The sequence below is a fragment of the Strongylocentrotus purpuratus genome, unplaced genomic scaffold (genome assembly GCF_000002235.5).
Source record: "Strongylocentrotus purpuratus isolate Spur 01 unplaced genomic scaffold, Spur_5.0 spur5_scaffold_18, whole genome shotgun sequence".
Taxonomy (NCBI): Eukaryota; Metazoa; Echinodermata; class Echinoidea; order Camarodonta; family Strongylocentrotidae; genus Strongylocentrotus; species Strongylocentrotus purpuratus.
In genome coordinates this window covers 10,884,361-10,951,052 of record NW_022145603.1, presented here as the reverse complement: position 1 = coordinate 10,951,052, position 66,692 = coordinate 10,884,361, and the positions used below count along the sequence as shown (strand labels likewise).

At 37.3% G+C, this 66,692-nt stretch overlaps 5 protein-coding genes across 7 annotated transcripts; 2 read left to right on the top strand and 3 right to left on the bottom strand.

Moving 5' to 3' along the window:
* Positions 1-6,248: 6,248 nt before the first annotated feature.
* Positions 6,249-25,359, bottom strand: LOC115925419 (fatty acyl-CoA reductase 1-like). 3 transcript variants are annotated; one of them, XM_030989193.1, is made up of 14 exons: positions 25,152-25,359; positions 19,343-19,561; positions 18,182-18,357; positions 14,964-15,036; positions 13,760-13,866; positions 12,795-12,972; positions 12,482-12,526; positions 11,482-11,600; positions 10,930-10,997; positions 10,455-10,533; positions 9,994-10,083; positions 9,530-9,659; positions 8,662-8,789; positions 6,249-7,252 (listed from the first exon to the last, which is right to left on the bottom strand). In XM_030989193.1, the coding sequence occupies exons 2-14, from the start codon at positions 19,535-19,537 to the stop codon at positions 7,084-7,086; spliced, it is 1,557 nt and encodes a 518-aa protein (XP_030845053.1). In that variant the 5' UTR covers positions 19,538-19,561; positions 25,152-25,359; the 3' UTR covers positions 6,249-7,083. The 3 variants fall into 3 exon arrangements, with proteins under 3 accessions (XP_030845053.1, XP_030845054.1, XP_030845052.1); XM_030989194.1 differs by having other exon boundaries at positions 19,343-19,558; XM_030989192.1 differs by lacking the exon at positions 25,152-25,359 and adding an exon at positions 21,277-21,728.
* On the top strand, positions 22,412-32,549 carry LOC115925516 (putative threonine dehydratase). The gene is made up of 7 exons (XM_030989536.1): positions 22,412-22,792; positions 27,311-27,505; positions 28,215-28,402; positions 29,212-29,342; positions 30,127-30,275; positions 31,087-31,179; positions 32,181-32,549. The coding sequence occupies exons 2-7, from the start codon at positions 27,325-27,327 to the stop codon at positions 32,429-32,431; spliced, it is 993 nt and encodes a 330-aa protein (XP_030845396.1). The 5' UTR covers positions 22,412-22,792; positions 27,311-27,324; the 3' UTR covers positions 32,432-32,549.
* Positions 32,550-36,320: 3,771 nt separating this feature from the next.
* Positions 36,321-40,989, bottom strand: LOC584124 (Rieske domain-containing protein-like). The gene is made up of 3 exons (XM_011683038.2): positions 40,747-40,989; positions 38,476-38,655; positions 36,321-37,600 (listed from the first exon to the last, which is right to left on the bottom strand). The coding sequence occupies exons 1-3, from the start codon at positions 40,841-40,843 to the stop codon at positions 37,368-37,370; spliced, it is 510 nt and encodes a 169-aa protein (XP_011681340.1). The 5' UTR covers positions 40,844-40,989; the 3' UTR covers positions 36,321-37,367.
* A 4,252-nt stretch (positions 40,990-45,241) lies between these two features.
* Positions 45,242-49,399, bottom strand: LOC115925515. The gene is made up of 5 exons (XM_030989531.1): positions 49,376-49,399; positions 48,656-48,775; positions 47,730-47,960; positions 47,131-47,196; positions 45,242-46,163 (listed from the first exon to the last, which is right to left on the bottom strand). Exons 1-5 carry the CDS (start codon positions 49,397-49,399, stop codon positions 45,822-45,824), a joined length of 783 nt encoding a protein of 260 aa, XP_030845391.1. The 3' UTR covers positions 45,242-45,821.
* A 5,678-nt stretch (positions 49,400-55,077) lies between these two features.
* LOC763218 (patatin-like phospholipase domain-containing protein 4) lies at positions 55,078-60,558 on the top strand. Its single transcript, XM_030989191.1, has 5 exons — positions 55,078-55,695; positions 56,993-57,203; positions 57,946-58,287; positions 58,881-58,946; positions 60,160-60,558. Exons 2-5 carry the CDS (start codon positions 57,009-57,011, stop codon positions 60,526-60,528), a joined length of 972 nt encoding a protein of 323 aa, XP_030845051.1. The 5' UTR covers positions 55,078-55,695; positions 56,993-57,008; the 3' UTR covers positions 60,529-60,558.
* The last annotated feature ends 6,134 nt before the right edge of the window (positions 60,559-66,692 follow it).

The window sequence follows — 66,692 nt, the reverse complement described above, 5'->3', positions numbered from 1 at the left end:
TTTCGTCAGCTGCCGTCTAGGAGGCCATAAGATTTGTGTATTGTTAATGGCATGAGAAATGTGTTTATTGATTGTATGTCGGTTATGAGGAGCCGCAATAGCTTTGTGATAGAGCAGTGGTCTCGTAACCAGGAGGTCCTAGGTTCAAAGCCAAGTCCATGAGCCAGAGTCCTTTAGTTTCACATGCTGAAGAATTTCATTCAAATCAATTCAATTCAATTTATTTATATTTCCAACAAAACATTACAAATCAATTATAAACATTTACAACAATTAGGAATACATTTTGGAAACAGAGAGGTCCACTTTGGAAAGGCATTAGTCCTAATTAACAAGTCCCTTGTAGAGGACTTAGAGCTAATAGTCCCCTTGTTGCTTACTTACAACTTACAAGCATACACATGCTTTCTTAGCAGTCAGGCAAAACAAACAAATGAATTCTGACTTAAAGGTGTGCTGATGGTACAAGTTTGTTAAAATTGTAACCCCGCTGTTTCTACTTACAGTTCATTCGTAAAGCAACTTGTGTTTCATACTGTGATTTCCTTTGAGAATTTTGTTCCAACGTGGATAGTAAAAGGTCACAGAAAATATTTTGTATGTGTACAAAATCTTGTTTCATTTTTATTTCAGGTCAATGTACATGTACTTCTTTCAGTGTCATCTACTTATCTGGTCATATTTTATGTTCTAAGCAATCGCTTTTTTTGCATAAATGCATGTTTGCAAAACCAGGACCATTATCTTGGTCCACACAGTAATACACTGAAGTACTTACCAATTTTATTTTAACGGTTGAAGTACTTTCTCTTATTTTTTTCTGCTACATGTATATTGAGTGGAGGTATCATAACATGTAAGGAAATGCATTGTACACAAATGAAGCAAAAGATTACAATTTTATGGGCCGTATTTTGTCAAACCCGTCCAAGGGTCTAAAATCATGCTTGATAAACTTAGACCTCGTACTAACCTCCTTTGCTAAACCTTGTTTATTTTCATTTCATTTATGTATTCAGTTCTGAATACAGTATAAATATCAGCATACATTAAAAGAAATGTATGATGAAAAATGTAAACTGATTTGACAGAACTGAGCGGGGCTCCTTGATAAGCAAAGCTTGATGCCTCGGGAGTCCTAGCAATCAAATATATTACTAGCAACAACAGAAAAGACATAATTAGAGGGTTCCTTGTGATGCCTTAGTCTTTTCCGGCTTTGTTCATGTATAGAGACTTGAGTCCACTGTACATTACACCATCTGACCGGGATCCGATTTTGGAAAAATTTACAATAGCATTTCAATTATGACACTTCAAGTTGGCTGAATCAGTAATGGTATTGTGATGTAGTGCCGGAAAACTTTCCCATTTGTTCCAACACACAAAATAATCCAAGTGTCATATTTTTCAAAATGTATGACTCTCGAGTGTCTTTTCTTTACAGAGGACCTTTGATAATATACCATCCACAATTTATTTTGAATAGTGCCCCAAGCAAGAAGGCACTTAAGAAAAAGTCAGATATTATTGATATTTTTGTATGCGACAAAAAGAAGACTTATCCCTGACTATTTCACAATTTTAATGATTGTTTTGAGAGGTGCATAGCCATAGTGATCTCATATTTCTAACATTTATAACTCTTTTATTATTGGACGATGTATTTTAGATTTAAGCCTTTCTATTACTCTTATTTTTCTGCTTTTTTCATGCCAATGAAGTTATTTATTACGAGGGTAGGATTGCCCTCTGCGTTTTCACTGTACTGCCATTTGATTAAATATGCATGGATAACGAATCCACATAACGCAAGATTTATTTCCAATATTGTTTTCTTATTTTGCATATCGCACGATGCACCCTTAACTGTGCAAGTAGATATACCATGACTAATAGAATCTTCCAAACTTTTCTAGAAAATTGGACTAATATTTCCCAATTCTCCAGATAAGAAAAACTTATAGATAAAAACTATAGCATTTTTCTACGTTGATGCATTTTTTTATACAAGACATTGTACATTCATATATGATACTAGTATGTTGTACTTGTATGTGTGTAGTCTCCTTTTTGTTTTTGTATGCATAAAATGTGTTCCATTTGGGGGAGGTTGTTGATTTTCCAGTGCCTTTTATACTTTTGGAGGGAGTCAAAATATCATTTGGAACGAGAAGGACGCTAACTTTATCTTTTACACAGATTTAACGACCTTCTGGCTCCAAAAAGTGTAGTAGTTTCTACATATAAAGTACTGTACAGTTATATTGTCCAATGTACATTGTGTATTTATTATCGTTCTCATAGGTACTTGTACACATTCAAATGTCTGTTAGTTTGCAATAATTGATAATAAAGTTGATAGTTGATGTTTCTTCTTTTTTTTCAACTTGGAATTGAAGATGTTGCGTGCCATACGGTTGTATTATTTTGTTGGTCATAAAAGGGAAAGTGTGGCATGGTATCAAGGAGAAACAAGTGTGAGGAAAGTTGTGAGAGTATGAGAGAAGTAGAGGGATTATTATTATCAATATCATCCTCTTTTAATCAAAAGAGATCTCTTTGATGCACATCTTTCTTTCTCTCTATGTCTCTATCTCTTTCTCTCACTCACTTATTCTGCCCCCCCCCCCCCCCATTCTCTCTCTTCTGTTTCTTTCACTCTCTCTCTCTCTGTCTCTCTCCCTCTCTCCCTCTCTCCCTCTCATCTATATCTTTCTCTTCTGTATCTCTTTCTCTCTCGCTCTTCTATATCTTTCTCTCTCTCTCATCTATATCTTTCTCTTCTATATCTCTCTCTCTCTCTCTCTCTCTCATCTATATCTTTCTCTTCTGTATCTCTCTCTCTCATCTATATCTTTCTCTTCTGTATCTCTCTCTCTCTCATCTATATCTTTCTCTTCTGTATCTCTCTCTCTCATCTATATCTTTCTCTTCTGTATCTCTCTCTCTCTCATCTATATCTTTCTCTTCTGTATCTCTCTCTCTCATCTATATCTTTCTCTTCTGTATCTCTCTCTCTCATCTATATCTTTCTCTTCTGTATCTCTCTCTCTCTCTCTCACCTATATCTGTCTCTTCTATATCTCTCTCTCTTCTTTATCTCTCTCTCTCTCTTACTCTCTTTCTCTCTCTCTGTATATATATTGATACATATTTCACTTCTTCTTACATCTAAAAACTACAAATCTTCCACACAAAGACATAATTGGTATTAAATAATCCTACAGAACACAAAGCTCACTTTTAGTTGCACTTTATTGTTTAAATAGTAACTTACAAATGTATTTCCCATCCTCGGTTTTGTTTTACCATTGGCAAAAACTAAGGCAAATTATAATATTTTGCATTTCAAATCAGAAACCTTTACAAATTACGTACATCTTGACAATAACATGATTCTAGTATATGTTTAAGAGCTTGGGCAAACCTTTCACATTTTAACACCAAAATCATAAGAAAATTTATGAATCACATTCATTAGAACCACCATAATATTTGGCAATGTTTTTCTGTGAGGTTGTTTTACTAGACATAATAAATTTTACTACTTTTAGATTACATGTATATCATTGGCTCAACAATTACTCAGGAAAATTTAATTTGTATAAAATATTCAGTATAACCCTATAATAATCATATATATATCTAAATACATTTCGTCAATTCTTACTCTTCAAGAGCAAATCTTTTTGAAATGAAACAAGTTAAAAGGAGGGATCAGGTATAATGCTTTTACAGTGGAATGTTACTAACGTGTTCACGTTTTTACAAGTAATTAAACAAAACTATTTTCCTTAGAACAATAAAAGATGATACTTATCCCTTTTGACCATTCTGAAGCAATTTCCATGTAAGATTTTCAAACGTATATGTTCAAAAGTATAATATATTGTGTGGACTAGAGGTATTTTTCCTCCATTTTGAAATAAAAATAAAGGTACAGTGCGAAGGGTGCTCATGAAAAGATATTTCATACAGAATTTAACTATGACACCAAAAATTCAAACCATGAAAGTACCCTTTTTCTGTCAAATTGTTAATAAACCAATTATTGGTAGAAAAGAAGAAACAATATGCTTCACAAAATGTCAAGAGTTTGTACAACCCTATCAATTGCATTGAAGGAATATATTTGATAGCCAACAAACTCATTTTGAAGATATATCATAAATTTAAAAAAAAGAAAGCGTAGATACAGGCCTTTCGTACACTATGCCCTTATCAAATACATAGATGTGTACAAATATTTACAAGCGAATCGCTTCATGTATATTACAACGAAAACCGTGAGAAAACCAAGTTATATGCTGCCGTACAAAGCCAGTTATATACATCATTTGCAAACGCAATATATTATTTTACAACTTTACATGTTGGTTTTTAACAGATAAAAAGAGAAATACAATAAATGTTAATAGAATGATGAATTTTTAAGCATATTTCACACCAAAACCCATGATGGCCGTTTTCTCGAATCATATTGTAGTACATGATTCGGTTGGCTACCTCGTAAGTTAGACTACTCTCTATACAATGAATTATGAAATTAGGGAACCGATCACAAAAACGACAGAGACATACATGTATATTGTATGTCCTTCATGGCACCCCAAACATAAAGAACAGATAATTTGGGGCAATTCGTCCCTGAAAAAAAAATTCCCCCTTCCCACATTTAACGCAGGAGCATTTAATACCATCTTTCATGAACACTATCTTTTTGAAAGAAATATCTTCCTCTTAAAGCTAAAGACCAGTTATGGTCATGCGATTGCATTGTGAAAGAAACATTGTGAAATCGATCAGAAAAGGTTGATCATCTAGCATAGATGTACTGCAAGGTTCTGGAATCATCAAAATGATAAGAAATTTGGCCAAGTCTTCATAAAGTTAGAAGCACTGTACACAGAAAGATGTCTATGGGACTACACAAACGTGCGCGACACGTGCATTTCATATCTCTCAACAGGCGAGAGATACACTAATTTACCAAATATATCAATTAGTAGGCGGTTTCCCGTCAAAAAAATTTTCATCATGTAATATTCAAAACATATTCTTTTACATGATTGTTATGGGAGCTTCCATTTCATTTTTTGAAATTGGGGCGTTTCCAATACTGGTCTTTACCTTTAACATATTATGCAACAGACTTCCATAGCTTCATACACAGTTTGAAGGTGGGATCAACTAGCACTAAATTTAAGTCCAACCATTTTCAAGATAAACGATGAGGATAAACATTTCAAAGTTGTGTTATCAAAGTGGAGGTAAATATTTAGTGCATAAATATATTTTGTACAAAACAGATTGCTAAACCTTCAACTGGTTGGTCGTGAGCTGCCGACCTGACCTGACCTTTCAAATCTTCTTCATGACTGGAACACTATGAGACAAATTACATTCATAATCCAAATTGGTTAATACTTTCTACAGAAAGCACAAAATTACATTTTATCAATAAGTAACCCCAAGATTAAGGGTATCAACTATCGTATGATAAAATAATAACAAAATTGATACAATGCAATATATCATTCTACAATAATTCTCCACTAAATGAGTTTCATAGAATCACAAAAGCACTTTTGATGAAATTTATCAAAAACAAAGCTGAACTCCTAGCAAGTTTTTCACACACAATCTCCAACACATATAGAAGAAAAATGTCAATTATACAGTACTAGAGAGAAAGGGATACCCATAGCACATTGAGAGACATAGTTGCAACACATGGAAGTGTACACGTTCATAGGTTAAGTCATGGAGCTCCTAACAGTTCCCTGTTCCCTCCTTTGTATATACAATCTCTATGGGAACTGCCGAGGATCCGTTTAAATGACTGACCAATCAGAGACAAACTCTGGTGATGCAACTATGTCTCTAAAATAGCTATGATTTTGCCCTATGAGCCTGGAAAGAGATCCAGAAACGTGCTCTAACTCCATACATGCTGCAAAACTTGAAGCCCTCAAATAATTGTCGGGACCTAAAACCGATTAATAACCTCAAAACTGGAATCCCAGAAGAAAGGAGAAAATTGACCAATCAAAATGACATCTTGGAAAAAAGGTATTGAAGTTACTCTAATGATGATTCTGCCCAGTGTATGCGACCGCGCATTCAAATCAAACAAAAATAAATACCATAGCTAAGATTGTCTGTCTAGCATCTTAAATATACTTCACAGACCACAGATTCACACCAGTGAAAAATGCTTACATAATCATCAACTTTGAAATTTGCATGCACATAAATTATCCAAGTCATGACTCATGCTCTTGTGCCTGAGTTTTCAAATCATGGTGATTTTCATGAGCATAGAGAGAATCATTGTAAGTTTACTGTACTTTTTTCTCTCCCACGAGTGAATAATTTACATGTCATTACTTGAAGACATAAATAGAGAAGTGTCGGTATGTCAGGACTAAAGAATATAGTAATGTAGATGATAACCCTTTAAGGTGCAAGATATGTTGCACGTATGTACTTTGCGCTTGATCCCTACGCTAAACCTGACAAACTTGTCTAGAAACAGTCTAGGTCCAGCTTCCAAACACTCCTCATCTTAAATGGAGGAGCTTTACTCAACAAAAAGAAGGAAAAAAAATGTATTAGTCAAACCTGTCTTTGTGTTAAATGCTCTGTACAGGCCACCCTTCTACAGTGTCCGTATGTCTACTAATAGCCAACACCAATATTATCTTTCTAGAGAAAGTAACATGATTGATAGAGCCTGTTCAGAAAGGCCACCTGTCTACATTGGCTATGTCTCTATCAAGGCTACAGTCTACAGCGACCACTCCATCGGTCTACCTCATCGAATTAATACATGTAGTAGGACTGCTTCAGAAATGCCACACGTCTACAGTGGCCACTTTACTGGCCGTCTAGAGTCAGTGCAGGAAATATAGAAGTATACAACATCTAGCGAGGTACCATCGACCCTCGACGGAGCATTGCACGTCAGAAATAAAGAAGACGAACACCGCTTCAGTTCATGCTATACAAATGGCGGGATCGTCCAATCATCAAAAGACTGGCACCACGGTTGTGGCGCCCTCGTTGGGTCGGTCGCGCTCAATGGGTGCGAGCGATGGTGCTCGTCACGCGGCAGTAGCGCAGGAATCTGAAGAAGATGTTGATGACGAATGCCCAGAGGTTGCGGGCGAGCTGAGAGCGGGCGATGAGAACGCGCCAGAAGACGACTAGGAGAACGGTGTTGAACGTCCATCGGATGTTACGCAACCTGAAGGAAGACAAGAAAGCAGCAATGCAATCAATCATCTTATTAAACCCAAAAGGTACGAAAATTATCTTCTGTTCAGGGGCCTGTTTCATAAAACTTGTTATCAATAACAAGTTACAAGCTACTGTTATAAGCTACTGAAATCCTTGCTTCTGATTGGTTATCAGCAGATTTGTCACTGATTCTTGTCATTTGTCGTTGAAAAAAGGCTTTGTGAAACGGGTCCCTGATGTAGAAGGGCATGAACCCTGTCTTAAAGGTACTATGTCCCATATGCAGACCCCAAAAATGAGAAAAGGTTAAATTCAAACGGCATTTGAAAGATAATACAAATTAGAACTTCCCTTAAAAAAAAGGGGGGGGGGGGGCTTGAAAATAACGACTATTAGTTGTCGAATCGACCTAAGAGCTATAGAGCCTGTATGTAATAATCTGATTTTCAGACCATTGTACCGAATGGTCGTACGTTTTATGCTGCGCAAAGATTAAATCAGTTTAATTTTGTCCATTACAAGAAGTGGGTTATTGATGTAGACTTATGCTCGTGAACCCTTTACAGCTCATTTTATGTATGTTATTACCAAAGAAGAAAAAAGCCAGTCGGTCACTCAATAGTGTCCGACAGTGCAGTCTAGCAAGTAAACGGTTTCCTTGCATAATTTGAATATTAGGACACTGCTAATGTTTAAATTTCACAGATAGGACATACATGACATATTCATAATTCCTGCAAAGTTCTACAGAATTTGATGTTGGCTGCAAAAGGGACATAGTACCTTTAAAGGATGCACGTTAATATCCTTCTAGCTCAGAACACACATAATGACATGTCAGTATTTTAGCAGATGCTGTTTATCTACACATGTAAATATATGGTCAGACAAAATTAGTTTATGAAAAGGGTGTCATAGAGTTAAAGATGAAGTTAAGCTGTTACATGTCATATTAAGAATATGAAGGCATTTGAAGAGCCATGCTTTTCAGGGAACATGTCTCATCTGATGTTCTTCCACACTTGCATAATAAGAATGATAACGCTCTCCCCAGAACTCAACCTTCTCATTAAATCATCATTATTCAATATTATGTTCCAAGAAGGTGTCTCACAAAGATTCTAAATTGAACTTATCTCTAATTTGGACTAAACAATTATGAAAAGCATCTATGAAAATATATTGTAAAAGTTATTTTAAGAGGCATAAAATGTTTCCTATTATCAAGGAGATTTCATGTTCTTGATGTGGAATTTATAAAAAGTCCTGAAATTACTCATTTTTCGCTTTTGAATATATGTTATTTTGAGGCTACAAATGGCTTTCCGTAATATCTAAGTCCAACTTAGAGTTAAGTTCGGCTTAGGATCTTTGTGAAACACCCCCAGGAGTATAATGACTGATATGAGTGCTTACATTTTGAGATGGCTGCGTGCTGCCGGGATGTCATTCATGTCTTCTTTAAGAACGTATTTCTTGGTGCCAAGGCAGTAGGCTTCTAGGTAGGTCGGCCAATGGAGTGGTCTCACGTCCGTGAAGTACACCTGCAAAAGTAATAATAATCAAAATAGTCACATTTGTATAGCACTTAAAGCGGGACTGCACTAATTGTAGCTACTAGCGCCCTCTATATATAGCAAATAATGCCTATGCAGTACCCGTTGGTCCCCCAAGGTCCCCTTTTTCTTATGTTCATGAGAGCTGATTTGATGAGATAACAACCTGTCAGTGACCATGCAGGGAGGTCTAATCCCTCCTGGCCAAACAAGTGCAGATGGGCTTTAATACTACTTTTCTAAGGGCTTTACATTGTCATAATTATTATCATCTCGGGCATTGGATTCAACTACTAATCTGACCATGACAGTACACACTCTCCACTCCCTGGGGAGTATTCTTACCAGGCGCCATTGTACAAGCGCACACATGCAAATCCAACCACGCCAACCTTCGCATCCTACAGGGTACAGTTTGGACACGTGGGTGGAGAGTGACACATGAAAACTTATGTCCTGCCTAAGGAAATAAGTGCCATGACTTGACTTGGATATTGCAGGATATATTTTCGCTCACGGGGTAGATTAGGAGTGCCGTCGCCCCGATCAGAGCCGTCTATACACAGAGTTTGGCCAAGGCGGTTCGAGTTGGACACAATATGGCGACTACACTGCGTTGTTGGGCAAGCACAAAACAAAAGAATATACGCCATGTTGTGACCCAGTGAAACCAAGTTGGCCAAACTCTGTGTATAGATGGCTCTGGTCCGTCCCGATGGTAAACCTACCTTCCGATCCTCCTCGCTCATAGCCGCCGAGAGGGCTATAGTGTTCTGATTGGTCCATTCCCACGTGTTGTTGGTGAAGTACTTCAGAGTGTGCACCATCTTGGTGATCTTGCTGTTTACCTTCATCATCCTGCAAAAAAAAGTCAATAACACTTATCACCAATCACAGACCTACAAATCTATTATTACAACATTTACCTTGAATATCCTATAAAAGAAATAAATTCAACAAAGGTCATTACAAATTTCAACCCTAACCCTACATTTTGATGACATAAGGCCCAAAGTGTTTTCTCTCTCTCTCCCTCTTCCTCTCTCTCTCTCTCTCTCTTTCTGTTTCTGCCGCACTTTCTCCGTTTCTGTCTTGCTTTCTTCCTCTCTCCCCCTCCCTCTCTCTCTTTCTGTTTAAGCCTGAAGCCACTATCACTGGTGCATATACGTCAGAGTACTTTCATAATACTTACTGAGGTTTCTTTCCTTGTAACCTTAGAGCGCAATCCATGATGTATGCTGGGATCTTAGCACTCACCAGGTTGACATATTCAAAGGCTAGTCTGTTGATGAAGCATAAAACTACAAGATAAGGCTGTGCACTACAGTGTAATGAGGTACCCGAGTACACTCCCAGGCTTACAAGCGAATACTCGAATATTCGGACGCCATGTCTTTTATAATTTTTTTTGAATTTTTTTGAATTTTTTTGAATTTTTTTTATTCTTGACCAGTCTGTGCATTATTATATATTTTTTGTATTAAAAGTGATTTCTATTGGTCATAACAATATTTTTAAACAAACTTTTTTGTCCCTTTTTATTACAAGTATTTCGAATGTATTTTATATAAATCATAAAAGATACACAACTGATAAATACTTTTTTGTGTGAACATAGTAATACATAAATACATAGATGTAATGTGTTCTTACGGGTATTTAGTGAGTGCTGCTCTGGGTCGTCTGAACACCTTCTCGAGGGGAATTCTGTTGTAGAGGTCTGGGATGATTTCTACGATAAAAGAATAACGAAATAGAGATACACAAGATTAAGATTAAGATTCAAATTGAACAAGCTGAATAAAAAAAAGTACTAGCTGGGTCATTATCATTCTCTTTTCTGTGATATAATTTCTGACAGTTGTGCATATGAGACAATCCTATGAATTAATTCCTGTTACTCAATAATATTTCAATTCAGAGCCAGGAGGGAATTAAATCTCTGTTAAAGTAAATGAGTTAACGCCGTTCTGACACTAAACAGGCAACATTTACATCCAAAAATATGAAATTCTACACCAATGACATACATAATTCTTGACAGAAATACATTCTCTGAATAAATTCAACATTAAATCCTCTAAATTCCTGTAAAAGAACATTTAGAAATTGCTTTTGTTTGACTTACCTACGTCTCCCCATCTGTTTGGGTTGACAGGACTGGTGACCAAGTTGTAGATTGGGATGTTGGCAGGTCTGTGTATAATGAACATATTGAAAAGGGATACCAGTCTTATTCTTTATTCTAAATGTACATAGAATTAATGCTGCAAGAACATCACTGATTTCTACTATACAACAGAATACATGGAGCTGATAATGCAGCCTTCTCCTCTGCTGCTGCCAAACTCGGTACAGTCTCTCTCCTCAATTGAAATCATCACCAACAGTAGAACAATTCAAACAGAGTTTAAAGATATATCTATTTAGAAACCACATATGCATTCAACAAATATTGAGAATAATACAGGGCCCAATAACGAGCCTTGGGGTACTCCCCATCTAATGTCCCTTTCATCGGAAGTATAGCCGTTTACAGATGAAAAATGATATATATAATCTGAAAGTCATATCGTCAATGCTTGGGAACCAATATACACATTCTAACTATTTTCAATGATTTTACGCCATTTTTGGAATCTGAATAGTATTTTTGACGAGAGAACTTTGATCCACTTACTTATGGACACCTGTATGCCACGTTGCACCGATCATTGCATTGACTACAAAATCAACGGGAGAGATATCGACGACAGCGTCCGCATCACCGATCATCGTCCTCAGCAAGCCTTTGCCGACCTACAGGAGGGTTAGAAAATGGTTGAAGGTTAGTGCTTCAAGTTCAAAGTACAGTGAAACCTGTCTATAAAGACCACTCAAGGGAGATTAAAAAAAGTGGTCTTTATAGGCAGATGTTCCTTATGTACAGGTTCGTGTAGTACATGTTTCAAAGATAAACCATTTTCAAGGGGGGAAAAAGTTGTCTTTGTAGACAGGTGGTCTTTCTATACAGATGGTTGCTAAAACAGGTCTGACTGTATTATCAAATTAAATTAAAGAGTGAATTTACTGTAAGGTCAAACCAAAAGAAAGAAAGAAATAGAAATTTCCCAACAATTACTTCTTGCTGATTTTTTGTCAACTTACAGGAAGAGCAGGAGGAAAGCATAGAAGATTAGTGCTTCTAGTTGGAAGAAATATTGGCTGATATTCATTCACGCAGACTTTAAAAGTACTTTGTCCCAGTTGCAGCCAACATCAAATTCTGTAGAACTTTGCAGGAATTATGAATATATCACGTATGTCCTATCTGTGACGTTTAAACGTAAGCAGTGTCCTATTATTAGTCAATTAGACAACTAATGCTTGTTATTTTTAAGCCCTCTCGTTTTGAGGGAAGTTCCAAATTAGTATTATTTTTCAAATGCCATTGGAATTTAACCTTTTCATTTTTTGGCCTGCAAATTGGACATTGTACCTGTTAACCTGGTTTGACTAATCCATTGATGATTACATTTAGATAAACCTGCGTTAAATTAGTCAATTGATCTATGGAGCAGCAAGTGTCAAGCTCTTTTGAATTTAAGTCCAATGTGGAATAAACAGCATGTGGCCAAATTTGCTATACAAGTGGTGGACAGGCAGATGCTATATTCTTTCTGAAATGATGGGTTACTTACAGCAATAAAGACTCCACTTGGGCCATTGAAGTTATCGATCCATCCCTGAAAGATATAAAAACAAAACAAGAATAATACAGATATGCTGAAAAATTCATTTTTCTTGCAGGTTGAATATTGCACATTTGATAAAAGTGAGAAGATTTGTTTGTAATCATGCATTATATTTGGACACAAGAATATGTCACCATTTTACAACAGGGCCCTGGTGCATAAGGGCCCCGGATTTTGATTTGATACCATCCAACATCATAACTCTTTTCCTTCCATCCTCCCCTCAACGACAATCGTTATGAAACTTTAATAGACTTACGGGGAAAGGTTCCTTCCAAGATGCCCCGACGATGGACGGCCTTGTGATGCAGATTGGCATGCCCTTGCCCTCCTCCATAACAACGTACTCCGCCAGAGCCTTAGTGAAGGTGTATGTGTTTGGTCTCTTCCCCAGGAGCTTGGGGGTCAATGTCTGGATCATGTCTTCTGACATCCATCTGCAACATTAAGAATGTGTTTAAAGGTAAAGACCAGTTTTGGAAACTCTTATTACCAATCATGTGAAAGAATATATTTTGACTAGTACGTGACGATACAAATTTTGCAGAGAAGCCGCCTACTTATTGATATATTTGGTAAATTAGTTTATCTATTGGGACGTGATAGATAAAACGCATGTGTCGCGCACGTGTCATAGTCCCATTTACATCTTTCTGTGTACAGTGCTTGTAACTTTACCAAGACTGGGCCAAATTTCTTATCATTTTGATGATTCCAGAACCTTGCAGTACACACCTATACTTATATGCTAGATGATCAACCTTTTCTGATCGATTCCACAACGTCCATAACTGATTTTTATCTTTAACAATGTTTCCAGTTTCACAAATCGTGGAGAAAAAACGTGGAGTTTGATTTATGATGTAAAGTGTAACAGCATCACATTTCTATATCCTATAACAAGAGCTCAGTAAAGACTCCCAGGAACTTTGGTGCGTGCAGTTACCATTTTGAATGCAAACGTGTTTTATAATGCAATTTGAACGAGAAAAATATCTTGGAACAGGGAAAAAATTAATATTTATTTTTCGGGGGCTACTTTTCAAGCTTGCCTGCATAAAATAACACTCTGAAATTTGTTTTGCAATGAACTCCATGCAAATTTATGGGGGCTCTTTTCTGATTTTCGGGGGCACAGTTGCCCTGAGCCCCCGTGTATTTTTTTTTATTGTCTTGGAATGTTTGGCTCATGGTTAAACAAGGTGTCAGAGAGGAGTTACTTACTCTACGGCATCCAACATCTTGTATGGGTCGACGGGAGGAGGGTAGACGACTTCTTCTATCCTCGATCTGTCGCAATTGGCATAGGCAGTTGAGACGTGTTGAAATACCTGCAAAATAAGAGGAGTGAAAGTTTTATACGTTGCGAACACAGTGCGATATCTTCATTATCCATTATTATTATCTATAAATTAGGCTTCCGAGTGGTACAATAAATCAGTGTATTCAATATCTTTAGCGGAGTACCCAGATGACTGACCAATATTGTTTTTGTATTGCTCAGTCATCCTGGAACTTCCAACTATCGATATCGATATCACAGGAAAACAAAGCCATATTTACTGAGGTACATGTAAGTCAAATTTTGTTATTTCGCTAGCCAGCCCGATATCAGTAGATAATAATAATATTGTATGACCTTGTTTTTGTGTGTTACAAGAATATATTGCTCGAGCAATTCGTCCAATATTGTCATAGCTCAAGCAATATATTTTTGTATCACACTCAAATCCATCCAATATTATATAAATATACAAGGAACACAATGAAATATTCCTCTGATACATGAAATTAGATGCACCTTAGATTGATCACAGGTCTGTAAAAAGTGACCACTTGTAAAGAAAAAGCCTTCGTCAGAGCTTCTTTTGTATTGCTTTCAAAAAATAAGATAGCAGCACAGAAATTTGAATGTATTTCTCCCTTTTTGCTTTCTTTACCAGAGCGCTTTTCAAGCTTTACAGAGCTAAAAAAAACTCCAATGCTTTAATTTTTCCCAGGGCTACAGGCTATTAAAGACTGCTTTCTATCATATTGCAGTTCTGGGAGGTGTTTCACAAAGATCCTAAGTTGAACTTATCTGTAAGTTGGACTTAAAAGTTATGGAAAGCCATTAGCATTAGCATCTATGACAATATTTTGTAAAAAGTTATTTTAAAAGGCATAACATGTTGATTCAAATCATTCATTATTTCAATTATCAAGGAGATATCATTTTCTTGATGTGGAAGTTATAAAAATTCTAAAATACTTGAATTTTCACTTTTGAATATATTTTACTTCAAGGCTTTAAATGGCTCTCCATAATATTTAAATCCAACTTAGATTGAGTTCGACTTTTAGAATCTTTGTGAAACACCCCCTGACAATGTAAGTTTGAGAAATGTTAAAACGGGGAATATTAAAAAATATGTACACATGTATTTACCAGTAATTTCTTCATCCCTTGAGCCAGTTGGAGGATCTTTTTGGTGGCGTATACATTCAGGTGTAGGGATAGCCTGGGTTGGGAAAGGAAGAGAAAAATTGGGTTAATACTATTGTGCTACTTTATACTCTATATCACTAATATATATACTTTATAGGCACTGGGCAATGATATTTTGGCCAGCTCTTTTGCACGCTTATTCTCTTTTTATTTGCAAAATTCATGCTTTCAAGTCACATACATGTACATTCCAAATATTTGATTTCTTGTCAATAGTCAAGTAAATCATGATTTATGGGAAAGAAATATGATTATTCCCATCCCCCCCCCCTCCCCTTCCCTGTTAAAATGTGTACAATGTTCACAAACTCCTTCCTGACAGTTTTAATGTACATATTTAGAAACCACCTGTATAGAGACCAACTGTCTTTTAAGACAACATTTATTGTTTCCCTTGAATATGGTTCTTCATTAAAACCTGTATCAAAGGAACTTGTACATAAAGACCCCCTGCCTATAGAGATCACTTTTCTTGTCTCCCTTGAGTGGTCTTTAGATACAGGTTTCACTGTATAACTCTTGTCCACTATCAAAGTCATAATCAAAGTCATTGTATACAAAGTGACTTCCACAGCTTTATAAAATGCAACGAAAGCACAACGGTCAGGCTACTTAAACCCACTCTAATCCTCTGGTTGATTGTGCAATCTTGAAGCTGAACCAGATAAACCCTCACCTACATGTAGACTTAATCTTAACCATTACTAGTTGCATTTGCTGGTGGTACTGTATCTGTACGTGTATCCTTAAATGTTATCTACAACCAATCTGGTCTTGTTTGCCGGAAGACCGGTGTCCGCATATTGGGTGACTCCTTAATAGTGGTGTATTTATATAATAATCATGCCTTTGTGCAGTATTAGATGACCAAAACAGTTAATGATTGATAATGCAGGATAAAATTAGATCTTTTCTTTCGTTTGAGGGTGTGATGAATTAAGCAAAGAGTAGATAACAGGAGGATTACAACTACATGTACATGTATATGTAGATGCATTGATGTATTTTGGGGGGGAGGGAGTCAAATATAAATTATGTAAGGATGGTTTCTCTTTGTCAAGATTGCAAAACATTTGAAACACTAGCTGTGGCTAAAGTGCAGTATCCTTCTACTGTATTTCATTATTGCACATTAAACTAGATGACTAACATTCAAATACACCGAATGCTATCAACAGCTCTTTATATCTACTTGTACATGCTGTCAGGACATTAACATCTGTTCCCTTTCCAGATCTTTTTCATGAACATATGAAGTCATTTATTAAAAATTGGACAGTACAAAACGACCATACCATAAAATTCATTTTTCACTCCATATCACGATGCTAATAGCAACATTGGACTCTGGAGTTACATATTTGCTTTTGCAGGTTCTAATTAATGTTTGACAAAGAATGCAGCTGGAAACATGTTATTCCTGCAGCACGTCGTCAAAGTAACCAGATGTACATAGACATTATTTCTACCCTGAAACACCCTCAAATGTCCAAATATCTACAGTGCCGTGAAATGTCAGCTTGCCAAATGAAAATTCATGTTTTTATGCATTTAAATCACAAATCAAGGTGTAACCCATATTAAACCAAGCTTAAAGTAAACCAATTTACCGGATTAAGGCAAATTGTTTTGCATAGCACTTTTTTGTGCATGTATTGTGTATGTGTCCATGAATATGAAAATGCATGAAATTGAAAGGTTTTCAAATTTGTGAATCTTATAAGACAGATCTCAGTTAATATGTGGAGGAAATTAGTTGCCATTCATTAACACGTTTATAAAAACGCAGCTGCATCGTATCCAAGTCATCTACTTGTAAGCCTTTAGTCTGATAAATACCAAGCCTAAATAATCAAGGAAGGAAGCTTAAATAATCAGGAAGGAAGCTGTGGAAAATTAGGTGATTATTTTTACAAAATCAAATAGTACCGAACAGATTACCGGAAATATACATGTAACATACAAAGTCAGTGACATTTGATCTGTCATTCTTACATATTGTACATGTACATGTAACATACAAAGTCGGTGACATTTGATCTGTCATTCTTACATATTGTACATGTACATGTAACATACAAAGTCAGTGACATTTGATCTGTCATTCTTACATATTGTACATGTACATGTAACATACAAAGTCAGTGACATTTGATCTGTCATTCTTACATATTGTACATGTACATGTAACATACAAAGTCAGTGACATTTGATCTGTCATTCTTACATATTGTACATGTACATGTAACATACAAAGTCGGTGACATTTGATCTGTCATTCTTACATATTGCACATGTACATGTAACATACAAAGTCAGTGACATTTGATCTGTCATTCTTACATGCTCCTTCAGAATGCTTCTTCGGTATCTTTAGACGCTATTATCTGTCTGATATTCTGATATAACAGTCGGACCATGTTTTTTTTTCTCATTCTTTCATACTGCTTGCGCGATAAGAAATTGAAATAGGCAAACACTTATTGTGATGAGTCCGCCCAAATGTACATACCGGTATTTGTTTTTTAATAGCAGGGCACTTGAAGTCTTGAAGATCATCGACTGAAACTTAAATCGCAGAGGTCATGCTTGTCATTGAGTAAGATTGTTCAACTAAGTCAAGAAATACTGCATGTGCTGTTAATTTCAACATACCGGCAAGCAGAGTTTTGTGAGAGAGAGCTGCTTTTTAAAACAGGATATCTAATAATGCAGGGCTGGCCACTACCTGGGGCACATGGACACCTAAAATATGAGTCCAGGCCTGTACCATTTTAAAGTTTTTTACATAGGACTTATGCGAACAGACTGTAAAAGGTTTAATCTGAGCCCCCTTCCGAAATAGTTAGTGTGGAGCCTCTTCTAACGCGAAATTAATCATAGCAATCAGAGCAATTTAATGAACTTTTAATCTACAAACTAAAATCTAAAAGAAATGTTGTCATACCTGTAGAAGCCCACTACCCCCCCCCCCCCCCACACACACATACACACAACAAGGATTAACAAAGAATGGAATTTCGAATGCACTCCTCAGTCAATTGTAGGATTGCAATGCGGTACATGATGAATGCAAGTTTGTAGTCCATACTTAGATTTGCTTCTGTTCGTTATCCAACAAAAGATGCTTGCAAGTACATGTCTAAATTTGTACTTACGATAATTTCTCATCGAATCTGACGGTGGCGGCGACGTGGAACGCGAGCTCTGTTTCCTCTTGTAGCGTCTTGATATCTTCTTCCTTCAAGGCAAGGTCCGGTTCTGTCAGGTCGCAATCGATGGCGATCAGTTTGGACTGGAAGTTGGGCTGGGCTTCCCTCACTTTGTCGAATAACTGTGGAAGAAGGAAAAATATATCAACCGTTCAGAAGCAGAAGTGACGCAGCACAGCTACATTGTACAGTCAAACCTGGTATCGTGGACACTTTTTTTTGTTTCCCTTGAGTGGCCTTTATGGACAGGTTTGACTGTATTCGTACAGACATTGATAAAGTCAAAGTACTTCAGAAATACAATGCCCTCTCAGAGGAATGAACCTGCCATCTGTCATTCTCAAAATTAATTGGGTAACAAGTAAAGAAGATGTTTGGGAAAATTTGTATTTGATAGAAGGAAAATATGAATCTTGTACAACTGTTTGACAAAAACTTGCTTCCTTTGACTAAGTAAAGCAGTGACAATCACTGTCAAATGCTCTGGGAAGTCAAATGACATTTAAATCCTCTTTCTTTTTTAATACCAAGAAAGCTTAAAGCTTTTGAAAGTTTTGATCCTCATTAATAACACAGCTCCCGCTTTCCTCCATACAATTTTTTTTTTGCTTTGGTCTGAAAATCCCGGAAGATGGAATAAAACTCTGACAAACATAATTTTGTACTGTATATTTAATTCATAACCACTGAACTTAAAGCCCAACTGCACAACTTCAAGCTACTTGCGCCCTCTATATAGCAAACAATGCCTAATTGGTGCCCGTTGGTCCCCAGTGGTCGCCTTTTTCTTATGTTAATTGAGGGCTGATTTGATGAGATAACCACCTGTCAGTGACTATGCAGGGAGGTCTAATCCCTCCCCGCCAAACTAGTGCGGACAGGCTTTAAACTTTAAAGCTTATCTGCACTAGTTTGGCTAGGAGGGATGTGACCACACAGCGAGGTCACTGACAGGTGGCTATCTCATCAACTCGGTTCTCAATTAACGTAAGAAAAAGAGGATCATGGGGGACCAACAGGCACCGATTTGGCATTGTTTGCTATATAGAGGGCACAAGTAGCTATAAGTAGTGCAGTGGGGCTTTAAGACTTTCAAGTTTGACTCACCAAGCCAGCAGTGATCTCCTGGATACGAGCAGCCGCCCTCTGGCCTGACTTGGGCCTGATGAGGAGGAAGACTTTCTTGATGTCTGGGCAGCATCTCATGAGCTTCTCCAGCATCACCTTACCGATGAAGCCTGTGGCACCGGTGATCATCAACGTCTTGCCGGCATAGAATTCACCGATGGAGCAGTACGCCATGCTTGCGGGAAGATTATTCAACTTCTAAGAGAAGAAAGGAAGGAGAGACAAAAAAAAGTGTTACATTCTTATTGCATGCATAAAAGTAGACTCTTCCATTTATAATGTAAACCACTGATTTATGGAATGCTTAGTGTTAAATAAAGTTCAACTTCTGAAGGAAGAAAGAAAGAAGAGACAAAAAGTCTTACAATTGTGGTTAATAGTAAATATGAAGAAAAAAAGTAAAGGTGGACTATACATGTATGTAACTTTAATCTGTTGAAGTATGTCAACTGACTTACATGTACTGTACATGTATGGAGTGCCACACATGTAAATATGTATTCCGTACCATTCACTGTAACTCTGTATCAAAATGAATTTCAAAACATAAATCCAGTCTTTAAATGAAAATGGATTTCATGACATTGTTTTTGTATACTTCATTAGATATGGAATTATGGTAATTTTATGGGATGACACGTTGACACTTGGTGGTCCATAAAACAATGAACTAACTCTTAACTTGGATAAAGTCAGTTTCTTTTTACGAATATCTGCCATTGAATTTAACCTGCAGAATACAATTTGATTTTGCAGTGACACAGAAAACATTTCCAACAGACTCAAGTCAGAGAGGGGTTTTTTTTTTTTTTTTTATTCAACAAGTCACCGCCATTTGTCACTTTTTGGTGTCTTGTAAATTGTAATTCTGTGACAATACTGCTAAACATGTTAACAGGAGCTGTTTGAGAAGTTGCTACTGGTTTTAAAACAAAAACAAATCCTTTCAGGAAATGTCTTTGGTGCAGACATGATAAAGAGTTGGTTCAATCATGTAGTCCTATACAAGGCTCATACAATGTGAATTGTTACTTGTACTGGTTAAAAAAACTGGTAATTGGTATCAAGTTACAATACATACACATATTTATTTTGTTTGGATACAAGCTGATGACAGAGATTCATCAAGGCTACACATGTAATGTATACTCTTTCACAGAGTACATCACTCAAAATATAGGTTATTAATATAGAGTTATTTCCTGGTACATGTACATTTCATACAAGTATGTTTCATGTAAAAGCGTCAGCGTATTATTCCCTGCTAACTCTATGCAAGTTAAAAATGTAACTAAGAATAGTAAATTATGAAAGCATCTATACATGTAGATGTGTTTACATCTGGATATGAAAATGCCAGAACCTTTGATAGCCTTGAAAATTATAAAGACTACAGTTTGTGTGCAATGTTGTTTTGGCACTCGCATACAGTACATTAAATACAGATTAAACTGCAAATTAACCATCCATGTTATCCAACCACTGAGACTGAGAGTGTAAGCAGAGGCCCATCAATGTGTACAATATGTTGATCAAATAGAAGGAAAATATGAAATGTACATAGTTACTGTTAGACTAAGCCAGAACGATGCTAACTCTGTAAAATGTTACAGTTATCATCCTTCGGAATCTCATCAAACAATGTGCTTGTTTTAAACCTCTCACATAAATCAAACACAGACACACACATGTACATGTACATTACACATGGACAAGAATTACTGGTAGATGTTTTTGCCCAAAAAGATACAGCCATTTTGCACCATCCATGTACATGTATATGTACAATACATGTTCATACCAATGACAAGCAACGTTCTGCACAATTTGTACAAATATAGCAACGTTTGAGCCTTCACGCCGCGGCCGTTTGATACCGCAAAATACTCCTTAGCCAGAAAATTAATGCTCACCATAGCAAACGCTTCGTCTGTGACATCTACGACACCGCCTGAACCAGAGGAATGCTCTCCATCAAGTGGGGCGCAGATAGGACCGTTATCGTCAAAGCAAGGCATTGTGACTGCGCTACTAGACTTTATACCCAGGAGACAATACCAAAGACAAAGTATGTCAAAGCTTCTATCCTTGAGTTGTCAAAAGATGAAATTGTGTTGACTAATTCAAGCTCAAACAAGATGGAATCGTTGTGTGAGATACAGTCTTTGAACAGTTGATAGGTATCCAGATTCGATTGACGAGATTGGTCAAAGACGTTAGCTGGATGAAGATGGAGTTAGTTTCTGACAAGATAGGATTTGGGGGTTCTATTTAAGCTCTTTCGGCATCCCCTATCTTGCCGCTGACCTGCTTTTGAGAAGCATTGATAAGATAAGTCTGTGTTTCCATGACAATCGGAAGCTTACAATTCTACTATCTGCCTGCAGTGACTTGCAGTCCAAATACTCTGTCCAACACCGTCCATCATTGGTCATTATTTGCTGCTGGACTTCCGGGCGTTTATCAAAGGCCAATCGTGACGGTGGTTATTTAATGCTGATTCAGTTCTTTGAAATACTTCAGATACAATATTTGATCAAGGGTGAAAATCTGCTTACAAAATTGTTTATGTAACTTATGACTTAAAGCTGTTTACTCTGTGGATTTTGCCAACATGTAGTGCTTTAGAATACTTTGCCCAAGATTACAAAAACTAACAAATGGACATCTAGAGGTCTAAAAGTAGCACAATTAGACTAAAATTAGCAACAGAGATTACTTTATCTGTTTTATTGGTTTTAAATTATAGATTCTTTGTTTACTAATTGGACCTTAAATAGCACCAAATAGACTATTTTGGGATACAATTTGGCCAATTTGGCAAGGATACTACTTTATCTGCTTCATTGGTTTTAAATATGAGGTTTTTGTTTACTAATTGGTCCTTAAATAGCACCACAAGAACTATTTTGGGATACGATTTGTCAAATACCTTGTTATAACAGAGCTTTACTTGATAATGATTCTAAATTGAGAATTAAATGTAAAATATCTGTCAGATAAGATACATGTACCAGTATCAATGATGTGGGATGTTACACCATGCAAAACAGCTCTAACGTCAATCAATTCATTTAATTCAACTCTTATTTACATGTACACTGGACACATGTACATCACGACTGGCCTTTAGAAAATATAAACACAAGATGCACAGTTGCACACCAACCAAACTTCTAAGAAACGCCCACAGATTCCAAGTTAAATCAACAGCCTACCTGTATTTTGCATCAGTATTTTGCTCTATTCAAAGCGCTTGTCAGAAGAAAAACATGGGATATTTTGAATCATTCATATCTTAATCCCCTGTTTCCAGCTTAACCAACATTGCAAACTTTGGTGAGAGGTTAGAGATTTGAAATGTGTATCGCATGATAGCTCATTATCATCAGGAACACGTGCACATGGAAGGCAAGGAACACATGGAAGGTAAGCAAATCGATATCATCAGTAGGCCTACTCCGGCATCGTTTTTTCTTTTCTTTTTTTACCGATCTCATCCCACGACTCACGCAGTATTTAATAAAAGAAAAATGGACAGATTTAAAGGCCAAATATTTTTAAAAAACATGTTTAGCGTCCTTTTTTTTTGAAAAATAGGAAGGAGGAGGCCCTTTTTTCCTTCTTTTACTTCAAAATGGACGCTCAAAATGGCCGCCTGGTACATTTTCCCTGACAGAATCAGAAATAGATCCGTTTTAGCAGTGTTTTTCATGTTTTTTTTCTTTAAAAAAAAAAAAATTAAACAAATTTTAAAAAATAAATAAAAATAGGAGGCGGCCCCCAAAAAGAAAGCGGGCGGGGACGCTAAACATGTTTTTTTTTTAATGGCCTGCATAAAGTAAGTCCTTATAAATATAGTTTGATGTTTTAAAATGATTTTAAAAGTAATATTTTAAGAAAATTTGATCCATTTTCTTTTCAATTACATTTTTTTGTAAATCAAACTTGAATTTTTAAAGCCTAGATAGATGTCTAGATCTACATGTATATGAAGAAAATCAGGGGCAAACTTTTTGCCAGATTCTGGCGTAAATCAAAAGTTTACTGCTGCACAATACAAGTGCATACCGTTGGTGGGTTGCGGGCGGGCGCGCACCTGTGTGAAGTTATCTACCGTAATGAGGATCTGAGACATTACGGTAGATAACTTCACACAGGCGCGCGCCCGCCCGCAACCTACAATCGGTATGTATGGTGCAGCGGTTTGCCGTGAAACCTGTGAAAAAATGTAGGCCTATAATAATATCAATGTTTTACCGAAAAATACTCCAAAAATAACAAGAAAGTTGACACAAAACAGGTACTTGATACTTGATGAGGTAATCCCTGAAGCAGCTTTTCCAAGCTATACTGGGATAATAATAGGTAATAAACATAACGACTTTTAACTCATGATCTTTATTTGGACATTTAATGAATACCGTATTTACTTCATTTTGGGTAGATCTAGTCTAAAGGAGCCCGTTTTCGGCCACTTAAGACAAAATCCTATTTTTAGGACTCTTTACTTCCTATTTATTATCATTTCTTGTTCAAATCATGAAGCAAATATTATTATTATTTAAACAAAAAAAGAATCCCAGAAAAAAATCACGAATTGCCATGACAATATTCATTTCAATTTTCACTGTTTAAGAGCCCGTTATCGGCCGAGCGTTTCAGTTTACGGCCGCATGTACAAAGTCAATAGGAAGCGCTCGCGCGCGCCGTGCGTTTCCGCGCTGATGTACAGCACAAGCGGGCGGAGCAGGTATCCCACGCCGGAGCTCCCTGGTGCTCGCCTGGCCGAAGACAGGCACAGCGGTGATCGGAAGTTGGAATCTGAATTAGACAGAGATATCGTGTGTGCGTCGCGGTGTGCGGCTGCATTGATTTAATACATGCGATGACATACTTTTGAGCTTGCGACTAGCACAAAATCGGGCTTTAAATCTGAAAAATACTTGAAATAAAGCTCATTTTATGGTACCCATATTTCTTACAGACACGCGTAAGATACTCGATTTTTCAGATTTGGGTAGCGGGACCGGCGATTACATCGCTAAAATGTGATATTTTAGGATATATTTTCCATTGCAAATGTGGTTCTTCAGTGACACTGGCATGGTATGGTATGTGTGGGATATGTGTTATGCTATTATGCGATGTATTTTAGAGTGATTTTACCTTGTATCCAACCAATCGGCCGAAAACTGGAGCTGGCCGATTACGGGCTCCTTTAGACCTACTCTATGTTTTAGTACTAGTAGTAGGTCTAGTACTAGTAGGGTATCTCCACGCCGGAGTTACGGGTCAAATTTTGGATAGGTTTCTGAACAAGTGCCAAAAAAACATTGACCAATTTTGCAATGCACATGTGCAATGCAATCTCGACTAGTCTAGACTTTAGGTCTATGGCATGGGAAGGATTTTAGCACACAAAATAACTGAGTGCGCGAGTAGTAACTGGGGGAAAGAGCAATTCCAGGGCTGTGTCTTTTGCATACATGGCTCTCCAAACAGGCAAATACATGCCAAGTAAGGCGTAGTGTTCAGGTGTTAGTGATCACATTTCATAAATCATGCAAGCCCGTGCCCGTAACGGACGGCGGCGAGCGCTATACGCTCGCGCTGGAGGTCACCAAGGCAAAGGCGTCAGGCGAGGGACATTGGGCGTACACCCGTGAGATAGGGTACGGCGGACAGCTGCAGCAGTACCGCACAAAAGCACACATCACTGCCATGCCAATGGCTATGGCATACACACACGTATACTCACACAATATCTTTCCCTAGTAACGCTTACCTGCAAAAAGAACGGCCGTTCGCCAATATAAGGATGGTTTTCTTCAAGAAAATACGATCCACTGTAGCTATCAAATTTAGCAAGCAAATAACTATTTCACTTTACGTTTTTCTTTTCGAACTTAGTAGTAATACCATAAAACATGGTCACCTTTTTCCCGGCTTTTCCGCAGATAATTGAAGCCCAACCTCCAAGTGCTACTGATCCCAATCTATTCTAGTTAATAAAAGACAATAGAATAATTCTAGATTAATGTCTTTGTAAATCAAATTAATATAATATAATACATAAATTTCATATTTTATTACATTTAATTAGTATTAGAAGACTAGGCTAGAACTAAAGTTATTGAATAAAAGACAAATGTTCATAAATCTTCATTCAACTGATGAATATTCATTAGATGAAATCTGACCTTTGACCAATAAAAGCACTCGTTCGACACACGTGTACAAAACCGCAATACAACTGATCACGCCCAACTCATATGGTCGCAACTCCCAGGCCAGGGTCAAAATGACAATTAATACATCCTAGAAATGACTGGAAATTGAAATTGTGCCTGAAAATGGACACATATACCGCTTAATTAATTTTGTTTCTGCACTTCCAAGCCCCCTTATACCTTATACTAGGAGTTGTGAACGTTCCAGGACTTTATCCTAATTTTGTTCCTTTTGCTGTTTTTTATGATTAGATTCTTTGTTTAAGAATTGATTTTTTGCTAGTTTATTTGTTTGTGTAAGTGGTGGCGCTGCCCTCGCCCCTCCTTATTAACATATGTGACCCCCCCCCCCCCCCTTTAAATCGCTGCAAAAAGGCGCCCCTTCGATCGATGCCCACCGATATGCCTCAGTCGTGCACATTTCAGACTAATATGCATATAACCGCCATCAAACTCAATAGACTTTGGATCCGCCGGATAGTTTGCCACAGTTTTGATGACAGCTATATAGAAAGCCATGCATGCATGCATGCGTGTTAGATTCCCAGACACAGACACAAAACAATACACTGACGGTTTCAGCATTCAATGGCTGAATAGTTGTGAAGGTTTATTGCAGAATTAAGTAATATCAACTTTGTCTACAACAAAAACAGCTGCATATTTTTCATACCGGTTGACTATTATACGGACATTAACGGCCCTGACATCATTGTAAGTATTATATACACGTACTTTGGTGAATATAATAGTCTTGGAATTCAAGTACATATAGTTGAACAACAATTTTATTCATGCAAAGTATATGCCTACTATAGTCAGGTAAACACAATGAAGACAAGCAAGTACACATTTTAAGCAAGTTTTTTTTTTTTTACTGCTATATAGTTAAGCAAAGTATGAAAAGGTCATTATGGTGAGTCAAGCAAGCATGCACGAATCCCGGCCTTGCCGCAGTTATATATAGTCCTACTATTATATTCAGGTAAGCACGTACAGCTAGCCAAACAAGACTAGTAATAAATTGTTTCATTTATAGCGCTATATCCAATTCATAATTGATCAAAGCACTTCACAAAACAAATAAATCAATGAATTAAAACTCAACAAAAATATGATAGAAAATGTAAATAAGTCAACATGAAGGGAACAGTCCAGTATGTTTTCTATAATGATTTATAAATCCGGCAGGGGAGGGGGCAGTTGCATTTTTCCTATTTATATTAGGATAATAAAGTAATATTACTTTGGTGTAAACCTGTATATTATATGGTATGATATCCTCATTAAGCATGTAAAGTACTTTGGCTCGCCAATGCAATAGCCTATTTGCCAGTGTTCTGACCTCCAGTGTTTTACTATTTAAAATATATTCATATCATTTTTGTTAAATTTCGGTTGGTAGGTAGTACCAAAATTAATGTTGATAACAACTGCCATGGGTACATTATAGGAAAATTACATCCCATCCGAATTTGGACATCGTTATTTGGGCTATACCTCATCTCATTGGGCCATACACGTGCATGGTATATATTGTTGACAGAAAATACACCGAAAGTCTATTTCCAGTGGACCATCAGTATAATGCTGGTAATTAAGTAATATATTTCTTTTTCACTATACTGGCAGACTGTAACTATACATCGTGCCTGTGAGGATAAATTTGATGTGTTGCGAAGAAAGTAACAAAGTTGATTTATTGTTTATCCAGGCTAGAAGTCCAACATGCAGAAGTATGACCCCAACTGTCCTTTGGCCACAATGGAAGACATCCAGAAGGCCTACAAGGTCGTACAGGAGAGCGCCCTCTGCGTACGAACTCCAATGGCGCACAATGCTCAAGAATGGATGAGACTTGATCTTGCCTGCGACCTTAGTCTGAAGCTGGAAAATACACAGACAACAGGTGGGTTCCGATCACGGATGGCGTAGGGAAGTTTGAATGGTCTCGTACCGATCGTTCCCCGTTATACGTACCAAAATAGGTATGTTCAGAAAATATCTTCTGAACTAGTAGAGGGTAAAATATTCTTAAGATCGCCGAGGCTCAATTAACCTCCATCATCTTGATGGTTTCTCATTTCCTTCACACGATGTATGAGTTTACATTCCATCCATGATAAATTTAAGTTATTACTAAACAAAATTCAAAATTAAAGTACAGGGGGTACATGATTTATTGTTCAGATACGTTTTTAACGCCTAGGCTAGCAATCGTGCAAAATGTTCGTGGAATTCTTGGAAAAAATTCAGTTTCACGTTTCTGTCAATGTCCCATTGAACTAAAGTACTGCAACTTTGTATCGTCATTTCAATAACTACCAATTATAGCTCATGAAAGAAAAAATAACACTATTACAAAGAATTCGAGAATTCAACCTTTCCCCATTTCAAACGTCTTCTCCTTCATCTTTTGAAGTGTGCAAACTTTTCAATAACATAATTATTTTTACATAATAATGATGATAAACATGTTGTGCTAAAATATTATTATTAGGTAATAAGAACATAATTTTCTGAAGGCAATACAATCATGTATATTGGAATTGCCCTGAGGATGATTTTTGAAATATTTTGAGGTTTTGTTAGTTTGTCACATTTCCTTCCTTGACCAGGGTCGTTCAAAGTCAGAGGTCTTGCTAATCAACTGGCTCACATCCCTGAATCCGTGCAACAGGAAGTAATTACCATGTCAGCAGGGAACTATGGGAAGGCCTTCTCCTTTGCTATGCAGCAACGAGGCCTGAAGGCCAGGGTCCTCATGCCCGAAACTGCCCCACGAGTCAGGGAGGAGATCATGAAGGTATATAAGCGGAATGTTAAAGGTACAATGTCCCATTTGCAGGCCAAAAAATGAAAAAGTTAAATTCCAACTGCATTTGAAAGATAATACTAATTTAGAACTTCCCTAAAAAAGGTGGGGCTTGAAAATGTCTTCAAGTGGGAAAATAACGACTATTAGTTGTCAAATCGACTTTGGGGCTATAGAGCCCAAAAGTAATAGTCTTGATTTTCAGACAATTGTACCGAATGGTTATACGTTTTATGCTGCGCAAAGATTCAATCAGTTTAATCTTGGCCATCACAAGTGGGTTATTGATGTAGACAAATGCTCATGTACCCTTTACAACTCTTTTCATGTATGTTATTACCAAAGAAGAAAAAAAGCCAGTCAGTCACTCAATAGTGTCTGACAGTGAAGTCTAGCAAGTAAACGGGTTTCCTTGCATAATTTGAATATGAGGACACGGCTAACGTTTAAATTTCACAGATAGGACATACATGACATATTCATAATTCCTGCAAAGTTCTACAGCATTTGAGGTTGGCTGCAAAAGGGACATAGTACCTTTAAAGCATTTTCCCCGCGTTGCACCCGTAGCGTCATTTAGATTGCGTCTATTATTAGCGACGCTAAAGTCGATAATAAAGATTATGAAGACAATTATTAGCACCATACGCCAGTGATTCAAAGATGTGTTTGAACCCTACACATTTTGCAGTCACTTTATGTTCCCTGCACAAATTGACGCATGCGTCAAAGACAGTTTACTTTTACGTCATACCCTCTAAAGTATTATTTGTTTAACTTTTCACTTAACTTAATTTCAGGGTTATGGAACTGAAGTTGAGCGCGTGCCAGCCAGAGAGCTCCAGCCTACCGTTGATCGTTACGTAACCAATGAAGGGATGCATTATCTACATCCCTTCGATGATTTCCATCTCATCTGTGGACACGGAAGGTAACTGTCATTGGTGGCGTAGCGTGGGTCTAGCCATCGGAAGGGGGCCCTTGTAGGCATCAAATTGGAGGTGGAGGGGGCGCATCTTACTAATGGGATTAAAATGATATGAATTATTATGGATATCGATGTAGGGAGGATTTGGTCCTTATGTGCTACCTTCCATTCCCAATCTCCCCTGCCACCCCCCCCCCTCTCTCTCTCTCTCTCTCTCTCTCTCACTCTCCCTCTCTCTCTTTCTTCTTCTCTCTCTCTCTCTCTTTCTTCTCTCTCTCTCTCTCTCTCTCCGCGTCTCTCCCTGTCTCTCATATGTTTCAATAATTTTCTCTGCCCTTTAAAGCATTAATATGGGAACACCTCAGTTGCTCCTTTTTCATTGGTGAATTTTTAGATAACGATATTACTTTGGATATTACATTGAAATAAAATGTCTTTTGAGAGCTAGGAGATAACTCCGTCTTAATCGATCCAAATATATATTTTTTCTTCTCATGTTTGTTCGACTGTACTTGTACTTGGAACTGGTGGGGGGGGGGGGGGGGACGTACAAAATATAACTACCAGCTCCATATTACACTTTTAAGTTGACCTCATACAAACTTATTACAATGTAGGCAATTTTTTTTTAACATTACCAAACAAAAACAAAAATAGACAAGACAAATTAGTTTACATAATGCCCTTTTCACCGTGGCCATCGACAGGCAGTTGTTAAAGTACCACAGCTCCTAAAACGAATGTCCTTTCTTCTGCTGAAGGTTTTCATACTTCCCAATCATTTCAGCACAGGTTTAGAGATTCTTGAAGAGGTGCCAGATCCTGATGTCATCGTCGTATGCTGTGGGGGAGGAGGTTTACTGGCTGGAATAGCCGCTGCTGTGAAACTTTCAGGGAAATCTCATACAAGGATCTATGGGGTAGAACCCGAACAAGGTACTATAGTAGAGCATCGTACGACAACTCACGGTTTGAACGTCATTAGTATAGGTGTCGTAGACGAGTGGATATGTCACCGGACTGTGGATCACAAGGTCCGCGGTTCAAGTCCCACCGCGGCACTAATGTCCTTTGGCAAGACATTGATCTACATTTGCCACTCTCCACCCCGAAAGCTAATGTGCTTAGATTAGCAAGTGTGCGCTTGTAAAAATGATGCAATGGCTGGAATGCTCCCCAGGGAGTGGAGAATGTGCATACATTGTGTGCGGGTAAGCCTGAATCCGATGACCGGGGTAATAATATGATTGCAGGGCCCTCAGGGAGAACAGTATTAATACTGATGAGGCTACCCTGGGTAAACAAGACATATTAGTATTATTATTATTATTATTATTATTTGTTTCCACTATACGCGACGTTTCTGTTGAGGTGTGATGCGCATCTGCATGATAGATTTCGAACACCAATTTGTTTCCAACAAATCGTGTGTTGGGCATGTCGCTTTCTATGAAGGTATAGGTAGTTTTAGTGTGGTTGCTACCGTTCGGAAAGGTGACCAAAACGTCATGTTTTGTAATGATTTTGTAGAAAACTTCCACTTTTTTTAAATAATTAGTTAGATAACTGAGTTTTAGAAGATAATTAATGTAAACTTATCTGCATGTGTTTTTCTCCTCTCCATTGTTTCTCGGGTATTGTTGGTCTTTTTCCTAGTAGGGGAAGGGACAGAACATTTGGACCTCAAGGCCACCTCTGGAATCCACCTAATTGATTTGAAAATGTTATTTATAATTATCTCCACCAGCTTGTTGCATGTACAAGAGCAAACAGTCAGGGAAACCAGCACAAGATCCGAATGTACGCTCTATCGCCTCAGGACTATCCCCTCCGTTTGCAGGTAAGTCTTCATACCGCCTCTTCCATGATTGTGTCAAGTTTGTGTGGCCATTTGGGGTTCAAACATCGGTGGTTTTCACAATGAACCTCGGGAAACGTTTTCATCCTATCGGTCCTTCAAACTATTCCTCTTAGCTATTATCCTTGCAGGGTAACGGTTAGAGTTAAAGATAAAGACCAGTTATGGTCATGCGATTGCATTGTGAAAGAAACGTTGTGAAATGGATCAGAAAAAGTTGATCATCTATATTACTGCAAGGTTGGAATCATCAAAATGATAAGAAATTTGGCCCAGTCTTCATAAAGTTACAAGTACTGTTGCCACTGTACACAGAAATATGTATACGGGACTACGCACACGCGTGCGCGAGACGTGCGTTTTTATCTCTCACATACCAATAGATAAACTAATTTACCAAATATATCAATTAGTAGGTGGTTTCCCGGCAAATTTGTTATCATCATGTAATATTCAAAACATATTCTTTCACACGATTGGTAATAAGAGCTTCCATTTCATTTTTCGAGAGGAGGCGTTTCCGAAACCGGTGTTTACCTTTAACTTATAGGTTTATGGTAATTTAGTCATGCCCTTAGCCCTTCACGCGGTAGGTCAGTTTAGGACCATGGTAGGACCATTCGTGTGTAAGGCAAATTTCAAATAAAGTTTCTCGGATTTTCTTTGAATAAACTGATTAACGCGGACTATATTTCTTGAGTAAAATTAAAAATAAATAATTATTGTTTACCCAAGGAACCCTCATCAGCATCAATGCTGTTCTTCTTGCAGATCTTTCGATCTTTATTACACAGGAATTGCCAGGTACGCGCGGAGAGTGGCAATTGTGGTTTAAAGTCTTGCCAAATTAGGACGTGGGTACCGGGCTGTGATTCGAACCCTCGACCCTTAGATTGAGTACCAAGTGAATTAACCACTATACCACGACACCTCCACGTACCTAAGTCAATACCGGCTGTTTATTGTTTTCTTCTAAAAAATAGGTTCGAATGCATTTCGCCACGTTGAAGAATACGTAGAAGATATTCTCCTACTCAGTGAGGAAGAAATCATCGCGGCGGTCTCTCGTCTCTATCACGCCGGGTTGGTGGTGGAGCCAGCGGGGGCTGCAGCCTTTGGAGCGGTTCTCTTCGGTAAGGTGCCCGACATCGAGGGCAAGAAGGTGGTGGTGGTGATCACTGGCGGGAATGTCTCGCCTCAAGAACTCTGCGATATCCTCAAGACCCCGTCGTGATGTGGACCTCAAGAGACACTCATAAGAAGTCGGAATTTCCCGTATTATGATTACATTTCATTCATTCCAACACACATCTCAGGTGGATTTTTCATTTACCGAAAACAATTTGAATGCTTTAAAGCCACGGTTATATCTGGCCGAGCGCCAGAGATCTGCACTGTTCCTCTATCTTCAAACTGGTTAAAATGATGCCAAACTTTCAGCGTTGCGGGAGCGTGCAGTCCAGTTCACCTCTTTATGTCGACTATAAAATTAACTGTATTCATCAAAAGACGTTTATCCAGCCTCCTGCAGCTGCTTACGTTTCCCTGCATGTGGTTCTGAATAAAATAATGTGCAAATCCCTGCGTCCGTCGCACGAGTGTTCTACGAACTTGACACGGACCTGCTGCAACGTAGTGCGCGACCAGTTGTGACCTTGGCTAATAAGAAACAAAATGTTGGTGGCCAAGAATGGCTAGGTTTTTTCGGTGGCATCGAAGGGAATTCCATGATTGGCACAAGTGGCCCTAAAAACTTCGAATTTGAAAAACAATTATGATCATGTTGGAAATTACAAGAGGTACGGAGAACCCGAAATCATAATGCCTCCCCCACACATATCATATTTCCATATTCTTCTGAGAAAAGAATATCAATATTCAAAGTATAAAACCGAGAAATAACTATTTTTGTGATATATTGTGGTGAATATTCACAATTGGGACGTGCCGAAATGAAGTATGGCTGTTTGCATGGTGTTGTTGTTCCGTTTTCGGTTTGCTTGGGGTTTGTTTTTGCAATAACAAAGTGAAAGGATTAACAAAAAATCGGGTCTTTTTTTGTTTTCATTGTTTTTTAAAATATCAAATCAAGAGGAGATATCATATTGTTACGTTAACTTCTTTAAAATTCTCTCTCGTTGCCAAGTCTCTTCCAATATTTTGTATACCGAGACAATCCATGACCTACATCTACGTCAACATACAAGAACAAATGACATCTTTTGAAAATATCAATATGCTTTATAGTGAAAATCATGTTTATTTCACGTCAGATTCAGAAATGCAAAAGAGGTTTGTTTCTTTAAAAATATTATTAGGATAAAGACTTTCCTCCACACCTCTAACATAAATGTAATAATGTTAAATAGGCACTTGAAAAGACATGTCATGAGTCTTCAAAATGGTTACGACAGGACTATTACAGTCTAATTTTACAAAGATCAACTTTGGATAAGATCTTTTAAAATGTTAAATCACATTATATTTTGCACGAATATTTGTGACTTCCAATTATTTTGTTTTTTACTGTAAAAACCTTTACTAGTGTCAGCAAACATCACATCAAATATACTTAAAATCTGAGTGAACTTTTCCTAATCTTTCTTTGAAATAAAAATGCAAGGGTATTTCTTGCAGCCATTTAAAGATCCTAATACCAAAATTCTAAGACCTGGGGGGGGGGGGGTGTTTCACAAAGATTTTAAGTTGAACTTATCTCTAAGTTGGACTAAAAAGATATGGAAAGCCGTTAGCATCTTTGAAAACATTTAGTAAAAGTTATTTTAAAAGGCATAAAATGTTGATCCAAATAATTCATATTTTCAAGGAGATTTCATGTTCTCGATGTTGAATTTATGAAAAGTCTAAAATCCTTGAATTTCTGCTTTTGAATATATTTTTTTTCAGGCTACAAATGGCTGCATATAATTTTTAAGTCCAACTTAGAGTTAAGTTCGACTTAGGATCTTTGTGAAACACCCCCACGGGGATGTACAATATGGTCATAATTAAAAACATGATTATTGGAAATAAATATCACACGATATCAGCAACACTGCATGCTAGAAGGGGACAAATGAAAAATAAAACTGCAAAAGCTCTACCATACTTTTATACAAAGCATACCTATTAACAATATTATACAACATATGAATAAAAACTCTCTCTTTATTTACAAGGATATGTTAAAAATATATTTAGGCATTACGATGTTGAAGGTTTCCTATAAAAATAGCTTGAAACATTGAACCAGATTATGTACATGTATAAAAGTTAACTGTATTCTTATAAAACATTACAGTAGTTCTTACGGTTATGGGAATGTTAGTTTCAAAAAATGAAAATAATAATAATATGAGTAAGAATTAGTCACAATTCCGTATTATTTCTTGGTGACTATGCCTAAAAATTATTTGGGTTGATATTAAAAAGAAATTAAAGCTAAACAATGGATAAAATGTTATGTTTTCTCAACATAACAAAATGAAAGGAATATGATCAATAATGTGGTCCAAACAGATGGCTAAATACATTTTACATGTGCAACTGATTAAAAATGAGAAAATGAGATAACCTTAAGATGAGAAAATAGATGAGAAAATAGATAACATAGAAAGAAAGAACAAGAAATTAAGCCACCAAAATGGGGCAAAGATATAATGAAAATGTACATTAATAGATGACTTTAGATGGACGATTCTTCCATGTAATTGCACAATGCCAATTTTATGGATGGAAAGTGTGAAACAAACAAATATAGTATAAGGGTAAAATCTTTCAGATAACCGTATGACAATATTAAAAGCCAATAACGTTAAAATATATATAACTTGTACCTACAAATGAACTTGTATCTTAGTAAAATCCCCAGAACCTGGAGTACATATGCATCTGATATGTAACACATTATAGTTAAACTACAATTAATACCGCAATGGAAGCATTTGGTTATGAACGAATGTTTAAAAACAGAGTTCTACATATATAAAAAATAAATTTCTAGTATGAAGTACACATGGACAGGATTTTGCAGCAATATAGAAAAAAGGCCACATATTTAAATGTAAAATATACATGAAGGCATCATGAATGAACTGTCAAGAGTCTTATTTTTACCTCCGTGAAACTTCATTGAATCAATCTCCATAATTTATTTTTTTAAATACCCTTCAAAAAGAGAGTTGGGGCACTGAAACTTTCTGAAAGACAAATTTTACTTCAATTCCTGTTCATCTAATGGCATCTTGCTGTAAACATATACTTACAGTTAACTAAATTATTCATAACCATTGTTAATTTGATGTTTTTGTGATTTTTGTCATTCAAGATTGCAAGGTAAACAGGTTGAATAAGAGCCTTCTTGAATACTTTTTGATGAAAGCTTTAATATGTTATGTGCTATTAAAAAAAAAAAAAAAAAAATGGGACAACTTGGTAAGGATATGAATCATTTAGATGGTAACTGTATATTTACTTCAATTAGATAGTGATAAAAATGCTCATCTTTACTCTAAGGTCTCAATTTACAAAGGTAATTGACAAATTTGGAAAATCCTTCAGGTAAAAATGTAAGCATTAAGGCCCGTTCAAAAATGGCGCGGTAAACCACTGCAGAAAAATCTGCCACAGTTTTTATTAAAATTGTAAATGAATGGCGACTGCATGCAACTAAGGGCTTTTGCATAGTAACTAAGCTCTGAGTAATTGCATGCCCATTGAACACGAGAACAGGCACATTGAGCTTGAATCCATGGCTTTAAGATAAAACTTTGGAAGGAATTCGGCACCGCTAAGCCGAAACGATGCATATAATCTGTTACAAAGAAAGGGAATGTTTGAGACATAAATATTGAACCTCCTTACAACATTATGTTCAGTAAAATACATTAGCACACTGCATGTAAATATTCTAGGGGTAACAAGGTTTCTGACAATCTATGTAAACAAATACTGTCTTCAGTACTTTAATATTTATCAAGACTCTAATGGCTTTCAATATTAAGATATTGATTAAGAACAATCTCCTTATAATAATAATAATAATAGCTCACATTTATAATGCGCCTAATACTACGTTTCTAGGCGCGGAACATATCATTACCCCGGTCATCGGATTCAGTAATTTCTAAGATTTTCTGATTCACCCGGTATATTTTGTCTATCTTACAAAATGTATAAGTTTACCTGATGCATAATGTAATTAAAGAGCGGCAAGAATATACATTTGTACTTGGCAGGACTTTTTAATCTTTTAACCAGGGTTTAAGAATACTGATAAATACATGACGGGGTAAAGATAAATGATGTGAAGAGACTAGCCATCCCTTCAAAAATTTTTGATTTTATCCATCAAAACAGAAGCTGAGCAGAAAGCAAGACTTTGCGGAACATTGTGTGCCATACATATAAATGGCATCTGAGTTCTCATCGGTGTATTACACATTACACACTTGGTACTTATACCATGGAGCTCTTATAGCTCCATGGTAATACCAAGAGTAACAGACTTAAGAATAGGAGTAGTTTCTCCCAAACAAAAGTACTAACGGGGGAAATGAATATACCTTTATAAAAAGAAATTGCAACCAAATACTTTCACGATATTGTAACCGACAGCAATTTTCAGGGCAAGAACATTTTGCATAGTACAGTGTACAAGAATTCATTGTTATGTCAATTGTGATTAGATTATTTTGCCGCATTAAGATTTCACAAAAGTTTAAGAGCCAGTTGCAAGATTCCAGAACATTTTGTGTGGACAAAAGTTTCTGCTTTTACAGTACTGATGCACATTTTCAGAAAACAAAAGTGCTGAGGTCTTCCTAATGAAGCGTTGCCCTTTGGAAATTGCCAGGCCAGTTTACACTTACTGGAAAATTGCTAGGCCAGTTTACACCTACTGGAAAATTGCTAGGCCAGTTTACACCTACTGGAAAATTGCTAGGCCAGTTTACACTTAGTGGAAAATTGCTAGGCCAGTTTACACCTACTGGAAAATTGCTAGGCCAGTTTACACTTACTGGTAAATTGCTAGGCCAGTTTACACTTTCTGAAAAATTGCTCGGCCAGTTTACACTTACTGGGAAATTACTAGGCCAGTTTACACTTACTGGGAAATTTAGGAGCAAGAGTTAGCAATTTTGTGGTGAGAATGCTGAATGGCGTAGCATTTAAAAATCTTCATCACCTGAAAAATACTTCCCACTGAATTTCTGAAACCCGATGAAGATGGTCCCGCTCTCATCGATCTTGGTGGGAAAGGTCACGGAGCTGACTTCTTTGCGACCTTTGGGCGATTTGACCTCTCCAGAGGTCAGGTCAATGCTCCACTTATGCCAGGGACATTTGACGCAGATGGACATATCCGGTAAAACCTCTATATCACCCATGTGTAGAGGGCCCCCTAGGAAATCAAGATTCATAGGTTAAAAGAAACATAAGAAATTTAAATTGAATTCCAACCTTAAGAGCGAAGAACTCTTAACTCAAAATTTCAAGCAATTATCCTTCTATTTATTTCTTTTCTTGAATACATGTATCTCTCTCCTATACTTTTTTTGTAATAAAGGTCAGACAAAAACTGGGTGTAAAGTATACAAACTACATTCACTAATAGTGAAATGAAAAGAGAAAGCTGTGACCTAGTGTCTACAGGCCCTGCCCAGCTTACTTTACAGCGAAAGATCAGAGGTGACACATGACACAAAAGGTGATGCAAATACAATAAAATACCCTAGGTACCCTGCTTCAAGAATCTGAGTATCTGCATATGATAATAAAAATCTCTGGACTTCTACCAATTAAAAAAGCTTCGTCTAGAAAAATACCCCCTGAACAACTAGAATAATTTCATTTTGAGTCAATTTTTTACAGGGGTAATTGTTAGAGGGGTTGTTTATCCAGAGCTATTTGTCTATGCCTGTCATTGGGTATAGTAACTTTTGAGGTGGTGGTGATATTGGATATTTCTATATTACTCATATATCAACTATGCCAGGTACTCAAGGCACTGTAAAATTAGGCCTTTAAAAAAAAAGTTGTATCGCCCTTTAGGAGCCGCGACATGGGTCGGTCTGTCAGAATTTTTTCTTTTCTTTTCTTCTCCCTCTTTGGGCTAACTTTTTTTCAATTTTGGATGCTTAAATATTGTTTTTCTCTAAAAAAATGGTTTAAAACAAAAAACTTTTTTAAAAAGCTGACCACAGATTTCAAGATTTTGGGGTTGGTCGCAAAGAGCAATACAACATCTTTTTTTAGGTCTTACATCACATTTCTCACCTAGATGGGGACATTTCTCTTTAATGGCAAAGAGCAGTTCCTTGTAGCGGAAGAGAGCGATGCCCTCATCGTTGAGCTGCACCAGGCTCCCTGTAGGCATGCTGTTAGATCGTCTCAGCTGACGACCGCTAACACGATGACTCTTCCATTTCTGGTCGGGGTCGGACCAATCGTAGAGGTCTGCAGAGGGACAGTAGGAAGAAAGATGACTAATCTGTGAAACCAAGTTTACTAGCAGTGGTAAAACATGAACCTGTTTGTGGTATTAAGCAGTGGGACATTTACAAAAGACTACATAAACATACAGACATTGTCTTTCACAATCAAAGCTGATGCCCGCTTACCCGATGACTCTTCCATTTCTGGATGGGGTTGGACCAATCATAGAGGTCTGCAGAGGGAGAGTAGGAGAAAGGATATTCTATGTCTTAATGTGGTCTTTGTAGATAGGCGGTCACTAAAGCAGGTTTGACTGCAGTTGTAAGAAAACAATCCTCCTTTCATTCATTCAATGATGGTTATGAAAATACTTTCATTGCAGCAAAGCCGAATTGCGAAAATTTACAATAACACAATGACAATTGATAAAAATATACATATATATACGAGGAAACAGAAGCTGTCCTAACATAGACATAGAGGGTAGAGAAATAAAGATGAAATGAAAGAGTTAAAGAAGGAGGATGGTATGGAGCTAAAGAAGAAAGAGAGAGGGAGGGGAGAAGAGTAGGGGAGCACAAAGAAAATGGATACAGTTATTCATCATGATAGAATAGATTACTGTACACTACCTTCACATAAATACTGTCATAAAAATCTCAGCTAATTTTGTTCTTGTTATGCATTGGGACATTTTGAAAGTGCTACATTAACATACAGGCTTTGTATTAAAGGCAGGCTTTACTACTTCAGTTCAGCTAGAAGGGTTTAGACCACCCAGCGAGCCAGCGAGGTCACTGTGACAGTTGGCTATCTCATTAACTCAGCTCTCATTTAACATAAGAAAAAGAGGATCGTGGGGTACCAACAGGCACCGATTGGGGAAGTTTTCTATATAGAGGGAGCAGGTAGCTACAAGTAGGACAGTGTGCCTTTAAGAGGCTTTTCTTTCAAAGGAGTTGACTATTATTATGTGATAAGCACTGTATACAAGAATTTCTCAATTATGATATACTAATTGTGATGGGTTTTTTAAATCTTCTGTTGTACTATTTTGTTTCACTTCTTTTTTTTTCTTTATTCTTTTAAATAGGTTTGGTATTATCTCCTCATATGTTTCCTTTCTTTCCTTCTCCTTCACCCTTTGAAAGTTTCATTTTATAATATTTTTTTATATCTATTTTTTTTTTTAATTTTGTTATTTCATTTTGTTTACTTCCAATTATACTTCTTTAATTTCTAGTTTACTTGCATTTGCTTCTCTAAAGTTTGGAATTATGAGTTTCAAATTCCATGGCCTTCTTTTAGTCTTGTTTCTCCACCTTAATTGTATTCTTTACACATTTGATCTCTTAATTGTCTTGCTCTGTTTTACAAATTCCTTCTTCTAGTTTTTTCTTGTCTTGATTTATGTACAGTATTTATATAACACTATCTTACACTCTTACTCAGTGCATTGTTGTTGTTGGTAATAATTTAATGGCATTCATTCAGTATTGAATATAGACGTCGCGTCATCATATCTTCACTTCAGTTTTAATTTTTATAAGGAAATCAGTGCATTCAAACATGCATTGTGAAAATGCCAAAAAAGAATGACACAATCTCTTTAAACATAGAATTAGAATAAACATCCACCAAAACTAGATATACAAATAGACCTAGATCTAGTCTAGACCTCTAGTTCTAAATTAATAATATTTACAAACTTTGGTCTTTGCAGAATGCAGAAAAAGCAATTCATTTAGATCTATTTTAGATCTAGTCTAGTCTAGATCTAGTCTAGACTAGATCTCTATTTGGCAAATTGTGTCAAATTTGGGGGATTTAAAAAAAAAGTTTTCATATATTAAAAAATTGTTGCTGTGGATATGTTTAAGTTGCGTTTTCGTTGGTATCTTATATTTTAGTCTATATTGCCTTATTCAGTTATTGCTTGGATTTACAGTCAACACCATCACAACAAACACAGAACTCAATACATCGTACACCAGTAAAAACTCTGCGATCCATGCATTGTACGCAATATCGGAGTAAGACTATAAACGGGTCCATTTAAAGGCAAATAAGTGAATAACAGTACAAAATACACGTAATTCCTTTTCAACATACCTTCGAATTTTACGGAGGTCACACGAAAGTACAATCTACCGTCGTTTTCGCACATGAAACTCTGTTTTTCCGGGTCCACAAGAGTGCCAAGTTTCATCAGCTTCTCCAGAAACCGCTCCTGTGGTGATGAACTCAATCATCCAGGCATTTTCTTCGCTAATACGTAAATGCAACGTTGGTGGTAAGACAGGAATCGAGAAAACGGCTGTTCAAAAGACAAACAGTTAGCAACTCGATGCAATCGCGCATATGCAAACAGTTTACTTCCACAAAAATAACGGATGGAAGAAAAAAATCAGGAAAAAAAAGAAATCTTAAGCATGTATTTACAAAAAGCACCATACTCAGTCCTGTTACTCTTCAGCCGGTTCACAAAGATAATGATCCCAAGAAGCTCATCCATCTCAATAAGGACCAATTGGTCTTTACAAAAACTTAAGTGGTACAAAAACACAAAAAAGTGAGTAAGACGGCCCAACAAAAGGCCTTTAGATGAAATAGTAGTTGCCGGTAAATTTTGGCTACCGTTTTTTACCGGAGCAAGTATTTCTTATCGGCCTTTGAGAACAGAGATCCGGGGTCTTAAAATAAGAAACACTTGGACAGCCTAATCCGGATTAAATCGCCCCGGCCCCTAGCTCCGTCGTGCCCCAGACATCAAAGCTCCCCCTTTATACTGAGATGAGGCTTATTTGCATGGTAACGCCTCTGTCATGTTTTTTTTTTATTAGGACTACTTTTTTAATCCTTTATGTTCAACAAGATTAACAACATCAAAAATAACCGTTGACTCATTTAGTTACTGGAAAACAAAACAAACCAATAAATAACACAGGCCTTCGCGTTTGATCTAAGTTACTGTTCTTGTTAGTTGCCTTCTTTCATCCCTTTAACCCCCCCCCCCCTCCTCCCCCCTCCCCCCCCCCCCCCCCCCCCCCATGATAAGAAGGAGGGGGAAAAGACAACCAAATTAATATACGCCAAAGTTAATAAACTGGGCAATTAAATAGAGATGACTGATTGCATAACTTCTCAGCTTTCAAAAACAATGTTTGGATTTTTCACACCATTATAATTATGGTAGCTCTCACAATTAAGATTATTATCCCATCCATAGTGTTTCAGCCATTTACAGAAAGGTTGTATTCGGATTTCGTATTTATTAGATAACTTCATTGACATGCATGGTACATGAATCCTTTGTGTGTTTTTTTAATACAAGTAGGCAGAATAATTATTACAAATGTCAGATATGGAAAAGAATAATTTGAAAGATAATATATGGAAACAATGTATAATTATTGTAAAAGTATGAATTCAGGCAATACTTCAAATAAGATTAAACGGTTATGCATGTAAAATCCTGTGTTGATAATTTACCTGTTTGTGTACATTGCATTAATAAGGCCTAACAAAAAAAGATGTTGTATTGCCCTTTAGGTGCCAAAAAATGGGTCAGTCGGTTTGAAATTTTTTTTGGTGAAACTATTTTTTTTCCTCCACCCTCTTTTAGGCTAATATTTCTCAGTTTTACATGCTTTAATTTATATTTGATTATTCATTAAACCTTTTCTCTTTTAAAAAACGGTTTAAAAAAAAAAACTTTTTTAAAAAGCCGACCGTAGATTTCAAGATTGGTCGGTCGCAAAGGGCAATTAATACAACATCTTTTTTTGTAACGCCTAATAGATGGCAAATGATGTGTGGGTAAATCTAATAACAATAACTTATAAAAGAAATTACAATGTATCTTATTTTGGGGTACATTTCGAATGGTCAGAAACTCATTGTTTAGGTTATAAAGGGCGTTTTCATCCCAACGTTTCCGATAGTGTGTTCAGGTGGGTTTGAAAAAGGGAGAGATATAGTGAGTGAGCGAGTGATTGAGAGAGAGGGGGGAGAGAGAGGGAGGGAGATGGGGAGAGAGAAAGAAAGAAAGCAGGCGCGTAGCCAGGGGGCGGTCGCCTCTCTCCCCCCCCCCCCCCCCCCCAACAAAAAAAGGTTTAACATTTTCGGGTAAACTAAATTCAAACAAGGTTTGAGAGTCAACAACGGTACGACGAATCGTCTTCCTTTCTCTAATATTTTAAGGAAACGTCAAAGCTTCCGCGCTTCGCGCGAGAGGGGGGAAGCTGAATTCAGATGAATAGGGTTTAATAAGAGCAAAAAACCGTAGGACGAATCGTCTTCCTTTCTCTATAATGTGATGAAACGCCAAAAATTCCACGCTTTGCGCGGAAGGGGAAAACTTCATTTAGACGAGTCGAAAACGGTACAACGAATTCTCTAATAATTTAATGAAACTTTAAAGCTTACGCGCTTCGCGCGAGAGGGGGAGACTGAATTCAGACATATAGGGCTTATTAAGAGTCGAAAACGGTACAACGAAGCGTCTTCTTTCTCTAATAATTTAAGGAAACGTCAATGCTTCCGCGCTGCGCGCAAAAGGAGGAAACTGAATTCAGATGATTAGGGCTTAATAAGAGTCGAAAACGGTATGACGAATCGTCTTCCTTTCTCTATATTGTGATGAAACGCCAAAAAATTCAGCGCTTCGCGCGGAAGGTGAAAACTTCATTTACACGAGTCGAGAACGGTACAACGAAGCGTCTTTTTTCTCTAATAATATAAGGAAACGTCAAAGTTTCCGTGCTTCGCGCTAAAGGGGGAAACTGAATTCAGACAATTAGGGCTTATTAAGAGTCGAAAACGCTATACAACGAATCGTCTTCTTTCAAAAAATAATTTAATGAAACGTCAAAACTTCCGCGCTTTGCGCGGGAGGGGAAAGCTTCATTCAGACAAGGATTAAGAGTCGAGAACAGTACACCGAATCGTCTGCGTTTTCTCATAATTTAATAAAACGTCAAAGCTTCCGCGCTTTGCGCGGGAGGGTGGAGAACTTTATTTAGACAAGGATAACAGTCGAGAACGGTACAATAAATCGTCTTTTTTCCTAATAATTTAAGGAAACGTCTAAGCTTCCGCGGGGAAAAAAACAATTTAGCCTTCGGCCTCGTGTTTATAGGGTTAAATTTGTAGATATTGGACATTTAATTTTGTCGGTAATTGGTGGCTTGTTTTGTCGGTAATCTTTGGCCTCTACACCCCCCCCCCCCCCCCCCCCACTGAAAAAGGTCTAGCGACGCCCCTGCACCCACCCCTATGGGGAGTGCGCTTCGCGCGCTCTGCAAGTGATTCGCACGCCTCGTGTGCTCACTACCGCCCCCTAAAATAAAATCCTGGCTACGCGCTTGAAAGAAAGAGAGAGAGAAAGAGAGATAGAAAGAGAGAGAGAGAAAGAGAGAGAGCTCCTGAGTCCATCGATGTTTAGTGGTTCATTTTAGGCTTTGATTTTTAGGCTTAAAATCTTATTGTTGTTTCAGTTTTAGGCGTGTATCATTCACTTGATAATACTTGAGACGTTTGTCTCAAGACGAGGCTCCCGTCAAGGATTTATTCATTGAAACGAACCAAAATGTTTCAGCCGTTGGCTAAGAAAGAGAGATTGATTATGGCGTTCTCATCTCAACGTCAGTTCCGATGGATTGATCAGGTGAGATTGATAAAGAGAGAGGTAGATAATAGTAAGTGAGTGAGTGAGTGGGTGAGAGAAAGAGACAGAGAGACAGAGACAGAGAGAGACAGAAATAGGGAGACAGGGAGATAATAATAATGAGATTTGTAACGAGCTGAATCCACATGAAATCAATTGCTCAAGGCGCACTGGCGAAGAAGAAGAAAAAAGAGTCACATAAAAGCATCTGCATTATAAACAAAAGAACAGAACATACACAAATGACAGAACAATAGTTAGATAGACAGAGTTGATTATAGAGCGAGAGAGAGAGAGCGATATGGGGTAAACGCTGAATCGAAGCATGGGGCTGCAAAATAATCAACAGTCAACTCACCAAATAGGAAACGAACAATTTGGGGGGACCTTTCTATCTATCTATCTGATTTCTGTAACCCACCCCCCCCCCCTCCTCTTCCCCAACGAAAATATAGGCCTATTAATCGTAATAATATTGTTAACCCTTTTCTTTGTCGAATTATGAGCACTTCTTGAGAGATGTGCACCCCCACCTCCGTACAGAGAATACTGGATACTCCAGTAGTCATGGTAGTTGAAAGAGAGAGAGCAAGAGAGGGTGGGACAGGAATGACAGACAAATGGAGAGAGAAAGATAGTCGGCGTAACTATGCTCATTGCGACTAGTAATTCAAAACAAGACAAGTCTCAGAAAGAACTTCATTTTGATAATTATATCAAAGTTTTAATATACTGTAGATATTTGTTCCCATGCTCTACGACACTGATGTTTACAGCAATATACTGTACAGCAACGTACTTATACAGTTAATTATCGTAAAATCGTTATTACAACATATTACTGTTGTAAATCACAGTATTTTACTGCATGAGTTACAGCAAATTTTTACAGTGTACTTATGCATTTCTTTTATATCCATGATAATAAACATTCGAGCAGATGTTGCAACGCCATGTAAAAGGTATCATTGTGAAAACGTTAGATGTAAAAAGTATGATTTTTGAAATTATTTTGTATACAAATTTGTTGGTTCCTGCCTCTTTCTCAAGCACCAACGCAAATGTTTCACCTGACATTAAACGAAGTTATGCTATATTATGCTCTCTCTCTCTCTCTCTCCCTCTCTCTCTCTCTCAAGATCAAAACGTATGCTCTTGAGATAGTTCTATACACTCCCGTTCTTAAAATGAGAAAGAGGGAATAAGAAAACTGCTGAGAAGTTGGAGATGTTGTCTGTCGGCGATCGTATAAGATGAAGCCGATTTTCACCTTCAGCACAACCCGTCTACGTGGTCCAGTGGTTAAGGCATTTAGGCTTCGTATACGCAGCAGAAGATCAGAGTTCGATTCAAGTCAAAGACAGCTATTGGCTTGTTGGAAACTTTGCCTTTATTTCAACCAGATGGAAGGCAGTGAGGAGGGAAATGAATTCAAAGCTATGATGATAAATTTTTCTTAGCCAGTTCTTTAAAAAAAAAATACTTTATGCAGAATTAAATATGATAACCCATCAAAACATCAATACATAGGCGCCCCATAAGGGTGGCTATCGTATCCTTCGTCGTACAGTTGAAACTTTTTAAGGAACTCCCTAGCGTCCGAAACCCCATCCAGAAATGTCTTTTCCAATTCCTCCCTCCGCGGGGGGTACAGCCCCTCGCCCAGACGAAACATGTGCCACGGTTTGATGACGTAATTATCTCTGCCGACGTCACGAAGACCCAGGGTGAGGTTGTCGCGCGGTCTACTCAGTCCCGCGTTCTTATCGGGCGCGATGGTGATCACGTGACCGGATGGTGGGAAGCCGCAGTCGGTGGCGTCTTTGGGCGTGCCGGAGAGCGCGCTCACGTCGACGTAGTGCTGGTGGTGAAAGCGAAATTAAAAACAAGTCAGGACCGAAACCTTCTCAAAGACCGTCAATACTACTTGGACAGAAGGGATTAGCAAGCGAGGTCACTGACAGGTGGCTATCTCATTAACTCAGCTCTCGATCGACTAACATAAGAAAAGGAGGATCATGGGGGACCAACAGGCACCGATTGGGGAAGTTTTCTATATAGAGGGAGCAAGTATCTACAAGTAGGACAATGGGGCTTTAAGATCTTCTAGCTTTATGAATTTCGTTAGTCTTAAATTCTGTCACACCCTCATCATCGGCAATGTCTTGATTGAATCAAATTTATATATTTAATTTGATTATGGTGTTAAATATGTATATATTCATCTATCAAGCATAATATTTCGAAAATCATATCAATCGCCCCATAATAGTGTAGGATTTCCAAACAAGATACAGGGACTGACTGATAAAGATGTTCACATTTTTGCCAGAAAATAGTATTTTTAAAGTGTTGCTGAATCATTAGAACATACCGTATTGGTAATATAATAACAATTTAACGCACAAAATAATCTTTGTCAAGTGCCTGGTTACAAATTATTTCAATCACCTCTTACAAATAATTGTATTTCAATAGTCAGAATATGATTTGCATACATAACATGTTGCGATCGAGATAGGAGGAGCCATAGTGTTGTCTTACCTAGCAACAGTATGCAATTCGCATTCTGACTATTGAAATATATTATTTTGTAACAGGTGAATGAAATATTTTGTAACAAATATTTATGCATTCAATTTGATTACGTATGCATTACGAAAATGGTTTATCATAGATGTTGGTTCATGAAATGGGTGAAAAGTGACCGGAGGGGAATAAGGGATGGGGAGGGGAGAGGGGGAGGGGAGTGGGGGAGGGGAGGGGGAGGGGTAGGGGAGAGGGGGAGGGGAGAGGGGGAGGGGGAGAGGGAGGGGGATCTTACATACCTTTCCCATTACGGTCGGGGCACTTGCCGTGGGGCTGGATGGATAGTAAACTGCAGCGAGTAAAACCTGTCAAGCGAATGAATGGTAAGTAGGTCCGACGGAAGTAGGATGAGATGAAATAGAAAGTGAAAATGAAGAAGAAATAAGAATTAGAAGGAGGATAAGATGATGAAGACAATCAGAGTAGATGGTGGAGAATGGGAGATGAAGAAGAAATATAAAAGAATAAAGAAGAAGATGAAGGATACGAAGAAGAAGAGGAAGAGGATTTGGAAGAAGAGGAGGAGGAACAACAAGAAAAAGATTATCAACAATTTTCCATGAGACCTTTACAATATTCAACTAAAACTTTGAGGCAACAATAATACCTTTATTAGTTTAAATAAGACGATATCAAATTTATAACTGATTAATTTAAATGATTCACGTGATAAGGTTTAGCAACCAAACACAATAAATGCATTTCCACTTACAATCACGCTACATTTACGGTCAAAATTTTACGAAATAAAATGTACATTGCATCCATCTCCCCCCCCCCCCCCCCCCCCCCTTAACATTTATTCTTAGATGGAAATTATTAGAATGTTAATATTTACCTCAATGAGGGACTGCTTTGTCGAATACGCCGTCACAACTTGCTTATCACCAAAAAGATACGCCTTCCCGTCGACCGTCACGATGTCCGACTTCGTGGGGGGCTTGAGGGGCTGTAACTCCTCCTCCAAAGTTTGTGGTCTCCTGCGCATGTGCACTGGGATGTTTTCCGTCGTCACAAGTTCTTGCAGTGGTACGTGGAGCCGATTCGAACACGTGTCGTGGCAATTATTCTGTTGATTGGAATGAACGATAACAGGTAAAAGTGAGCTGAAGTATAACAAAATACATTGAAACGAAACACAAAACTTACTGGAAACATTATTTGTTTTGTTTCATATTCAGCGAAAACACCTGACTGTGAATCTATAAAATAAGCCTACTGCAGCTGAAGAAGAAGAAGACAATGTGCAAATATATTACATTTTCAACTATTTACTTCATGACTATTTTGTAGTTGATTATGTCCAGATTTTGAATGAATTAACGAAGGAAGACCCATCCAGAGTAAACACAATGTTCAAACAATTACAATAATCAGAGTCTGATTATCAGACCAGTAAACTGCTACTCCTTGCGCTGTTAAAAAATACTCGATTAAAAAAAACAAAAACATAATTTTAAAAATACTTTAAGCCTCCGTGTGTTCAATGAATTGTAGTTTTAACCTAAAAATAAACTAGACAAATATACACGCGGCTGTGTGACCTATGATTATTAAAATCATAAAGCCTGTTACATCTGTTTTTGTAAGTTAGACTACTCGTGTTGAGGTTTGTCCACTTCGGATGTCAACCCCAGATTAGCCAAACATATCAATAACTTAATTCTTATGCAAATGATTTTGGTAGTGTACATCAAAAAGACAAAATGTTTATTTTGTTTAATGAATATATTCAGCAAATAATGTAAACCTTGATTCAATTACCTTTAGAAGACCTTCAAGAATATGACGTATTTCCTGTGTCAGGTCGAATCCAGGGGTCAAAGCTCCCTTCGGAAGGCTGTGTATCTTCGTAGACAGTGCGAGGATGGCATCTAAATGTTGCTAAAATTAAAGAAAACTAAATATGACACTCTCTGTACAGCTTGTCATTTCCAAAATAATTTGAAAGGTTTCATATGCGAACATTCATAACTTTCTTAATTTCTAAGTATCGGCCTATGCTCCAACTTTCACTGATCTGGCCCTCTCATTCTTTTTCTGAATCTATTAAACCCAACACTATATCAGAATGGACTTCACTTAAGGTCCGTTATCATGTTTTGTTTTTATTGTATACACGTGTTTTATGTGTTTTCATACAATTCTTATAGATATATTTGCATATTTTGACAAATTAAACTGCATTTAAAATTAAAACTAAAATGGAAATTAAGATTGAAATCGAAATTGAAAATTAAATTTAAATTTAAATTGGAATTGAAATTGGAATTGAAATTGATACAAAAATTGAAAATGAAACTGAAATTGAAACTTAATCGAAACTGAACCTGAAAATAAGACTGAGACTAAGATTGAGATTGATTCTAACATTGAAATTGAAAGTGAAAGTGAAATCAAAATTGAAATTGAAATTGAAATTGCAAAACTCAAAATTGATCTCAAACTAATCTCACTTTTTTGAACCATAGCATTGTATCTTACCAGCAGGCATTCCGGAGCAGACATCATGAGCGCTGCCGTGAGGACCCCGGAGGAGATGCCCCCGTAAGACTCCACATTCTGTATTAATCTCTTCCCGTGATCTAGAAGACACACTGCGCACCCCAGATCGTACACCCCCAGGAACGAGTTTCCAGAGAAGCTGATTCGATAGGGACCACGCCCTTCCATTCTCAACGTCTGAATCTATCTGCAATATAGAAGTAGTAGTAGTAGTAGTAGTAGAAAAGTAGTAGTATAGTATAATAGTAGTGGTAGTACATGTAGTAGTAGTAGTAGTAGTAGTAGTAGTAGTAGCAGTAGTAGTGAGTAGCAGTAGAAGTAGTAGTAGTAGTAGTGGTAGTAGTAGTAGTAGTAGTAGTAGTAGTAGTAGTAGTAGTAGCAGTAGTAGTGAGTAGTAGTAGTAGTAGTAGTAGTAGTAGTAGTAGTAGTAGTAGCCGCAGTAGTAGTATAGTAGTAGTAGTAGTAGTAGTAGTAGTAGTAGTAGTAGCAGTAGTAGTGAGTAGCAGTAGTAGTATAGTAGTAGTTGTAGTAGTAGTAGTAGTAGTAGTAGTAGTAGTAGTAGCAGTAGTAGTGAGTAGCAGTAGTAGTATAGTAGTAGTTGTAGTAGTAGTAGTAGTAGTAGTAGTAGTAGTAGCAGTAGTAGTGAGTAGTAGTAGTAGTAGTAGTAGTAGTTGTAGTAGTAGTAGTAGTAGTAGTAGTAGTAGTAGTAGTAGTAGTAGTAGTAGCAGTAGTAGTGAGTAGTAGTAGTGAGTAGCAGTAGTAGTATAGTAGTAGTTGTAGTAGTAGTAGTAGTAGTAGTAGTAGTAGTAGTAGTAGTAGCCGCAGTAGTAGTATAGTAGTGGTATTATAGTGGTAGTAGTAGTAGTAGTAGTAGAAGTAGTAGTAGTAGTAGAAGTAGTATAGATTGGATTGTCGAGACGTGGAAGGTAATAATTCCCAACCTTCTTTCCCATAAACAAGAACAAGGTCCTTCCAGCGAGAAGAAAAGCCCCTTCTGCGCCCCGCACACAAGGGATTCTTGGTTCTACAATCATTATAACCATCTTCTCGGAGGTTAGAACTTTTTTTTGGACATGATTGTGTAGAAAGTGACCTTGTCTTGTGGCGAATTCATAGTCGTATACCCTTCCATAAATCGATATTTATCTCACCTGCGCTATTCTGGACAATAGGCATTACATTGATTTCAAAGTGTGGTCAAGTAAAATTGCTATTGTCTCAGGTGATACCGAATAGGCATGCTACAATGACTATTATAGAGTACTCAAGGGTATTCTCTTGGCAAGCTTGTTCTTTGTTCAGCATGAATAGAACACCAGTCATCAGACATTGAACTCCAGACAGGAGAGGGTACACACGAGACATACACGCAAGAGCATTGTATAAATACAGTTAGCAACTAAATTATTCATACCCTTGTTTTGTAATTTTCCAGGTATGTGGAAACAATATTCGTCCCGACTTATTATGTTGCTTGAGAATGTCACATATTAAAGCTTATATCTAAAAGAATTCAAAAAAAGGTTATTTTGCTGACCGTAGAATTATAGTTTTGTTCTTCATATAAAATAGGGGATGTCTTATACAATCATAGTGACATTATCAATTCGCACATCAATTCCCTAATCTGTAGTTATCTAAAAATGTAAAAAGTCCAAATTAAAATCTCTGCATTCCGTCTAGTAGTTAGTAAAGGCTGAATTCCCTTGTGCAAAGTTACTGCCTGTTCCGATTATTTTTTGTATCGTTATGTATGAAAATAAATGTCATAACTTAAGTTGATTTCCATGACTAGATATTTCAAGCTTGAATGTATACGATCAATACCGCACAAGGCGAATATTAAGCATACCACTTTCCCATAATAACGTTTAGCCTAATTCCTCTCCATATGAATATAGAATTCGGTGTCAGGACATATTCATAATGTAAAACTATAATAATACAATACCTGCCGAAGAGCGAGCACGATCTCTTGTTCAGCAATACCAACGCGTAGATCTCCAAGGCAACGACACGCCGCTCTCGGACAGCTCTCTCAAAATTTATATCGCACCGGTCGTCTGCTTGTCAAGTATAGTTGCGTTTACGTGTGATCTGTATCATCTACACGAGCGCAAAATGAACGTATTCCGAAACGGCAGAATTAACCAGACAGTGATCAAAATGTGATATTTTCCTAAAGATCTTTCAGGTGAAATGTGTGATAGATGATCTCCACATGAGTTTGCACAATACCTAATTTCTCTTGTGTGTGCGTACCTGCTATTTCGTGATAGGATTAAAATCGAGTGCGTGTGCTGAGATTGAATGCATGCGTGTGTGCGTGGAGGGGGGGGGGGTCCGATCACACGCTTGATTGACGGAGCGGTGCAGATTAAAGGGCATTAATGATGGTTATCTCAAAGTGTACAAGGTGTTTCTTCAAGTTGAGCGAAATACCTGCATAGATCCCGGGATTGTATTGATTTGAGCATGGAGTTACTAACCTTTGAGGTGTCGTGGTCTAGTCACTCATGTAATGTAGATTATTATGGTTCGCGGTTCCAGTCCCAGCCCAGCTCAAATGCCATTTGGCAAGACATTTAATAATATCTTTCGCCATTCGAAAACATGGGGAGGGGCATGTGTCTCATGCAGCACCATAATTTGATTATAAGATACCTACAAAATGTTAAAAATATGAACTTATTTAGAATAAAAGATACTCCTGGGAAATTGGCTCAACGTCCTCCTCCCTACCAACACAGCCAAAATAAATTAAGGAAAAAGGGGGAGTTGTTAAAACTATCCTTTAAGTGTCACGTGACCGATCTACGACTCCTTCCCTATTAAAGACCGATGGCGTTCAGACAAAATGCTAACAGTATAACAACACCAAACAAAGGATAAAGACGAATACCAGTAACAGCTCTCATTCCCACGGCAAACTACAAACACATACACACAATACAATGGTATAAGAACTTTTCAACAAAAATACGCATAGATTTAGCTTTTGTTAGGATTCGTGTATCGCTTTGTTGGGTTGGCAAATAACGAGTTGCACACTTGTATTTGCGAAAGTGTTTACTCCTTTTGAGCTAACGGCTTACAACCGTAGATGAGTGGTGGTTGAGGGGTGGTAAAGAAATATATATATTCGTGTTTTTGTTTTTCTTCTAAATGGGCTCTTAGTTCCTTCTCTATTTGGTATTCTTCTCCCATTTTCGCGTAAATATAATTCCTTTCCCTTTCAATTTTTGCTTTTCAACCTCTTTCCCCTCATTTTGTTTCTTCCTTTGTTTCAAAGTTTTCTTTCTGTTTTGTCTTATTTTGCTTTTAGTTTGATATCCTTTTTCAATTTGCTTCATTTGAATGTCAATGTTCCATTCCCCTCCTTCTCCTCCCCTTTTAACCCCTCCCCCCTCATATTCCTGAACAAACACATAACAAAGAAATTTGACTTCGTATTGCAATAAAATAATATCACTTTAGGATTGGACTATACGTTTATACAGTACTAATATTTATGTCAGACACCTTTATCATACGGCTTGGAAGAATGGTCTAAACTATAAGTACTTCCCCCCTGAGGGAGCCCTCCAAATTCTGACTTTTAGAAAAATGTTATGTAATCGGAAAAATCCAACACTTTCTTGTACTGCGAGTCTGTGACACATTGATTTGTATTTCGATCAGTGCTGTGACAGCGTCTTAATTAATTTTGAAATACTGTATCGTAATTTAAGTTATTTTCGGGTCGGAAGGGGGGGGGGGGGGTGGGGGCGGAGGATACTCAGGATTTCTGCTTGCATTTTTCTTCTATAAAGACGCCGCAGTGATCCGTTTCGATGGCCTATAAAAGGTCTCATTGTCGTTTTGTAAATATAAGATAAATATACTAATATTGATATTGTTTTTTTGTTTTGTTTATTTTTGTATTAAATTTATTTGTTTATAAGATGTTTTATTTCCTCAATACCAGAGGTACATAATAATCATAATTATGCAATGTACATCATAGAGAATTAACATCACATTCAGAGATTAAAAATAGAATATACAAAAGGATAATTCTTAATTAACATCAGTTGCTAAACAAATCAACTTTTTCATACATTTCCTCATTCGTTTAAAACAATAATACTGTATACAGTAGGTTTGCGGGTGCACCATGTGTGAGAGAGAGAGAGAGAGGTTTGAGGAGTCCTGAAAAAAGACTCTGACTCGGTAATCTTTCTTGGAGGAGTGTAGTCCTGATAATACTAATACCTGATAATAATACTGTAGTAGTAATAATAATAATGATAAAATACTTAGTCATTAATGTTCATTTATGTTCATTTCATGTTCATTATGTAGCTTTTAATATCGGATATCGCACACGTAATATTCATATGTGGTTATAAGGAATAAATCCTTGTCTTTATAGGACAAACTTATCTATAGATATTTGAAACCTAAAACTCTCGATAGGGACTCGGAGTCCAGTGAATGAGCCACTATACCACAATGGACTCAAGAACTCTCTCAGCTAGCTCTCTCTCCCTCACTTTCTTTCTCTTTACCTCTCTCTCTCTCTCTCTCTCTCTCTCTTTCTCTTTCTCTCTCTCTCTCTCTCTCTCTCTCTGTCTCTCCTAGTTTCTTTCTCTCTCTCTCTCTCTCTCTCTCTCTCTATCTCTCTTTCTCTCTCTCTCTTTCTCTCAACTTGTAGACCTAGCATGCCCTAGCCGCCCGGGTCAATCCCCTATAGCTATACTGGTTGCTATTGCTACACGACGCGTTTCTCAGGCGAGAAAGCACGTACAACTTTTCCCCCATCCTGCAAACGAATGGATTGTAGTCGTTAAAAACAAACCCATTTTGAAAACAATTATTGTTGCAGGTGGAGCAAGTGGAAATAACAATAATTATTTTAATAATTGATTTTTGGTATAAAATATAACTAAATTGCTAGTATTCGAATGTGTTTTAAAGCTCGTCTGCGCCAGTTTGGCCAGGGGAATTAGACCTCCCTGCAAGATCACTCAGGACGGTGGTTATCTCATCAAATCATTGCATTAACATAAGAAAAAGAGGATCATGGGGGACCAACAGGCACCGATAAGGCATTGTTTGCTATATTATAGAGGGCGCAAGTAGCTATTAGTAGTGCAGTGGGGCTTTAAAGGATATCAATAGAATCAGTGGCTGATCGGGGGGGGGGGTTCTAGAGGCACGTGCTCCCTGGCCCCTCACAAAAAATAATAGGACAATGCAAGTGGAAGAAGCTGAGGACTGATGACTTTTTTTTTTCTCTCTCTCTCTTTCTTGAGAACTTTTTTTTAAATACAAGAATGAATTACTGACTAAATATCATGTCAGAAGACACAACATACAAAGTAAAAGCCAACTAAAACAACTCAGCACGGGGCTCATGGATAATTCCGTATATAAAAATACGCCCCCATGGGGGGGGGGGGGGTAATTTAGTCTACAATACAAGCGTTTAGCGAACTGATGATGTAAAGAAAGGGCACGTGGAAGGGAAAATAATCACCAATGAAATTAAAGTAACTTGTGGTAATGATTACCTGGTTGTGCAGCATTTTCTCTATTAATATTGGCCTAAATTTCGTTTTTCTACCTTCATCCTAAACACCACCCAACTGAGCTCAAAACTGTCTGAATATTCGAGACTACATTATTGGTATCGCAAACCGAAAGGACAGAGGGCACACAGGGCAGGGTACAAAAGATGAGCACATAAAATGCCCGGAGAAATACGTCTGGTGAAAGAAACCATTCACACAGATATCGTTTACCTTTTGACTTGGGAATAATAGGAAGAGACAAATATTCTATTTGCCGATTTGAGATTAACGAACTGGTTCCAAATTACGAGCACCGGTTCGCTTGCATACACGAACAGGGTGTTCAAATCACCTAGGTACGCGTTAAACACGTACGGGGCAATAATATTTTCGGAGAACTCCTTGAGGAGACTTCGATTGTAAGAAAGGCCGGTGATACTGGTAGACACTCCCGGTAGACATTGTTTCTATTCAGAGTTTGTCAAGTTATTGACGGAGATACACTAGAGTTTGAATCATGCTTCATTACTGGAATTAATGCACGCATGCAGTATAATGGTTCATCAAAATGTCACGACATGTTTATGGAGCATAATGTTTTAACGAGGTCATTAAACCACAATTATCTTCACTGTTCGGGACACTAATTGTTGTGGTTTTTGGAGTGAGAGAGAGCGTCGGACTTCGTTCGTCCAGAGCAAGATTCGTCCGTTATTACCTATCTGCCTGTTTTGAAAGCTAGAGGTAAGTCGCTAGACAAGAAGAATACAAAATTTAAAAACAAGTTTATTAGAAATATTGATGTGGAATAGATTTTGATTTGATAATAGTGATCATATTTATAAAGAAGAGAGCAGAGGGTACAGAAAATTTGTTTTTATTCTTTGGTCCGCAGGCATTACTTAATGCTTTATTTTCTATTATTATTTTGTCTCTGTATTGTTTGTTTTTTTATATATGTATATTCTTTATTATTGTGTTCCAGAGAAAATAGAATAAATATTTTACAAAACACAGGAAAAGGAAAGGGTTGTTAATAATAAGCAAACATTGTAAGGACATCCTTTTTTGGAAATTCATACAATCTGTGACAAAATTATAGTGGGACATTGGAAAGTGTATAAGTGATTAATAATTATTTTGTAAACAAACTTTTAAGGCGGGGTTCTACACTTTATGAAACTTTTTCAACATCGGTTTGGGATGATTGGATGTTAAGTTAGCCAGTCGGATTGAAATTAATTCGCAGGAGGCCGCCGAATTAATCACAATGTTTAGACCTGCAAAAATATGATGGGGAACATGATGATTTTATATCAAAATATTTTCCAGAGTCGGTAAAGATATAATTTTATTGTAGGTTTAAATCTGCACAGGGAGATCTCTGGATCACATTACAATACCAGTAACTCAGACTCTGCGGGGGATATCTAGCCTCAAACTCAGGACAATACACGTATTTCAATACAAGAGTCATCGCACTTAACAACACTTTAAAAGCCGTGTATCATCACAGTCATGATCGATATTATTGATCGGAATCGTATACTTTTGAATGGGTTTTTATCGGCGTGATGCTTTTCGCAAGGAAATGTTGTTTTGTGATAGTACTTTAATGATTGGCTTACAAGGTAATAGTACGCCTTGTAAACACCAAATAATGTTGTTGTTCTAATACTAATATACACATACTTCTGACTACTACTACTACTACTACTACTACTACTAAATATACTAAGACTACAACAACTTCTACAACTTCAAATACTGCTACTACTATTACTTCTAAAAGCCTAAAAATTAATAATGATGGTGATGATTATAACAATAATGAATGATAATATTAATAATAATACTTATCTAGTAATAATAATGTTAATAATATTAATAATATTGATAATGATAATAAATGATATAGATAGCCATGATAGCAGTCACATTTTTCGCTATCGTCTTCTTATACATAATGTATATAGTTATTATATTTATAAATTAATGTACTGGTTGTTAATGTTTTCCTGTCTCAACATCTCCTTGTCAGGTACACCCAACCCATTATGACGTCACATGTGTCTCCTCCCTTCAACCTGTCGTTCACCGAGGCGTCGTTCTTCGGACTGAGCAACCTCGGTGTGGCGCAATGCCTCCTCGATCACGGGACCGTAGTCCTCTCCCAGATGCAGGCGATAGGCGGCTCATCCTCCAGTGCCATCATCGCTGCTATCATAGCAACGGCTCCTGAAAAATTAGCGGTAAATTTAAAGCAGTGTAACAGATCCGTGGGCGACACTGATTGCACCCTCCCCCCCCCCCCCCCCCTCCGGCTAAAAAGCAATAAGGCACACCGAGAACCTGATTTCCCCCTTTTTAAAACCTTTTTTTTCGTCTCCGTTTTTTCGTTCATTCTTTTTTCTTTCTTTCTTCCCTTCTCCCCCTTTTTTTCTTCTTCTTTTGTGTATCTTTTGGTTTGTCACAGAATGTTCGGACTTGTGCGCCCCCCCCCCCCCCCCGCCAGAAAACTCTGTCCGCCACTTTAAGAAATGGAGATTCTCTAGGAAGCCTTTTGGTATTGGGGAACTGTGTGTGTATGTTAATGGGGGTGCATTCAGTTACAGAAATTGATTTTACAAAACGTGACTTGCTCAATATTATTATATCGATATATTTTGCATTTGTTTAGATTCTAAACGCTGATTATTGCGAGCGAAGTAAGGCTTTTTAATAAAGGAAATGATTTTACAGTGAATTGCTCATTTGATATATTTGATTGGCTGGTGTAGGCTTATATAAATTTGAGATATAAAGACTAGGAACACCATGTTATTATTGAGGATTTGTTTACTTTTGCAGATACGTATCATCTTAGAATATACATAAAAGGATAAAAGAAAACAACATGATTGCAAAGATATTAAGAAATTTTACTTTCACTGGATCTAATATCCATCGCAACTTTCAACTTTTATTTACTTATTAAATTGTCTCCTTACTTAGGATTTACTCTATGGCCTCTACGATATCGTCGACGAGATGTCGCCCCTCCCAAATGGCGCCATCACTCCGGGATTTGATTTCATTGGTCGGCTCCGCGTGCTCCTCGACCGGCTCCTACCAATGACAGCGCACCAATTAGCATCTCATAAATTATTCATCAAAGCTACCGAACTGCGATTGGTTGATAAGTACGACGCGCTGACGGTGCATGACGTCGATCAGGGGACGAGCTCGTGCGTGAGGTCGAAGGGACCAAAAGTATTCGAGGTCGGTGATCGGGCTTGGAGCTTGGGTGCCGAGGTTCAGATTTCAAGCTATGGTAGTCGAGAGGAGCTCATCGAGGTGAAGAATTCATCTTTTTATTTTATAAAACTCTTAATCTCCTTGAAATCGCCTAACATCATTTTTTCACCCATTCTGACTCTTCCAGTACCCATAGATCTCTACGTAGCTTTTATCCCTCTTTTGTCCTATTATAGCTCTTGTCCTCTTTTAGCTCTTCCCTTCTTTAAAACCTGTCAATTTAACATATTTTCATCAAATTTCGTCAAATTATTTGCCGAAAACTAACTGCCGTTGTAAACAAATTCAGGCTTGAAAATATGACACCCCGAAATAACTTATGGAATAGACATACTTATTAATCAGAATGGACTAACAAGTAAATTGTGAAATATAAGGATAATGATGATGGATTTTGTTGTTGATGGCGATAATGTTGATGATGATGATGATGATGATGATGATGATAAAGATGATTGTAATGCGAGAAATGATCATAATATGAAAAAATAATGAAAAGTTCATTAATCATTGAGCATCTCAACCATGAAGTACATTAATAACTTATGGAACCCTTGATCATAACACTTTGATATTAAATAAAATGTTGATGTTCGTTTTCTTTGATCTATATTGGTATCATTGTGACGTAGGTTATCCTGGGCAGCGTCTTTGTCCCTTGGTTCACGACGTGGACACCGCCCTCATGCAATGGAAAGGTAGGATTGATTTTTCTCAATCTCAAAATGCACAGGAGTGGAAATCAACTTTTTAATAATAATAACAAAAACAATATTAGTAATGATAATAGTAATAATAATAATATTAACAATGATAATAACCTCATTATCGAGTGGAAATCTACGCTCAAAAGAGTGGATCATGTCCACTTTATAAAGAGTAATACAACCTCTTCTTTGGATCCAAACGACGACGACGACGATGAAATATTTTAGGCCCATTTTCACAAAATAATGTACATTTAAAAAAGACTAGCCAATCTTGGATAAAAGAGATCATTTGCATTCCATTTATCGATCTTTCGTGAATTAATATTGGGGGATGTTTTCATGGAAGTTCGTATAACCCGAAAACCCGACTCGAAGACCCAATAGAACGGAGTAAGCCCTTGGGCATTTACCCGGTAACAAATACTGTTAGTGTGACAGGAAAAATTAGCTCGAGGGCAATTTCAATACGGTATTGCACATAGAAGATGTTATTGTAATGTATTTCCAAAGTAACGCACAGTGCTATATTGCCTGAGATGAATTTTTTTAAGCCTTGCGATCATTATTATTTACAAACAAAATTGATTTAGAAAGAATTATTTAAACAAAATATATATATTGTTCAGGGGCGTACGCAGGATTTTTTCAAGGGGGGGGGGGGGGGGGTTAAAATCTGGCCCAAAATATTTTGCTCCCGAAAATTTGAAAAGTCGCTCAGTAGGGGGGGGGGGGGGGGGGGGTAAGCGGGACACTTTTTTTGATAGTCCAAAAAAAATCGCAAAGACTCAGCCAACCGAAAAGTCGCTCAGTGGGGGGGGGGGGGGGGGGGGGGGGGGGGGGGGGGGGGGTAAGCGGACACTTTTTTTTTTTTTTTTTGGTCTCGAAATTTGAAAATTTGACATTTTTTTCGTTGAGGGGGGGAGGGGGGTAAGGTCACTTTACGTTAGCCGTGGGCATAATTTTTTTTTTTTTTTTTTTTTTTTTTTTTTTAATTTAACAAAAAACAAAACAAAACAAAAAACAGGGGGGGGGGGGTTAGTTTTTTTTTTTTTTTTTTTTTTGGGGGGGGGGGTTTACACACATAAAAATACCAAAGGGGGGGGGGGTTTGAACCCCCAAACCCCCCCCCCCCCCCCCCCCCTGCGTACGCCTCTGATATTGTTCATTAATATGATCTTTATTTACTATTTCAAACATGCAGTTCTTTGGGGACGTCACTTTGTCCCGGAAGGAGAACCTCTCTGGCGATGTGACCTTCCAGTTCCCACCCGGAAGTCTGATCAAGATCTCACCGAGTCCGAAGAACCGTCTGAACATGCGCGACAAGATCGCGTGCGGCTGGGTCGACACGACAGGGCAACGGTTCGACATTAGCGCGCTGCAGATGTATCGCATCGGTGACGGCCTCTACCCGCCTCCGAAGGCGTATCTCGAGACGTATTTTGCGGACGGTTACGAGGATGCGACCAGGTTTTTAAAGTTTTATCACATTTATGAGGAAAACGGCAGGGGTTATGGCCCTCGACAGGACTCCTACGCTTCCATTCATTTTGTGGAGGACTTACGATGAAGACAATCAAACTGAATTTCGCAATCATTTTTTTAAAACGTAAATAGGTGGCCTTTGTCTTTCGCAGAGATTTAGAATCAGCTACAGCTCCCAAAAAGGTGTGTTTGGACAACATCACATTTTGGGTTTTTTTTTAATTTAAAAAAAACTATTTCTTCTACAGTAACTATAAAATTCCAAATTGTGTAAGCTAAATAGGCCTACAGCAAAAATGTGCTCGTCAATTCGCAAAATTCTGAATTAGTTGACGATGACGCTTTCTAGAGAATCACTGTATATTGTATAATACTTTGATGACGTAATACGATTGCAACTAACCTCAAAAATCAAATTCGCGGGAAATTTATAAAACCTTATCACATATGTCCCATCGAATACTGTGGTTTTGTTTTAATGTTCCCACATTTTAAATGATTATAGAAAAGGCCATTTAAAATACCTTAAGTTTATTTTTTTTCTCGAAAGCCTTTGCGACCGTTTTTATTGTGTTTATGAAGAGATAACTTATTAAGTAAATGATCGCCTTTTTTAAAAGTACACAGTTAAAAATTTTGTGAACAAGTTGTTTAAAAGTTTAAACAACTCTTGATTAACGGGTGACCTGATCTGAAAGTTGTTTAAAATGTTAAGCATCTCGAGTTAAACACTTAGTTGATCAACATTTGAACAACTTGTTTAAAATCACAATTTAAACAACTGGTGTTGTTTAAAGACGGTTGTTTAAAATGGAGCTGTTGTTCAGTGGGGGTTGTTTACACCAACTGGGTTGTTTAAAGAAAGTTGTTTAAAAAGGAGCTGTTGTTCAGTGGGGGTTGTTTACACCAACTGGGTTGTTTAAAGAAAGTTGTTTAAAAAGGAGCTGTTGTTCAGTGGGGGTTGTTTACACCAACTGGGTTGTTTAAAGAAAGTTGTTTAAAAAGGAGCTGTTGTTCAGTGGGGGTTGTTTACACCAACTGGGTTGTTTAAAGAAAGTTGTTTAAAAAGGAGCTGTTGTTCAGTGGGGGTTGTTTACACCAACTGGGTTGTTTAAAGAAAGTTGTTTAAAAAGGAGCTGTTGTTCAGTGGGGGTTGTTTACAACAAAAGGGTTGTATAATGGCGTATAATTGGGTTTGATACTCTGAATAAGTGCACCACTACTTCTGGGTCTCTATATTATAGGTATATGAAGACCAACAATATGGTAATTCTGCAATTCATGAATTAGCGCCAAAACAGTGCCCATTTTGCATGAGCGCGCATGCACGCACGTATAAACTGCATTATATAGGGATGCATGCAATCTCTATGGCAAGGAATTTAGCACACGTTATAACCGAGTGCGCGATCAGTGCCGCACTGCATGACGCGACGATTTTAAGTCTACCTATATTCTGACATTTGCGTACAGATACTGAAAATTCTAACTGTGTACTTACGCTATTAGTTAAAAACTTCAAATTGGTTAATAGAAAAGTGATTTCAATTAAGCCATTGAATCCCCAGTCACTTAGAAGCGCGTCGGTAGCTTGGTCGGCCATGATGTGTGTTGTGTTGTGGGTTGGAAAGTAATAACTATTAAGCTAAATAAATGTAAGTATAGAGACAAACAAATTGGAGCCTGCAGAAACACGTGTGGTTGCTTTGGTAGTTTAATCCAGACCCAATATCCATGTGCTTTTACATATGTATCAATCTGTGTAGTCAACAGAAGACCCTTGCATACACTTGCATTGTGTGTATGCATCTAATATGAATAACAATGAGCTGTGCCTAAACAGCTGCACTGCATTTCTAAGTGGCATGTTAATTTCAATTGCATGTTAGTTTCAAGGAACCTGTTTCTAAACATAACAATGTGAAATAAAGCTTTTAGCCAACGCGCACTTTACTGGCACGAGACACATGACGTCATATGTAAACAACACTGTCTAAAAGCTCTCGTATAGTAATATAGCAGTCATTAAATTTTAAACAGCGAATGTTTAACAAAATTACTTTCGTTTCGAGCAACATTGTTTACAATTTGTTCAACTGTTGTTTAAGATAGTGTACAATTGTAAGTGAACATCACTTTTTTAAGCAGCGTTTTTACTGTGTATAGCCTTTAAAATATACACTGCCTAGAAAGATTTAAGTTATAAAAATGATGTGGGTATTGTAGTTCTACTACCTGGGAAATAGTACTAAGTGGTCTCTATAGTATGTTTGTCCTATATATCTCCCACATCATTGAAGATGAGTTGAAGTTTTTCAATATTTGTATCATTTTTGTGTTTTACAAACCCCTTTCTAAATACGCCTGTTAGAACCTTAAAACATTGCATTGACAAAAAACAAAAACAACAACAACATTGCATTGACAAATTATGAGTTGAAATTTGTTAGGCCTCTGGTAACCCTGGTAACGTAATCATGCTGATACCGTCTTTGTTTCTCCCCAATAGTACAACAATGGGGTTCAATGTGTAAATAAAAAGAGAAATCGTTATGATGTATATCAAATAAAATGAGTCTATTTTTGTACGAGAGTCTGCGTGATGGTGTTAACCGTGCGGGGAGTAACAAAGAAGGAAAATGAAGATAGATAAATAGATAAACACAGAGAAAGGAAGATAGAAGCATGTAGAGAGACAGGCAGACAGACAAAGCGAGTGAGATAGAGAGAGAGAGAGAGAGAGAGAGAGAGAGCAATTGACGAACACGAACCCTTTTCTAAATACGCCTGTTAGAACCTAAATACATTGCATTGACAAAAACAACAAAACAACAACAACAACAACATTGCATTGTCAAATTATGAGTTGAAATTTGTTGGGCCTCTGGTAACCCTGGTAATGTAATCATGTTGATACCGTCTTTGTTTCTCCCCAATAGTACAACATTTTAATGGGGTTCAATGTGTAAATAAAAAGAGAAATCGTTATGATGTATATCAAATAAAATGAGTCTATTTTTGTACGAGAGTCTGCGTGATGGTGTTAACCGTGCGGGGAGTAACAAAGAAGGAAAATGAAGATAGATAAATAGATAAACACAGAGAAAGGAAGATAGAAGCATGTAGAGAGACAGGCAGACAGACAGACAAAGCGAGTGAGATAGAGAGAGAGAGAGAGAGAGAGAGAGAGAGCAATTGACGAACACGAACCCTTTTCTAAATACGCCTGTTAGAACCTAAATACATTGCATTGACAAAAACAACAAAACAACAACAACAACAACATTGCATTGTCAAATTATGAGTTGAAATTTGTTGGGCCTCTGGTAACCCTGGTAATGTAATCATGTTGATACCGTCTTTGTTTCTCCCCAATAGTACAACATTTTAATGGGGTTCAATGTGTAAATAAAAAGAGAAATCGTTATGATGTATATCAAATAAATTGAGTCTATTTTTGTACGAGAGTCTGCGTGATGGTGTTAACCGTGCGGGGAGTAACAAAGAAGGAAAATGAAGATAGATAAATAGATAAACACAGAGAAAGGAAGATAGAAGCATGTAGAGAGACAGACAGACAGACAAAGCGAGTGAGATAGAGAGAGAGAGAGAGAGAGAGAGAGAAAGAGAGAGGAGAGAGGGAGAGAGAGAGAGAGAGAGTGAGATAGAGAGAGAGAGAGATAGAGATAAAGAAAGAGAGAGAGAGGGGAGAGAGAGAGAGAGAGAGAGAGAGAGAGCAATTGACGAACACATAGAATATACTGGGTCTTAGAGAGAGGAGAACAAGAACCAGAAAGACGATGGTAGAAATAAAGGCAAAAGGCAAAAGGAGAAGAGACTAAAAGAGACACACAGTTCAAGACGGGGGGGGGGGGGGGGGGGAGCTGGGGAGAATTATGTAAGGGAACTAACTAAAGGTACATTAATGGGACAAGTAAACTCGTATTTTCCATAATTAATGTGTATCAACATGTTTGTTTAATACTAAAGACGTTTAAAGACGTTCCCCAGATTTTGCGTAATCAAAATGAATGACGACACATCATTTGTATTAATGTGGTTATGATTCTTTCTCTGTGTTTATCTATCTTTCTATCTTGATTTTCCTTCTTTGTTACTCCCCACACGGTTAACACAATCACACAGACTCTCATACAAAAAGAGACTCAATTTATTTGATATACGACATAACGATTTTTCTTTTTATTTACACAAGCAACCCCATTAAAATGATGTACTATTGGGGAGAAACTAAGACGGTATCAGCATGATTACGTTACCAGGGTTACCAGAGGCCCAACCAATTTCAATTAATAATTTGTCAATGCAATGTATTTAGGTTCTAACAGGCGTATTTAGAAAGGGGTTTGTAAAACACAAAATGATATAAATATTGAAAATCTTTAACTCATCTTCAGAGATGATGGAGATATATAGGGCAAACATAGTTACTCGAGACCACATGGTACTATTTCCCAGGTAATACAACTACAGTACCCACATTATTGTTATAACTTGAATCTTTCTGGGCAGTGTATATTACTAAAAAAAGCAATCATTTATTTAATAAGTTATCTCCTCATAAACACAATAAAACGGTCGGAAAGACTTTCGAGAACAAAAAATCAACTTAAGGTGTTTTAAATGACCCTGTCTGTCATGTCGAAGTCTCATCGATTTGACCATGCAGTCAAGCTATGTCAGGCAGGGTCAGAAGATCGCCCGTGCAGAAGTTTTGACAGTTTGGAGTCTCACATCAAGACAGTGTTCGGTTGAGTGTGAGAAGAGGAGGTGACTTCTTTTATTAGATGGAAGGAAACAAATTGGGTGAAAGGAAATCATACATCGGCATATTATATTGTAACAAAATATTTCGATCAGGTTTCCCCCAAAAGAGAGAGAGGGATAAAGAAAGAACGAGAGATAGAGAGAGAGAGAGAGAGAGAGAGAGAGAAAGAAAGGGAGAAGGGGTATGTTATAGATTGTGATACACTAGCAAGAAGGACAAATGTTTAAACGTGTTTTAATTGCCATTATCCAATTATTTAATAAAATCCTTAATATAACTGCTGATACTATTGCCCTTGATAAATTGTTTGGGCACCTTTGAGTGTGATTTAATCGCACATAGGCACAAAAATCCATGAAGATATCTACTGTTGTTAAGGAGTTTAAAGAAAGAATTTTCCATTCGTAAGGTTCTTCTCCACTTGTTGCACAATAATAAAGCACAGCGCTGACTTGTTGTCATATCAACTGTAAGCGGGGGCGTGAGTCGCACAACCATACCCCAGCCGACATTTTGCGCGCGTGGCACCCCTGTTTAGCATAATATTTAGCATGGATTAATAAGCTTAAGTCTTTATTCACAACAAAATTGAAAGAGGTGATAAGTACGGAGCGCAATATTTGCAAACATCTGCCTTTTATGATAAAGCAGCTACATTAAAGCAAGAAATTGTAAATTTGCCACCACATACACAGTCAATTGACATCTGCTTCATGATTTACAAAAATGGCAAGTACTTTTTAACATTCCTATTGTAATTGTAGTGGAGATTGTGGGTATTGCGTTTCTCTTTTCTCTTTGCATCTAGTTGAGCAGCAGACAAGGTGCAGCATTTCCATAGATTGTGCATTTCAATCGACTTTCAGTACTCGTTACCTTTCAAAACGAATACTGATGAAAATGACGATATTGGTAATGATAATTATTGTAAAGATGACGATGATGGTTATGACGACGATGATGATGATAATGCTTATAATACTGATGAGAATGATGATGATGATGAAGTAATGCTGATGGTAATGACGATAGTGATGATGATTATGAATAAGATGATAATGATGGTAATGACGATGGTGGTAATGATGGATGGATTATACTAATGATGGTGATGATGATGATGATGATGATGATGATGCTGATGATGATGATGATGATGGTGATGGGGATGATGATGATGATGATAATGATGATGATGATGATGATGGTGATGATGATGATGATGATAATGATGATGATGGTGATGATGATGATGGTGATGATGATGATAATAATGATGATGATGATGCTGATGATGATGATGATGATGATGGTAAAGATAATCATGATAATGATGATGATAATACTGGTGATAATAATGATGATGATTATTATAATGATGATGATGGTGATGATGAACATACTGATGATGGTAAAGAAAATCATGATAATGATGATGATAATACTGGTGATAATAATGA

Excerpts from the sequence above, each read along its gene's own strand:
- LOC115925419 (XM_030989192.1), bottom strand. The coding sequence starts at position 21,381 with ATGCCTTGCTTTGACGATAACGGTCCTATCTGCGCCCCACTTGATGGA. Across the intron at positions 10,998-11,481 it reads TGGCATACAGGTGTCCATAA|ACCTGCCAACATCCCAATCT; the intron begins GTAAGTGGATCA and ends CATTATACACAG. Across the intron at positions 7,253-8,661 it reads GCACGCAGCCATCTCAAAAT|GTTGCGTAACATCCGATGGA; the intron begins GTAAGCACTCAT and ends GTCTTCCTTCAG.
- LOC115925516 (XM_030989536.1), top strand. The coding sequence starts at position 27,325 with ATGCAGAAGTATGACCCCAACTGTCCTTTGGCCACAATGGAAGACATC. Across the intron at positions 28,403-29,211 it reads TCAGGGAGGAGATCATGAAG|GGTTATGGAACTGAAGTTGA; the intron begins GTATATAAGCGG and ends ACTTAATTTCAG. Across the intron at positions 30,276-31,086 it reads TGGGGTAGAACCCGAACAAG|CTTGTTGCATGTACAAGAGC; the intron begins GTACTATAGTAG and ends TATCTCCACCAG.
- LOC584124 (XM_011683038.2), bottom strand. The coding sequence starts at position 40,843 with ATGAAACTTGGCACTCTTGTGGACCCGGAAAAACAGAGTTTCATGTGC. Across the intron at positions 38,656-40,746 it reads GACCTCCGTAAAATTCGAAG|ACCTCTACGATTGGTCCGAC; the intron begins GTATGTTGAAAA and ends GTCCCTCTGCAG. Across the intron at positions 37,601-38,475 it reads AGAGAAATGTCCCCATCTAG|GGGGCCCTCTACACATGGGT; the intron begins GTGAGAAATGTG and ends TTGATTTCCTAG.
- LOC115925515 (XM_030989531.1), bottom strand. The coding sequence starts at position 49,399 with ATGTCTGCTCCGGAATGCCTGCTG. Across the intron at positions 48,776-49,375 it reads CTGCTCCGGAATGCCTGCTG|CAACATTTAGATGCCATCCT; the intron begins GTAAGATACAAT and ends CTTTAATTTTAG. Across the intron at positions 47,961-48,655 it reads TTCTTGAAGGTCTTCTAAAG|AATAATTGCCACGACACGTG; the intron begins GTAATTGAATCA and ends TCCAATCAACAG.
- LOC763218 (XM_030989191.1), top strand. The coding sequence starts at position 57,009 with ATGACGTCACATGTGTCTCCTCCCTTCAACCTGTCGTTCACCGAGGCG. Across the intron at positions 57,204-57,945 it reads CGGCTCCTGAAAAATTAGCG|GATTTACTCTATGGCCTCTA; the intron begins GTAAATTTAAAG and ends CTCCTTACTTAG. Across the intron at positions 58,288-58,880 it reads GTCGAGAGGAGCTCATCGAG|GTTATCCTGGGCAGCGTCTT; the intron begins GTGAAGAATTCA and ends ATTGTGACGTAG.